Raw genomic sequence first — 70107 nt, forward strand, 5'->3', positions numbered from 1 at the left:
GGAGGTTGACCAGAATGTCCCATGGCTTTGTGGGGCCACGGATAGGGAGTCCATAGATAAGAAGGTAAGGGGAAAAGTGCAGCCAGAAAAGTAACAAAATATTTGCGAGGAGCCGGAATAGGGGCTGTAGTCTGGCATACTCCAAGTAAACGTGCGTCAGGGTCTCCCTCACACCGCAGAAGGGGCAGGTGTCCAGGACAGGGGTAAACCGTACCAAGTACACGCCCATGCTCACAGCCCCATGAAGGAGCTGCCAACTGATATCCTCGGCAGGCTTAGGGACCAGGGTGGAGTATAGGCTGGCCCACTGGGGCTCCTCACCCTCTAGAGGTGGCAGGAGGTCCCGCCACTTTGTGTCGGGGTGGGACGAGAGGGTGAGGAAGTGAAGAGTGTGGAGCACGAGCGTGTATAGATGTTTCCTTGGTACAGTCTGGAAACGAACCGGCTGCAAGTCGTGCAGCCAGCTCATGGTGAAGGAGCAGGGGGGCCGGTTGGGTTCACGGGACAGGGGCCCGATGAAAAGATCTGGAGGGCCTGGGGTGGAGGGTGGGCAGGGCATGCCAGCTCGCAGGACCTGGTCGAGGTAGGCCAGAGCAGTGGGCGGTAAAGCGGCCCTCACCTCCTGACGTACACGCTGGAGAGTATGAGGTCTGGAGAGCCCCATGCGCCGAGCAAGTGTCAGGGGATCCAGCCAGTCTCCCCAGTCGTAGTCCAGGAGGTCTCCAACGCTGGTGACTTCTGCCAGGACCAATCTCTGGCGCACCGAGGGGGACTCCGCCGCCTGCACACGGAGCTGGGGGTTGTGTAGCAGGGGCTCCGCAAGGAGATCTGCCCCCTCAGTGGCCGCCACGAACCTGGTTGCTGAGAACAGTTTCCAGGTCCAGAGGAGGTCCTTGTAGAAGACCGGCAGCCCGGAGAGGTCTCACGGAAGACCTCTCGGATGGAGATAAAGGAGCTGCCGGTCATATCGGAGCCCTCAGAAATGGCGCAGGCAGGAGTGCGCCGGTAAGCTCCATGCAGGACTACCTGCCCTATAAAAGCGCCTCTGCAGGGCCTGGAGGCGGAAGACATGGACCTGAGTGTGTAGGCATTTCAGGCCCTGCCCTCCCTCCTCCAGGGCAGGTGGAGGTCCCCTGCAGAGACCCAGTGCAGTCCTGGCCAAAAGAACTCCAGAATCCCTGTCCGGAGGTTGGCCAGGAAGCCCGGAGCCGGGACCAGGGTGTTAAGCCAGTACCAGACCATGGACAGGACTAGCTGATTGAGCACCAGCGCTCTCCCTCGAAGGGAGAGGCACCGGAGTAGTCCTGTCCGTCTCCGGAGCCGCTCTATCACTCTGCCCTCTAAATCGTGCCAGTTCTCCGGCGGAGTGGGATGCGTGGCAGAAAGGTAGATGCCGAGATAGAGCAGCGGACTGGCGCTCCACCGGATGGCCTGAAGCGCGGGTGGGAAGGAGCTCGCCTGCCACTGGTCCCCTACCTCCAGGCCAGAGCTCTTGACCCAGTTGACCCGGGCAGAGGAGGCTGCTGAGTAAATGGCCTGGCAATCCTCCAACTGCGCCAAGTTACCTGGGTCCTGGACCACGAGGATCACGTCGTTGGCGTACACCAACAGGACCAGCCGCAGCTCCAGCTTCCGCAGCACCAACCCCGTCAACCTCCTGCAAAGGAGACAGAGGAAGAGCTCAACTGCCAGAGTGTACAGCTGGCCGGAGAGTGGGCACCCCTGCTGTACTCCCCATCCAAAGCTGACCGGTTCAGTCAGGGTCCAGTTGAGCCTGACCAAACACTCCGCGGAGGCGTACAGCACCTGGAGAAAACCCACAAACTGGGGTCAGAAGCCAAACGCTCGCAGAGTGCCCAGAAGATACCCATGATCTACCCTGTCGAACGCCTTCTCCTGATCCCAGCACAGCAGGGCGAACGACAGACCATCCCTACATGCAAGCTCCAGAAGATCCCAGACCAGATAGAGGTTATCAAAGATGGTACAGCCCAGGACAGTGTAGGTCTGGTCTGGGTGGACCACGTCCGCCAGCACGGACCCCAGCCGCAGTGAGATGTCCTTGGCTACGACTTTGTAGTCTGTGCTGAGGAGCGAGATGGGACGCCAATTCGGTAAGTCACGGAGGTCCCCCTTCTTCAGCAATAAGGCAAGCATGGCTCGCCTGCACGAAAGAGGGAGGACCCCACTCTGCAAGGACTCGGCCCAGACTATGACCAGGTCCGGGCCGAGGACGTACCAGAACACATGGTAGAACTCCATGGTCAGCCCATCCATGCCTGGAGATTTATTGGTGGGCATGCGGCAGAGGGCTTCCGAGAACTCAGCCAGAGTGAGAGGCAGCTCTAGCCGGTCTCGGTCGCCCATGCTGACCGTCAGGAGTCCGTCCCAGAGCACTTTGCAAGCATCAGAATCGGTCCGATCCAGAGAGAAAAGATTTGTGTAGAAGGCCCTGGCCCTCCCGCACATCTCCACTGGATCTGTGATGGAGGTGCCGTCCTCTGCTAGGAGGCAGGTGACATGCTTCTTGGCCCCGCTCTTTCTCTCCAGGGCGTAGAAGAAGCAGGAGCCGCGATCCATCTCCCGAAGGAGGCAGATGCGGGATCAAACAAAGGCACCCCGGACCTGATGGTTCTCGAGGGCCTGGAGCTCCTCCCGCTTCTCCCGACACGCTCCACAGAGGGATGGAGCCTCGGGGCTGGCAGCCAGACACCTCTCCAGCTCTAAGACCTTCTGTTCCAACTGCTCTATCGTCGCATCCCTCCGTCAACTGGCGCCCCTGGTGTAGTCACGGTAGAAGAGCCGGGCACGCACCTTCCCCACATCCCACCACCGCTGCACCAAGGGAAAGGCATGCGGCTGCCCCAGCCGGGCCAGCCAGAACTCCCGGAAGGACGCCATGAAGCCCACATCCTCCAGCAAGCTGTTGTTAAAATGTCAATAGGCCGGCCCCAACCTCTATACACAGAGAGAGGCCGTCATGGTGGCTAGATAGTGATCCGAAACGGGGCCGGCTGGATTCTGGAAGAGTGGGTCCATGAAAGGCGGAAGCATGACAAGTAGATGCGGTCCAACCTGGAGCGGCGCGACCGATGGGCCTCCACCCGGACAAAAGTGAACGTTGAGACATCGTCTGGGTGCTGGTCACGCCAGATGTCCACCAGGGAGTGATGTTCATCTATCTCCCAAAGGACGTTCGTGGCGGCCGGGCACTGTTCAGTCCCCGAGTGGTCCCGCTCCTCGAGGGTGGTGTTAAAGTCCCCACCCAGGACCAGGCACTCGTGAGGATCCAAGGAGCCGAGGAAGGCGGATGCCTGCTGATAGAAATGCAGCTGCTCCGGGCCTGATGTCGGGGCATAAATCTTAATGAGGTTGACCACGAGCCCCTCTATACGGACCCAGAGGTGCAGCAGGCAGCCTGGCACAGCCTCGGCAACCCCCAGCACCTCGGGCCGTAGGTTGGAACAGGATCGCCACTCCAGCCGTACGAACTATGAGATGGCTAAAGTAGACCCTGTCTCCCCACTCCAGCCAACAGCTATCTTCGGCGGCCAGATCCGTATGGGTCTCCTGCAGGAAAACTACAGAGTACCCCCCTTCCCGAAGGAAGGAGAGCACATGGCACCTGCGAAGACCCATCCTACAGCCCCGAGTGTTTAACATTGCAAAGATGATGGGTGTCATGAGGAGGGCTGGGGGGGATCCTCACCGGCAGGGATGCTCACAATTCCTATTGGGCCACGCAGCAAATCATGACCTACCCCGTAGGTTAGCAAAGAGTCACGGAAGAGGCAGACCCGCTGGTAGGCCGCAGCAGCCTGCTTCCCGGTCCTTTTACCCTCCCCCATAAGGGCCCTCGCGGCCTGGAGGATTTGATGAAAATCCCCCCAACGCTGGAGAGCGAGCTGTACCTTGTTGCGGGAGCCACGGACATCTTCAAGAAACTCCCACAGCTCTTCTCGCAGCCTATGGGGGGGCGGGGGCACTGGTCCCTGGCCGTCCTCTGGCGGGGCCCCTAGCACAGCCCCGTAGCCCACAGAGACAGGCAGCCAAGGAGCGGACCCCAACATGGTGCCCGATGTGCTGGCACCACATGGCCTGCCTCAGACCCCGGCTCAATGGTGGGGGGCAGTGGAGGAAAGATAGCGGCCCCTAGTGTGTCAGGACAGGGAAACACGAAGGCTGCTCCCTGGGGATCATCCTCTGGAAAAGGGAAGGAGACAGCCCCGGGGCGGCAATAACATTGCAAGAGGTGGAGGGGATAGGGATGGGGTCAGCATCAGGGGCAGGGACGGGGTCAGGAACAGGGTCGGAGAGAGGGGCAGAGACGGGATCCTGGGCCCCAGTAGCCAGGCCGCCGGGAGGTGGCCCCTCTCGGTCTGGCTCAGGGGTCTGGGGGGTGGGAAGGGGGCCCTCAGTGATGCCGGGCTCAGGCTCCATAGCGGGTGTGGGAGCCAAGACATCAGGAGGTGGACGACCTTCGCTGGGGCCCCCGCCCAGGAAGGAGGTCGGTTGCCCTGCACCAAAGAGGGATACCCGGCCGCGTGGCACTGGCCGTCGCCTCACTGGGCTCGGCGGCTGTCAGCAGGGTGCCATCTGCGGCTGGGCAGATGGAAGAGTCCAGGAGACCCTCGGAGGCGGGAGCGGAAGCAGCGGTTAGGGGGAGGGAGCATGGAGAAGGGGGGACCGGGGTGAGGTCGCCCAGATTGAGGCCTGCCGGCAGAGAGTTGTCCTCCCGCTGGGTGACCAGGGTCAGACCCAGGGCCTCGATCTCCTCGTAGATGGAAGGGAGATCGCCTTCCACCACCCCGGGGTTCTTCTGCCAGTGCCCAAAGCAACGCTCGCCTCGGGGCTCGCAGGGGCTTCAGATGTTAAGGGGGCAGGATGGACTCCATCGGGGGCCTCCGTGGGAAGGGACTCCAGTGAAGGGGTGGCACTTCTCTCCGGTGCTGCCACGTCTTCCCCAGACGGCACCGGTAGACGGAATACACCCGTGGGCAAGGCAGAAGACTTGGCATCGGTGCCCCCCTTCCTGGTCTTCCGGGGGGCCTCCGAATTGGATGGAAGGAGCAGAGTACTTTGAAATGAGGGAATACAAGCGAACAAATCGAGACTAAATAAATACTGAATGACAATGTACTCATTACTATAAAAATAAATTCATCCATGTTCTCTGTACAGCACATTCATGGACACGAAGCCAAATGTTACTCTTCCTACCAGCTAGAGAAGGACTGTGTATCTGCATGTTCGTAGTCTAGTAGTCCAGAGTGAGATCATGGCAGGCGTACTCAATTCATGATTTCATACACTGATAGTCGGCAAGAGCACCAACATGGAAGCGAAAAAAAGTGTAATCTTCTACATTGTTTCAATCTCAGAATGATTTCAGACACAATACAGGTGCTGGCATTATCCAGTTAACAGCATGCATTGTTTAGCATATTAAAGATGTCATCATGCAGTTCTACATGGATTGCAAACAGGATATACAGAGAATAGTGATGTTCACTAGAGTACTGCTGTGAGAGTGGGATCCCGCGGGTCCCACACGACCATGTGCCATACAGTGGGAGCAGGTAAAATGTACTTTGTTGCAGGCAGGATTGGGTGGGCAAAAAAACCAGACTGCGGTAATTTGCAGGAAAACACAATGCAAGTTTAGCTGCACCGGCTGTTTAAGTTGTCCTTATGATTGATCCCTTAGTTTGAGCCTCTTTTGAAAATGTACTCCTATCAAACACCTAGTCCTGTGAGCAGTTTTGCTGTTAAATATTTTTCAAAAAGAAGTAATAATCCTGACATATAAATAACTTGAATTATGTTTCCAAGTTCTAAAAACGGTGATGAAATGGTTTAAAAAAATTCCAATTTTTAAAACTTACTTTTTATAATCATCACAAAAAATCTGCACCTTTTAAGGCAAAATTGTGGTGCAATTTGTTTTGACATTCTGTGTGATAAACACACAACAGCAGTTTGTCATAAATAGAATTTCAGCAACAAAAGGCAATTTTTCTTAAAAAAAAATTATTACTTAAATTTAATGAGGAATTGAAAGAGATTTGATGTCTTACAACAGATAAAGTATTTTACATGGTTTGAGCAAGATGTATTCTTAGTGTAAAAATTATATTTGAATTCCGATATATATATTAACTGATTTTTACTTTTTAGTAGCATGGGGGAATATGAATGTCTTGCAGGATTTACGGGATCTAAGGTTTTTGTGAGTGGGAGAGGGATAAAAATGCAAGAGACGGTACACTATTACAAACAGTGGCAGTATTACAGAGCAATGTATCTATGGCAATAGCTTCTATACAAGCACAAAGACGAATAATGTGGTAAAAGACGTAAGGGATGGAATGAATGGGATCCTCCCTCTAGAAATAAGAAGTGTAATGTGAAAGCATGCCACTATTTTTGAGCAAAAGTTGTATTCTTGGTGGGAAAATGATAAATTTTACACATAATTTACAATTAAATCAAATTACCACCTATATAGTAGTAGTGTCTGATGCTCAGATAGAATGGCTATCCCCTATTGTAGCACTGGTTTTCATGAGGATTGTGTGTTATATTAAACAAATGACTAACTTCAAACAATTTACACCAACTTCTAATACATACACATTTGTTCCCTATATACACAACTACAGATCCATTAAATGGAAAAGGATCTAGTTGGTAGTGACACTCTTTTCTGAATTTAAACATATCATATGGTTGTACAGCATCATGACTGCAAACATATCCAATACTACGTTCTTCCATACAAGCTGCAAGTTCCAGTTTTTCATACACAGGTTTGTTTTATGGCCATAATCTGTGTTCCACTGGTTGCATCACACTTACTAGCATTTAATCCACTTTTGAAGGCACTCCGTTTGTTTTGAAATGAAGTGACATTGCCGTGGAGATCCACTACACTGCAATTTCACCCCTGTAGCTTTACATTGAAACCATTTAAGTGGCCTGTCAAATCAATATGGAAAGCCAGGATGCTCATGCATGCAGCATCGCTCATAAACATGTAGCTCTTCTGCCTTTTTCCCTGAAAGTTTATGTAGATATTCTTCCAAGTGAACTCAAATTTCCCACAGCCTTCTTAGTACTTGCTCTCTGCTCAGACAACAGATGTCATTATGAACCCACAGGTCATCATAATCGGCAGATACGTCTGAAAGAAAACTTTTGAACTTTGTGTTGCAGTGCTCACTTGGACCAAAGAAGTTGACAAGTTTAATCACCGTTGACATTATATTAGTCTCTTCAAAAGTGATTTGCAGAGCTTGTCAAGGAGCAAGCACTTAATTTGAACTATCATCAGTTTCCACCAATAAAAAATTGAGAGTATGTTCCTTTTTTTAAAAAATTACATTTTCCACTGTATGCTCATAGGCTCATTTACACAGTCCTGATACAGTCAAGGAATTATGATGTGATTGGAATAACAGAGACTTGGTGGGATAACTCACATGACTGAAGTAGTGTCATGGATGGTTATAAACTGTTCAGGAAGGACAGGCAGGGCAGAAAAGGTGGGGGAGTTGCAGTGTATGTAAGAGAGCAGTATGACTGCTCAGAGCTCCGGTATGAAACTGCACAAAAACCTGAGTGTCTCTGGATTAAGTTTGGAAGCGTGAGCAACAAGGGTGATGTCATGGTGGGAGTCTGCTACAGACCACCAGACCAGGGGGATGAGGTGGAAGAGGCTTTCTTCCAGCAACTAGCGGAAGTTACTAGATCGCAGGCCCTGGTTCTCATGGAAGACTTCAATCACCCTGATATCTGCTGGGAGAGCAATACAGTGATGTACAGACAATCCAAGAAGTTTTTGGAAGGTGTAGGGGACAATTTCCTGGTGCAAGTGCTAGAGGAACCAACTAGGGACAGAGCTCTTCTTGACCTGCTGCTCACAAACCGGGAAAAATTAGTAGGGGAAGCAAAAGTGGATGGGAACCTGGGAGACAGTGACCATGAGATGGTCGAGTTCAGGATCCTGACACAAGGAAGAAAGGAGAGCAGCAGAATACGGACCCTGTACTTCAGAAAAGCAGACTTTGACTCCCTCAGGGAACTGATGGGCAGGACCCCCTCGGAGAATAACATGAGGGGGAAAGGAGTCCAGGAGAGCTGGCTATATTTCAAAGAATCCTTATTCAGGTTACAGGGACAAACATTCTGATATGTAGAAAGAATAGTAAATATGGCAGGCAACCAGCTTGGCTTAACAGTGAAATCCTTGCTGATATTAAACACAAAAAAGAAGTATACAAGAAGTGGAAGTTTGGACAAATGACCAGGGAGGAGTATAAAAATATTGCTCAGGCATGCAGGAGTGAAATCAGGAAGGCCAAACCACACTTGGAGTAGCAGCTAGCAAGAGATGTTAAGAGTAACAAGAAGGGTTTCTTCAGGTACGTTAGCAACAAGAAGAAAGTCAAGGAAAGTGTGGGCCCCTTACGGAATGAGGGAGGCAACCTAGTGACAGAGGATGTGGAAAAAGCTAATGTACTCAATGCTTTTTTTTGCCTCTGTCTTCACAAACAAGGTCAGCTCCCAGACTACTGCACTGGGCAGCACAGCATGGGGAGGAGGTGACCAGCCCTCTGTGGAGAAAGAAGTGGTTTGGGACTATTTAGAAAAGCTGGACGAGCACAAGTCCATGGGGCCAGATGTGCTGCATCCGAGAGTGTTAAAGGAGTTGGCAGATGTGACTGTAGAGCCATTGGCCATTGTCTTTGAAAACTCATGGCAATCGGGGGATGTCATAAATATAAAGGGAAGGGTAAACACCTTTAAATCCCTCCTGGCCAGAGGAAAAACCCTTTCACCTGTAAAGAGTTAAGAAGCTAGGATAAGCTCACTGGCACCTGACCAAAATGACCAATGAGGAGACAAGATACTTTCAAAGCTGGAGCAGGGGGAGGGAAACAAAGAGTTCTCTCTGTGTGTTGCTTTTGCCGGGACCAGAGCAGGAATGCAGGTCAGAACTCCTGTAAAGGTCTAATAAGCAATCTAGTTAAACATGCGTTAGATTCTGTTTTGTTTAAATGGCTGATAAAATAAGCTGTGCTGAATGGAATGTATATTCCTGTTTTTGTGTCTTTTTGTAACTTAAGATTTTGCCTAGAGGGATTCTCTATGTTTTGAATCTGATTACCCTGTAAGGTATTTACCATCCTGATTTTACAGAGGTGATTCTTTTACTTTTTCTTCAATTAAAATTCTTCTTTTAAGAACCTGATTGCTTTCTCATTGTTCTTAAGATCCAAAGATTTGGGTCTGTGTTCACCTATGCAAATTGGTGAGGATTTTTATCAAGCCTTCCCCAGGAAAGGGGGTGTAGGGTTTTGGAGGATTTTGGGGGGAAAGATGTTTCCAAGCGGGCTCTTTCCCTGTTATATGTTTGTTAGACGCTTGGTGGTGGCAGCAATAAAGTTCAGGGGCAAAAGGTAAAATAGTTTGTACCTTGGGGAAGTTTTAACCTAAGCTGGTAAAAATAAGCTTAGGGGGTTTTTTATGCAGGTCCCCACATCTGTACCCTAGAGTTCAGAGTGGGGAAGGAACCTTGACATGGTGTCAGAGCGGTGGGATTAACCTGAAATCATTTTGAGATCAATTTGAGATTTTTTGAACCAGAAGCACAGATTTTAAAAAAGAACATTGTTTTTTTCCTTTGGGCTGCTGGAAAGCAGGTTTTCAGCTGAAAGCAGTTAGAAGTTTTTTTGTCTCTGCTTGGGGGGCCAGAGCAGAGAAAAAAGGGAATTGTCTTTTGTGAGCTGGAGTTTTCTCTACCTAAAGGCAGGGTAGTTAACCTCCTGAAGGGAAATTCACAAGTCTTCATAGACCTGAAGTTGTTTTTTAGCTAAGAGCAACTAGAGGGGTTTTCTGTCTATTTGCCTGGAGACAAAGGTGTTAGGGTTTTTTTGTTTTTTTGGGTTTTTTTTAGGGATTTTTCTGTAGGCTGAAATTCACTATCAGAGAACATAGGTATCCGGTTACAGCACAACCTATATATATATATATATTTTTTGACAGGCCAAGTTTTTTGTTTGATTTTTAACTCTTGGGTGTAAAATCAGTTAAAAACAGAGAGGCTAACGTGACAGAAACCAAGGCACAACACAAACTGGAGTTAACCAGACTGGAAGCAGCGAAAGAGGCAGAAAAAGCCCTAGAGGCTGCCTACAGGAGAGCTATGATGGCAAAGGACAAAGAAATGTAGGCAAAGGAAAAAGATATGAAGGCAGCAAAAGAGGCAGAAAAAGCCCTAGAGGCTGCCCACAGGAGAGCTATGGAGGCAAGGGAAAAAGAACTGGAGGAGAAGAAAAAAGAGAGGAAGCATGCACTGGAGATGGAGAAGGTAAGGGCTGAGCGAAATCTACCAGATCACCCTAACAATCCTTCCCCAACAATCCACAAATGGGAGCGATTATGTCTACAGTATGCTGAATCCAGTGATATTGCTGAATATTTTCTCACCTTTGAGAGACTGTGCACTCTCCATAAAATTCCTGAAGCTCACAAGATGACCACATTGGTCGCAAAATTAACTGAAAGAGCTCTGGACATATTCAATAAGATGACTATTGATGAGGCTTCTGACTATAATAAGTTCAAGGATTTGATTTTAAAGCAATTTCAAATTACATCTGAAACGTACAGAGTAAAATTTCGAACCCTTAAGAGAGCGCCTGGACTAAGTAATGTGGCTTATCTAAACCAGATGAAGGATCTGTTAGATAAATGGGTCCAAGAAAGCGGTGTCACTAGCTTTGACGGAATGTGTGATTTGATAGCTCAGGAGCAATTCCTGAATATGTCCAAGGAGGAAATAAAACAGTGTTTATGGGATAAGGAAATGGACTCAGCAGAAAGTCTTGCTTCTTATGCTGATCAATACGAGCAGTCCCAGACTGCCAGAGAGGCAGGGCAAGCCAGAACAAAACAGGTGGAGGGAGGAGAGAGGAACAACCCTGGTCGCAGTTGGAGCGGATACCAAAAGGGACACCCTCAGACCACACCCTACTACCGGGGGCAGCCCAAGGCCCCAACTACACACCAAGGAATACTCCAGACACCTTATCGTCCTGCCACACCGTTCTTCAGCAACCCACCTCACACCAGTGACCCGTCAGCTGGACGATGTTTTAAATGTAACGAGCCGGGGCATGTGAAGGCCAACTGCCCCAAGAACCCCAACAGATTACAGTTCATTGCACAGGAATCACACCAGTGATCCTCAGGCCCAGACACCTCCCAGATACCCTTGGAACGGAGGGAAACTGTGAGTGTGGGCGGGAAGAAGGTCACCGCGTGGAGGGACACCGGAGCACAAGTGTCGGCTATCCATGCTTCCTTAGTGGACCCCAATTTAATCGACCCAGAGATCCAAGTGATAATTCAACCCTTCAATTCCAACTCTTTCAATTTGCCTACAGCCAAGTTGCCTGTCCAGTACAAGAGCTGGTCAGGAACGTGGACTTTTGCAGTATATGATGATTATCCCATCCCCATGCTGTTGGGGGAAGACTTGGCCAATCATGTGAAGCTCGCCAAGAGGGTGGGAATGGTCACCCGCAGCCAGGCTAAGCAAGCCATCACGCCTAGCTCTGTTCCGGAAACTTCTACCAGAACCCAGTCAGAGGTGATGGAACCGCAGTAGTGAATCCAGTCCCAGAGACCCAGACAGAGCCAGTCCCAGAACCGGAACCAGCGGAACAACCAGCACCAGACCGATTGCCAACACTGAATCCAGTACTTGCAACCCCAACACCAGAGGGCCCCACCGAACCTGAACCGGCAGCAGCCGATAACCCTACACAAGAGGCTCAGCCGGAGCCTGAACCCCAACATAGAGCACCAGCGGAGAGCAGTTCACAGTCAACAGAAACAGCCACATCCCCTACATTGCTTACAGAGGGACAGAGCATAGGTCCACAATCCAATGAGGAACTGATGTTTCCAGCACCAAGGGAACAGTTCCAGACCGAACAGGAAGCAAATGTACGCCTCCAGAGAGCTTGGACGGCAGCACGGAGCAACCCACTGCCTCTCAGCTCTTCTAATCGATCCAGGTTTGTTGTAGAAAGAGGACTTTTATACAAGGAAACTCTTTCTGGTGGACACCAGGAAGACTAGCATCCTCAGAGACAGTTGGTAGTTCCAAATAAGTACCAGGTAAAGCTCTTGAGCTTAGCCCACGATCATCCTAGTGGCCATGCTGGGGTGAACAGGACCAAAGACCGTTGGGGAGGTTATTCCACTGGGAGGGAAGGGGCAAAGATGTTTCTACCTATGTCCGGTCTTATGAGGTATGCCAAAGAGTGGGAAAACCCCAAGACCAGGTCAAAGCCCCTCTCCAGACACTCCCCATCATTGAGGTTCCATTTCAGCGAGTAGCTGTGGATATTCTGGGTCCTTTTCCAAAAAAGACATCCAGAGGAAAGCAGTACATATTGACTTTCGTGGATTTTGCCACCCGATGGCCAGAAGCAGTAGCTCTAAGCAACACCAGGGCTAAAAGTGTGTGCCAGGCACTAGCAGACATTTTTGCCAGGGTAGGTTGGCCCTCCGACATCCTCACAGAAGCAAGAACTAATTTCCTGGCAGGAACTATGGAAAGCCTTTGGGAAGCTCATGGGGTGAATCACTTGGTTGCCACCCCTTACCATCATCAAACAAATGGCCTGGTGGAGAAATTTAATGGGACTTTGGGGGCCATGATACGTAAATTCGTACATGAGCACTCCAATGATTGGGACCTAGTGTTGCAGCAGTTGCTTTTTGCCTACAGAGCTGTATCACACCCCCGTTTAGGGTTTTCACCATTTGAACTTATATATAGCTGCGAGGTTAAGGGACCATTACAGTTGGTGAAGCAGCAATGGGAGGGGTTTACACCTTCTCCAGGAACTAACATTCTGGACTTTGTAACCAACCTACAAAACACCCTCCGAACCTCTTTAGCCATTGCTAAAGAAAACCTAAAGGATGCTCAAAAAAAGCAAAAAGCCTGGTATGATAAACGTGTCAGAGAGCGTTCCTTCAAAGTAGGGGACCATGTCATGGTCTTAAAGGCGCTCCAGCCCATAAAATGGAAGTGTCGTGGGAAGGGCCATTCACGGTCCAGGAGCGCCTGGGAGCTGTTAATTATCTCATAGCCTTCCCCACCTCCAACCAAAAGCCTAAGGTGTACCATATTAATTCTCTAAAACCCTTTTATTCCAGAGAATTAAAGGTTTGTCAGTTTACAGCCCAGGGAGGAGATGACACTGAGTGGCCTGAAGGTGTCTACTACGAAGGGTAAAGTGCTGGTGGTGTGGAAGAGGTCAACCTCTCCCTGACCCTTGGGCGTATGCAGCAACAGCAGATCAAGGAGCTGTGCACTAGCTACGCCCCAACGTTCTCAGCCAACCCAGGACTGACTGAACGAGCATACCACTCCATTGACACAGGTAATGCTCACCCAATTAAAGTCCAACCTTACCGGGTATCTCCACAAGCTAAAATTGCTATAGAACAGGAGATCCAGGATATGCTACAAATAAAAGTAATCCGCCCCTCTGGCAGTGCATGGGCATCTCCAGTGGTTCTAGTTCCCAAACAGATGGGGAGATACGTTTTTGCGTGGACTACCATAAACTAAAAGCTGTAACTCGCCCAGACAACTATCCAGTGCCACGCACAGATGAACTATTAGAGAAACTGGGACGGGCCCAGTTCACCTCTACCTTGGACTTAACCAAGGGATACTGGCAGGTACCACTAGATGAATCCGCCAAGGAAAGGTCAGCCTTCATCACACGTCGGGCTGTATGAATTTAATGTACTCCCTTTCGGGCTGCGGAATGCACCTGCTACCTTCCAAAGACTTGTAGATGGTCTCCTAGCGGGATTAGGAGAACATGCAGTCGCCTACCTTGACAATGTGGCCATATTTTCGGATTCCTGAGCAGAACACCTGGAACATCTAACATCTTCGAGCGCATAAGGGAGGCAGGACTAACTGTTAAGGCTAAGAAGTGTCAAATAGGCCTAAACAGAGTGACTTACCTTGGACACCAGGTGGGTCAAGGAACTATCAACCCCCTTCAGGCCAAAGTGGATGCTATCCAAAAGTGGCCTGTCCCAAGGTCAAAGAAACAGGTCCAATCCTTCTTAGGCTTCGCCCGTTATTACAGGCGATTTGTACCACATACAGCCAAATCGCCGCCCCACTGACAGACCTAACCAAAAAGAAACAGCCAAACGCCGTTCAGTGGACCGAAGAGTGTCAGAAGGCCTTTAACCAGCTTAAAGAGACACTCATGTCTGACCCTGTACTAAGGGCCCCAGACTTAGACAAACCGTTCCTAGTAACCACAGATGCGTCCAAGCGTGGTGTGGGAGCAGTTTTAATGCAGGAAGGACCAGATCAAGAACTCCACCCTATAGTGTTTCTCAGCAAGAAGCTGTCTGAGAGGGAAAGCAACTGGTCAGTCAGTGAAAAAGAACGTTACGCCATTGTCTACGCTCTGGAAAAGCTATGTCCATATGTTTGGGAATGGCGTTTCCACCTGCAAACCAACCATGCTGCGCTATTTGGCTTCATATCGCCGCGGGAAATAACAAAAAACTTATTCGGTGGAGTTTAGCTTTCCAAGATTTTGATTTCGACATCCAACACATCTCAGGAGCTTCTAACAAAGTGGCTGATGCACTCAACCGTGAAAGTTTCCCAGAATCAACTGGTTAAAATCGTCCTTGAGATGTGGAAAATATTATTACTCTTTATATACTTGGTAGTATATTTAGAGATGTGTCTTATTAACTCTGTTTTCTCCTAGAGCTCCAGGAAGAAATCACAGCCAGCATTTCACCCTATCTGTGATTTGGGGGGCGTGTCATAAATATAAAGGAAAGGGTAAACACCTTTAAATCCCTCCTGGCCAGAGGAAAAACCCTTTCACCTGTAAAGGGTTAAGAAGCTAGGATAAGCTCACTGGCACCTGACCAAAATGACCAATGAGGAGACAAGATACTTTCAAAGCTGGAGGGGGGGGGGAGGCAAACAAAGAGTTCTCTCTGTGTGTTGCTTTTGCCGGGACCAGAGCAGGAATGCAGGTCAGAACTCCTGTAAAGGTCTAATAAGCAATCTAGTTAGACATGCGTTAGATTCTGTTTTGTTTAAATGGCTGATAAAATAAACTGTGCTGAATGGAATGTATATTCCTGTTTTTGTGTCTTTTTGTAACTTAAGGTTTTGCCTAGAGGGATTCTCTATGTTTTGAATCTGATTACCCTGTAAGGTATTTACCATCCTGATTTTACAGAGGTGATTCTTTTACTTTTTCTTCAATTAAAATTCTTCTTTTAAGAACCTGATTGCTTTCTCATTGTTCTTAAGATCCAAGGGTTTGGGTCTGTGTTCACCTATGCAAATTGGTGAGGATTTTTATCAAGCCTTCCCCAGGAAAGGTGGTGTAGAGTTTGGGAGGATTTTGGGGGGAAAGACGTTTCCAAGCGGGCTCGTTCCCTGTTATATATCCGTTAGACGCTTGGTGGTGGCAGCAATAAAGTCCAAGGGCAAAAGGTAAAATAGTTTGTACCTTGGGGAAGTTTTAACCTAAGCTGGTAAAAATAAGCTTAGGGGGTTTTTCATGCAGGTCCCCACATCTGTACCCTAGAGTTCAGAGTGGGGAAGGAACCTTGACAGGTCCCAGACGACTGGAAAAAGGCTAATGTAGTGCCAATCTTTAAAAAAGGGAAGGAGGAGGATCCGGGGAACTACAGGCCAATCAGCCTCACCTCAGTCCCTGGAAAAATCATGGAGCAGGTCCTCAAGGAATCAATTCTGAAGCACATAGAGGAGAGGAAAGTGATCAGGAACAGTCAGCATGGATTCACCAAGGGCAAGTCATGCCTGACTAATCTAATTGCCTTCTATGACGACATTACTGGCTCTGTGGATGAGGGGAAAGAGTGGATGTGTTATTCCTTGACTTTAGCAAAGCTTTTAACACGGTCTCCCACAGTATTCTTGCCAGAAAGTTAAAGAAGTATGGCCTGGATGAATGGACTATAAGGTGGATAGAAAGCTGGCTAGATCGTCGGATTCAACAGATAGTGATCAATGGCTCCATGTCTAGTTGGCAGCCAGTATCAAGCGGAGTCCCCCAAGGGTCGGTCCTGGGGCTGGTTTTGTTCAATATCTTCATTAATGATCTGGAGGATGGCGTGGACTGCACTCTCAGCAAGTTTGCAGATGACACTAAACTGGGAGGAGTGGTAGATACACTGGAGGGTAGGGATAGGATACAGAGGGACCTAGACAACTTAGAAGATTGAGCCAAAAGAAATTTGATGAAGTTCAACAAGGACAAGTGCAAAGTCCTGCACTGAGGACGGAAGAATCCCATGCACTGCTGCAGACTAGGGACCGAATGGCTCTGCAGCAGTTCTGCAGAAAAGGACCTAGGGTTACAGTGGACGAGAAGCTGGATATGAGTCAACAGTGTGCCCTTGTTGCGAAGACGGCTAACAGCACTTTGGGCTGTATAAGTAGGGGCACTGCCAGCAGACCAAGGGACATGATCATTCCCCTCTATTCGACATTGGTGAGGCCTCATCTGGAGGGACTGGATACAGAGGGACCTAGACAAATTAGGAGATTGGGCCAAAAGAAATCTGTGTACTGTGTCCAGTTTTGGGCCCCACACTACAAGGAGGATGTGGAAAAATTGGAAAGCATCCAGCGGAGGGCAACAGAAATTATTAGGGGACTGGAACACATGACTTATGAGGAGAAGCTGAGGGAACTGGGTTTGTTTAGTCTGCAGAAGAGAAGAATGAGGGGGGATTTGATAGCTGCTTTCAACTATCTGAAAGGGGGTTCCAAAGAGGATGGATCTAGACTGTTCTCAGTGGTAGCAGATGACAGAACAAGGAGTAATGGTCTCAAGTTGCAGTGATGGAGGTTTAGGTTGGATATTAGGAAAAACTTTTTCACTAGGAGGGTGGTGAAGCACTGGAATGCGTTACCTAGGGAGGTGGTGGAATCTCCTTCCTTTGAGGTTTTTAAGGTCAGGCTTGACAAAGCCCTGCCTGGGATGATTTAGTTGGGGATTGGTCCTGCTTTGAGAAGGGGATTGGACTAGATGATCTCCTGAGGTCCCTTCCAACCCTGGTATTCTATGATTCTATGATACACTGTTGAAAGCTACAGTCCATCCATTTCCCGATGCGACTAAGCTGCCGGGACACTGCAGACGTGAATCAGATGGCATCATCTCTGAACAGGCTTCTTCAAAACTTCCAGCAGAGGTTCCAAAAATGTAAAAGTGTTAAAGACATCTTCCTGTTTGTAAGAAACCCATTCATGGTACAAGCAAATGGCACTTGGTGCGATCAAGCAAAAGCATCCTTTCCCGATGCTGAAAAAGCAAAACTACAGCTGGAGCTTACTGATTTACAAGTGGATGAAGTGCTTAAGATGCGGCACACTGAAGCCACATCTGAAACTTTCTTGACAACCCTTGTGCTGGACTCGAAGTATTCACACTTGAGGAAGGTGGCATTTAACATCTTGACTATGTTTGGCTCGACAAACGTGTGAGTCAGCATTCTCATAAATGAGCATTACATTGCATAATCACTCAGTTTTGACTGATAATCATCTATGCAATTGCCTCTGTCTTGCCTTGACTGAACTCTCCAAACTGCAAGGCCCTTGTTGATACAAGAGGTGTTTAGCTGCTCTATGCTCTGTAAGAAAAGCAGCACCAAGAATAGCACCCAGCCATGCAGCTGAAAGCACACAGAGAGGGACAGAAAACATAAAATTCACCTACCCCAGTTAGCATAACAAAAGTGGTGATAGTATCATAATGTCTAAACATGCAGTTTTAAGGCTTTTGATAAGTAATAAATAGTGATAGTTTAGAGCTGGTTTTCCAAAATGGTGGCCACAATTTTATATCAGAAAAATTAAAATGGAGGACTCAGGCTGAACTGATCAATAGCAGAAAGGTACCTGGAGTGAAATAAAGTTCAGCAAGGTGAGGCTAAGTTCACTCGCAAATACCTGAAGAGAGGGGTCAATCACGTGAGGAGGAGGTTCTCAGTCAGGTCCGGCTCAAATGACAGGTAAAGCTGCTTGGCTGAATAGGTACCACACAGGGAGGAACTAGCATTGAGAAAGCAACTGATCATAGGGTTACCATACGTCCGTATTTTCACCTCAGGCTTTTTCGTTCTTAAATCGCCGTCTGGGAGGAATTTTTAAATATCTAAAACCCATTATTGCCATTATTATTTTTCCCCAAAGAAGAGTTGATCATTCGAGAAAGAGAGTGAATGTTGATCACTCGAGAGAGTGCCCGCTTTTTCCCCCTAGCTCCCAGCGCTTGCGCCGCGAAGCAGCTGGGAGGGAGAGGGGAGGAGGGGAAACGCGGCACGCTCAGGGGAGGAGGCAGGGCCGGGATTTGGGGAAGGGGTCCAATGGGGCAGTGAGGAGGCGGAGTTGGAGCGCGGCCAGAGGCGGGGGGGCGCGAGCAGCCACCGGCGCCGGGGAAATTTGGCGCCTAGCCCTATGGTTCCAGACAGGTCTGATCATTTTTCCATAGTGGTAATAGTGCAACGTCAACAATTTCAGTGTCTTTTCTGAGTTCATACCGTGCGTGGTAGTGCTTCCTTAAGAGCTCTTTACTCGATATTTTATTTTACTACCCCCAAGCCCAATGCGAAAACGGTAGTGTAAATTCACTGCAGAACTAAAGACGAAATTCCCGTGTTTTCAAAGTGGTGGAGAAGAATGGGAAGCTGAGTTCTTGGTATGTAGACCTGGTACTTACGTCTCTGTGAAAAATAAAGGCACTAATGACTTACAAACTCAGGTGGACTCAGACAAGCACAAAAAAGCAGTTCGAGGAGAGAGCTCGTCAACAAAATTGACAGATTAGTTTGTAAAACCAGGCAGCGAACCAGAGGATGCTGTTACTGCAGCAGAGGGTGCTTTTGTATTTCACACCATTTAGCGTCATGATCGCTTTAAGTCAATGGATTGCACATCTGTCTTGTTGAAGAAGACATTTCCTGATTCTGAAGTAGCACGAACATTTTCAAATGCCAGAACCAAGACAGAAGCTCTGTGCTTGCATCGCATTCTGTTGATGGTGTTCTGAAAACGTTTGACGAAAATGACATAGCTTACTGTGGAGTTGCTACAGATGGAAGCAATCATGGTTCAGTGAAAATATTTCCAGTAATTATTCAGTATTTCGACGGAAAGAATGGCGGTTTGCAGTCAAAATTGATTGAGGTCCAGAACACATCTAATGAGACTGCCGACACAATTGCTCATTACGTAAAAGAAATGCTTGAAAAAAATTGTTTGTTTGAGAACTGTATTGCTTTTACAGGTGACAACTGCAATACAGTGTTTGGAGGACTCCGGCGTGATGAAGATGGAAAGAATGTGTTTGCAAACTTAAAGAAGTTGTTGCAGAAGAGAACATTAATTGGTGTTGGTTGCCCAGCACACATTTTGAACAACTGTGTTCACCATGCAGCAAAAAGAATGAACGTTGACATTGAGAACATTATTTTTAAAATGTACCAGTACTTTCATAGCTACACCGTCCGAACTGAGCGGCTGAAGGAGTACTGTGAGTTTGTTGATGCTGAATACAGAAAGCTGCTTTCTCATAGCAAGACACGATGGGTGTCATTATTTCCAGGCATTACAAGGCTAATACAGACGTTTCCGGCCTTGAAATAATTCTTTCTGTCACAGAACAAACCACCCACAGTGCTTAAGACATTTTCTGAGCATGAATTAAGTGAGATTTACCTCTGGCACATGCATTCACTCATGAGTGTATTCCAAACTTACATCCAAGAAATCAAAAGGGAAAGCAATTCTGTCATGGAAGTGCTGAAAAGTTTGAACTCGGTTCACAGTATCCTTCTTGAATGCAAGACTCACAACTTTATGTCCCTGAAAGTTAAAGGACTACTGGCACAAAAGTGCATGGAAGAAATTGATGAAGAGTGTGACAAATCTGTGCTGAAGTAGATAAGATATACAGCAGATGCTTAGAATATTTGGAGAAGTGGCTTAGACCCCTGGAAGACTTATCTTGTTTCAGGTGGATTACCCTGAGACACCGAATTGGAGTGATGTGGAACCTTGTATCAAGTACCTGATCGATAAGAGGGTGCAAATTGATGACGTGAAGTGTTTGGATCAGGTCAGCAACCTGAAGAAGTTTACGGAAAGTTGCAACAGTGATGAAGAGTTCAGTAATGTGCTAGCACACCAGAAGTGGACCAAATATTTTGAGAAATCCAAAAACATTGAGTGTCATTCAGAACTGTTAAAGATTGCACAGTTCTTCTTTGCTATTCCTTCTCACAATGCATGTAGAGTGAATTTTTTCACTGATGCAAAGCCAATCGACAAAGGAAAGGAACAACTTGGATGTTGAGTCGCTGAAAGGAATTCTACTTGTACAGTACAACTTCAGACAACTTCTTGTAAAGACTTTCATGCCTTCTTAAAGAGCAATCAACCACTGCTGAGAAAAATGCGATCTACAGAGAAGTATGTGTTGGCACACGAGGAGAAAGAAAACTGAAGAACTGGTGAAAGGAAAGGACTCACTACATATAAAGAAGTACAGTAAACTCTAAATAATTAAACTTCACTTTGTAGGCCATATCACTTTTTCTTATATATACTCAATATAGACGACATGTAGCGCACAGCATATATAGCAGTATAATAACACATTCATACAACGCAAGTTGGTAGATAATCACGCAAATACCCCCCCCCATCCCCGGACTGTCCTCTTTTTTGAATGTTCAAATATGGTAACCTTAACTGATCAGAAAGGATCAAAAATCTTATATAAGGCAGAGAACTAACAGGCTTGGGTGTGGGTGTGTGAGCGAAGCAGGAGAACAGCAAAGGACCAGCAGGAGCGTGGATGGGGAACGGACAGAGGAGCATTTGACAGAACAAAAGGACCCATAAGACAAATCAGAGAGATTTTAAGGAGAGTAAATATAACCATTTTAAAATCCAGAGGATGTCTGTGTAGGATTGTAAATAAAGTTGGATGTCTGCATCTGAATGGATTTTTACCCGACCCATTCTATGATTGCCTGATCACCACTCATAGAATGTTTAGTCATGTATTTTAATATGCAATATTTTAATGCTGTCTTATACATACATATATAAGGGTTCTGTATGTTATATTGTAACAGGTTTGGTACTATATTGTAACATTGTGTTAAGGCTTTATATATGTTTTTATTTCATTTGACCAAATCCAACTTGTTGTGCTTTGACTTATAATCACTTAAAATCTATCTTTTGTAGTTAATACATTTGTTTGTTTATTCTACCTGAAGCAGTGCATTTGGCTTGAAGCATGTCAGACTCTCCCCTTGGGATAACAACCCTGGTACATATCAATTTCTTTGTTAAATTGACAAACTCATATAAGCTTGCAGCGTCCAGCGGGCATAACTGGACACTGCAAGACGGAGGTTCCAAGGGTTGTGTTTGGGACCAGACATATTGGCTAGTGTCATTCAGTTGCACAATCCAAGCAGCGGCTGGCCAAAAGTGCTCACTCACGGAGTTGGGAGCAGCTTACATGCTAGAGGCTGTGCGTGAACAGCCCGGTACCTGGGGGTTCTCACAGCAGAGCAGGGTAAGGCTGGCTCCCAGAGTCGAGGACTGGAGTGACCTAGCAGATCACTGGTCCAGATAACACCAGAAGAACATCACACCCTTCTAAAGAGATTTTGCTTTACTTTCTTGTACAGATAGCGACCACCAACTTCTCTCCCTAATGAATGATAATCTCCCTTTTTGAGAGAGAATTTTATTTCTGATGGAACAACATGGTTGTAAGACTAAAATGGACCCCAGACATTCGTGACACATTATCTAGGAGATTGGAAGACTCTTAGATTTTTCAGAGATGTAATAATTATGTCCGAGAATTCCTCTCAAATTTGTGAATGATATAAGTTGCTGGTAAAGTCCTTACAATTGCTTGTCTCTAAACAAATTGATTTTGGTTTTAATTATCCCAAAAATGCTTTCAAAGATAAGCGTACTTGGTTTGATGAGGACTGTGTGAAGGAAAAGTTTACTCTAGCACATAAAGCTAATAGGGTAAGATGCAGTCCCTCTCCTAACTTACTTCCTAATTTAGTAGCCACCAGAAGAGGATATAAAAAATTATATCAAAAGATCAAGAATATTTCAGATCCTAGTGGAAGGATTTTGAAGCAGCAGCTAAAGTAAAACATTTTTCCACATTTTGGAAGATGGTGGCCTCGAGCTCTGGTAGATCCAGCTGAGGATCCCCATACTAATGACTGAGCACATTTTGGCCAGGTCTTTAATGATTCTCCCTGCCCAATTCTTTAAATCTAATTCTACTATACTTGATGTAATGATGAATCCTCTCTTTGATTTACCACTCTGTCTTCCAGTAATGTACAAAAAAATCAGTCAGTTATTTTAGCCCAACAACAGAAAAAAGCTCCAAGGGAGGATTTCTTCTTTCTGAAGTTTTTTGGAAGAATCTTGATTGGTGGTCCACATTCCTGGCTAAATTATTGACTGTCATGAATCACGCTGGATGGATTCTATCTGGCTGGAAGTCTAGTATCATAGTTCCTATTTTTAAAAGGAGGCACAGAAAGAATCCTGCTTCATAGAAACCTACGAGTCTGGTAGATGTGGCACAGAAAATTTATTCCAGATTTTTACTATCTAAACTTTAAATATGAATTTTGGACACTAATTTACCACATTAGAGCAGTCTGGCTTTAGGGCTGGTAGAGCCACAATTGACAAGAGTTTTATCTTACATGATTTATAAATATCATCTAGTGCTCTTAACCACAGTATACAGTGTATGCTGTTCTCATAGATCTAAAGATGGCATTTGATGCTATTAACCAAGAAACTTTGGGCAGAACTAAGAATGATGCGTATTGATCTAAGACTTTTGTATATTCTAGAGGCTCTACATCAGAGCAATATGACAAATGTAAGAACTAAAGTCAATGGAGACTGTAGTAACATTTTCCCCTACTTTTCTAGCATGTCTTTTTAATTTATGTATTAATGATTTGGTGGATATTTTAAAGATAGATAATTTCCTGATGGTCTGACATGAAAGTCCTTTACCACTGCATAGGTTGCCTCTCCACTGAACTGATCCAGACCTATCAAACTAAAACTAGTGAGGGAGATTTCAGTGAAGAATGAGATTAAGTTTCCCATAGAATCAATACCAAAAAAAAATCTTTTGTAATAGAGAATTACCTTAAAAGTCACATTCTAATTAATGTAAAGTGAGGGAATTGGCCTCCCACTAAGAATTTGCAGATCTAAGGATCATCAGGCCAAGTACAAAAATGGGGTGGCGGCACATGAGAAACTGCTTCACTTTTAAGTGCTACTACAAATTAATTATGTAAGTATCAATAAAAACAAATGTTACATGCTTTCCTAGAGGAAAGAATAATCGGACACAGTTCCAGAATGAGAGATGGGATGGGAACACATTCAGTTGAGGTGCACAGTGGGTAGTCAATGGAATTTGCTTAAAGCACAATTTTGCTAGTTGGTTGATTAAATGGGAGGTGTCTGTGCAGAACAGTAGTTATTCTGTTTATTAAGCCCAGTTGGCAGGATTTTCTAGCACCAGGAAAAGGTATAAAATTAACACCCCTAAATGGAAAACAAACAAGAACTTTAAAAACAAAATGGAAAAAGCAAGTGGTACTAATTGGTTTGCTTGAATGTTGTACCCTCTGACCACCCTTCATCTATTTTGAATCTTTAGATTGTAAACTCTTCTGAGTAAGAAAAATGTTATCCTAATTGTTTGTCAGCACAAAGAGGCCCCAATGTGGATTTGCACCATTGGTTGCTACTGCTACATAAATAATCAAATGTGCAAATGGTAGCAGACCAGCAGCATGCAAGCAGTGTGTAAAATACTTGTAACATAGCAGCTGGTACTTATATGCACTACTGCTGTCTATGGGTTGGAATCAGCCACACTCAACATTTATCAGACATGTTCCTTGACAGAAGCCTGAAAACAGGATATTAAATTCTATTACTCCTAACAGCTAGTAATGAACACAGGATAATAGAAGTTATAGATGAAAGGCTCTTACTGTTGCCCACTCTCATGATTTTGTCATGAGTCTCAAAAATTATTTTCCTTTAAGCCCCAGCTCCTACAGTCAAGTAGGATGTGATAATTTCAACCTTCCTTCTTAAATAAAATATATATATATATATATCTCTAACCCTCATGGCTGTTGAGAAAAACTTCAAAATATGATCCCAGTACATCCTAGAGGCTCAAAAAGCAGAAAGCAAATTAAAAGCACACCAAATCTATTTTTCAAATATAATCTCATGCCTTAAAAGCCAGTCTTATGACTGGTTTCAGAGAGGTAGCCATGTTAGTCTGTAGCAGCAAAAAGAATGAGGAGGAGGTCTCTAAGGTGCCACAAGTACTCCTTGCATTAATCTTATGATCGTGAGCCTGACATGATGACTGAACATTTGGGGTTGGCAACCCTGGGAACCGTTCCTTTCCGCACACGAGACAGCGCCCACTTAAGAAAAATGGGCCTCCACCTAGACAGTAAAATCACTAGCTTCCGATGAAGTGAGCTGTAGCTCACGAACGCTCATGCTCAAATAAATTGGTTAGTCTCTAAGGTGCCACAAGTCCTCCTTTTCTTTTAGCTTCCCCTAGTGTTCCACCCCAAATCCCCCCTATTTCAGCAGAAGGTGGAGGGGCCTATCCCCAGGCCTGGAACACCTATAACCGGAGCGGCCGTTCAGACACGACAGGGACAGGCGTGGGGCAGGCGGCCAGGCCTTCGATAACAGCCTTCACTGAAGCGCCTCCCCTCGACCAGGGGGGTTGCACGGGCCCTGCATCGGGCCTGCGTCGTGCCAGAGCTTTGGGGCAGGCCGAATTGGACACTCGCCCCCCTCCCTGCCCAAGAGAGGGGCGGGAGCGACCCCGCCCCCCCGGCCTGGGGCCACGTAGGCCCCCAGCAGCCCGGCCACGCGGAAGCGGCCCTGGCAACCCCCTCGGCAAAAGATGCCGGGCGCCGCTCCCGATGCCCGCGAGGGGGGCTGTCCCCCGCCTTCCCCAAGGCGCCCACAGCGCCATCTGAGGGGGCGGCTGCTGCTACTAGCCCGGCCGAGCCCCTCCCTGCCTCCACCCCGCCCAAAATGGCGCCGGCGCAGAGCGGCCCGCCCCCGAATCCCTCCGCGCCCAACTCCCGCCCGCGCCTAGGCGGCGCCCGGAAATACCCTCGCCCGCCGCCGCCCTCAGTGAAGATGGCGCCCGTGGCGTGTCTCTCCCCCCAGCGGCAGCCAATGGGCGCGGCGGAGGAGCGTCGCGGGGGTAGTGACGCGGCCGGCCCGCGCCCCTCACGCGCGCTCTGTCCCTCTCCCCGGGCGCGGGCGGGCGAGGTCAGCTCGGCGGGGCCGGCGGTTGCTGAGGCGGGGCGGTGAGTGGCTGGCGGCCAGGCCCCGGAGGCCTCCCTGGCTCTGGGGGAGGGGCGGCGGACCGGACCGGACCGGGCCGGGCCAGTCACGGCGCCGGGAAGAGGGGTGGTCCCCCGCCCCCTCCCCTCCCCCGCGTGCCGGCCCGGATCCGTGTCCCGCCGCGCCTGGGGCTGTTCCGGCTCCCGGCCGCGGGGGGGGGTGTATCCGGGCCGCGGGGGGGGCTGGCCTAGAAATCGGGGGGCCCCGGGCTGTGGCCGAGCCCGTTCCCCTCTCCGCCCGGCGGGGGCGGGCGGCCGTTCAACGCCCCGCGCCCGCCCTGCGTGCCGGGCCCTGGGCCTCGCCCTGGTGACATTGACCTACCCCCGGCTCCCTCCCTGTCTCGGCCTGAGCGGCGCCTCGCGGGCTGGGCCTCCCCGGCTGCCTCCCCGTCGCGCCGCTGGGCCGCTCGGGGGTGCGGTCTGCGCCCCCACACCGCTGCGCCGGGAGAAGCCCCGAGGGCGGGCACCTTCCCCCCTGGAGCTGGGGCTGATTTGTGGGTAAATAACGTCTAGGGCTCCCTACGCTGGCAAAGTGCCCCTCGTGCAGAGGTGGCCTCGGCGGGACGCTTGTCGGTAGGAGCCGGGAAGCGGGCGATCCAGTGCAGACAAGGGGCGTGGCGGGGGGGGGGTCCATCAGAGCTGGGCCTCGTGTCCCTCCATGTGCTGCTGCTGCCCCAGAGGAGCTGGCCTGTGGGTCAGGGGAGAAGAGGCCCGTTCTCGGTGATTTCCCAACTGGCTTCGGCAGGACTAGGAGAGGCTACCCAGAAGTACCATCCGCGTTTTGTGCCTGCAGGGTGCATGTGACGGAGCAGGGTACTTACATGAGCGGGCTCAGAGCCAAACCGTACAGCAGTGCTGTGGCAGTGTTCAGGTATTGCCGGGATTGGTAGGAAGTAGATACAATCCTATGATGGATGTCAGTGGTCGCAAATGGGAGTTAATACCAACCTTCAATTTTCACTGTAACTTCTAAGCGGGAGTTTTAAATTTTCATGGGTTCCGCCTCCCCACAATTGCTCTCGATTTCAACTAAGTTACTGATAATGTGCCTAAGACTTAGGCTGATTGTTGTGAATAAATGAGTGAAAGTGGAAGGAAGTGTTTCTTGCGGGCCCAGACCTTAGTGATGCTATATAAATATCATGAATGAATGTAAAACAAACAGGGCTGAAATTCATTGACAGTTCCCAACATGAGACTACACTTAATCTTCTAGAGAAGTTGAGTGTCCGTAAGGCCTTGTCTACGCTTGTGGCAGCACGTGGGGTAGACGTAGCTATGGGCCAGAGTGAAAAACGGGCTGCTTCCCCACTGTGGTGTGTAGCTACACGTGGCTGTGAAAGGCTTTGGCCAAGGGGAGGCAGCAGGGAAATGCTCTGGCAGCAAGGATGCTACACTGCTAAAAAGAGCCGAGTAGAGGTGGGAGGCACTGCTTGGGTGTGTAGAGAGCCATGTAGGTACAGACGCCAAGGTTCTGGCTTGTCTGTGCTCTACTTACCTAAGCAGTGCCTCGCTGTCTACATTGCTGTTTATACCCATGCTAGCTGGGTGTGTAGTGTGTCTACACTACACACCACTACAAATGTAGGCATAGCCTATGTGACACATGATTTTCAGTCACTACCAGCCTGGGCTAGATTCAAACCAGGCTATTGATGGAAAACTCTGTGCCCTAGAGTCATCCAGTTCCCTCTTCTTTTTTAACTTTCAAATATGCTTTTGTTAAAGTGTTTTGTTTTTTTTCCTTTTGTAGGGCCTCTGAAATGTGGAGTTGACCCCAGTTCAGTTTTGTCCCCCTCCTCTTCCCTCCCAATAGCTCTAGCTGTGTCATGGCAGCCAGACTGGTGCAACGCTGTTGTCGTCGGCTCTTTTGTGGCTCCATCTTCGCACCCCTGGCAACCCCAACTTCTCTGTTAGCACCAGCATCCAAGACAGTGGTAGCAAGAGCTCTACCTCAGGCAGCTCTTGCTTCATTACACACTTCAAGCCTCTCCAGGCAAACAGACAAACTCTCAGTCAAGGAGCAAGTGTACAGCCGACATCCAGAGCATAGAGAGATTGATGAACTCATTGAATCAGCTTCTAGCCCTGAAGATCTCTTGAATGTGGGTGAACATCACTCTCTAAATGGGAACCAGGCCTCCGCAGTAGTCATCCAACTCTCCCGACTCGTGGTGGACAAGAAACTAGAAACAGAGAGCATCTTGCAGGACAGTCGCTTCCAGCAAGTGCTCAACATTCTAAATAGCCAGGTATGTTCCCATGATGCCACGGATGGGCGCTCTTGGAGGGAGGAGTGTGACGGGAGAACAAGCAGATAAAGTCCCCTTTCCCAGCTGCTTTTAGCTGGTGGCCTGTGCAGAGTTGGCTGGTCACATGATGTTGGTTCTCCTAACTTCCAGCTGAGAGAGACAGAGCCCATGGAAGGGAGAGATAGAGTGACCGACTGCTTTCACAAAAGGCAGAATACTTGCTGCACTGGAAACAACTAAAAACGCAACATTACTTGGCTATTCCATTTCTGTGTGTTGAATGGCTGTAGTGGCTGTGGGTGCTATGCGTCCCAGTGGATGGGCACGGGCAGGGATTGAGGTGATAGCCTAGCACACACAACATAGCCTTCCCAATTTGCAGTCTCTTTTTTGAGATTATGCTGCTGCGCCTCCCCTATCGGTGACACGAGGCAATGGTGCTTCAGAGAGCCCTGCTAAGTTCTGTTGTCTTCACAGGGGCTGCGGTGAACAGCAGCACAAGGACTAATAAAGTTTGAATTGGACTGAGCGTTGGTGAATTCTGCCAGCAGCAGTGTTGTACCCATGTTAAGAACTTTAGTTTCCCCCTTTGGGCATATCAGTGAATCCACACCCAGCTCTCAACAGCCACATGGAACCCTGGATTAGCCCAATGAAATCTCAGTAAAATGATAAGAATGAGAGTGGGTTTCACATGTTACATTATGTTCTCCACTATCTATTCTTAAACTACAGCAGCCATGTCAAATTCAGTACTGTCCTTGTCTGTGGTTGGTACTGGCCCAGCTGGCTGCCACAGCAATATCTGTAGTTCATGGGCCCCATGTCTCTATTACTGGACCCTGGGGATAAAAGAATGCTACAGACACCTTGTATAGATCAGTAGAAATACTGAAGCATCTCACCCTAAGAGCATGCATACACGGGGATGTTAAATTGGATTCGTTTGTTTGCTCTGAGTGCACCAATTTGGTGCACTTAGATCTGGAAAAAGGGGTAAACAGTGAGATGGCAAAATTTGCAGACAATACAAAACTACTCAAGATAGTTAAGTCCCAGGCAGACTGCGAAGAACTACAAAAGGGTCTCTCAAAACTGGGTGGCTGGGCAACAAAATGGCAGAAGAAATTCAGTGTTGATAAATGCAAAGTAATGCACATTGGAAAAGATAATCCCAACTATATGTATAAAGTGGTGGGGTCTAAATTAGTTGTTACCACTCAAGAAAGAGATCATGGAGTCATTCTGGTTAGTTCTCTGAAAACATCCATTCAATGTGCAGCAACAATCAAAAAAGTTAACAGAATGTTGGGAATCATTAAGAAAGGGATAGATAATAAGACAGAAAATATCATATTGCCTCTGAATAAATCCATGATGCACCCATATTCTGAATACTGCGTGCAGATGTGGTCGTCCCATCTCAAAAAAGATATACTGGAATTGGGAAAGGTTGAGAAACGGGCAACAGAAATGATTAGGGGTATGGAACGGCTGCCATATGAGGAGAGATTAATAAGACTGGTACTTTTCAGCTTGGAAAAGAGACGACTAAGGAGGGATAGGATAGAGATCTATAAAATCATGACTGGTGTGGAGGAAGTAAATATGGAAGTGTTATTTACTCCTTCGCATAACACAAGAACTAGGGGTCACCAAATGACATTAATAGGCAGCAGGTTTAAAACAAAAGGAAGTATTTTTTCACACAACGCACAGTCAATCTGTGGAATTCCTTGCCAGAGATGTTGTGAAGGGCAAAACTATAACAGGGTTCAAAAAAGAACTAGATAAATTCATGGAGGATACGTCCATCAATGGCTATTAGCCAGGATGGGCAGGGATGGTGTCCCTAGCCTCTGTTTGCCAGAAGCTGGGAATGGGTGACGGGATGGATCACTTGATGATTACCTCTTCTGTTCGTTTCCTCTGGAGCACGTGGCATTGGCCACTGTTGGAAGACAGGATACTGGGCTAAATGGACCTTTGGTCTGACCCAGTATGGCTATTCTTATGTAAATTAACTGAGTGGCATTCACACTACTTTGTTATGCCACGCTGCTCTGTGCTACTCAATACTGCTATCAGAAAGTGCCACACCCAGCTGTGTGCTAGCATTTAAATGGGGATCTGGTTGAGATGACCATGGAGCAGTGAAGGTGCACAGACAGATCCATAGACAGGATGATCCAGGTGTGAAGCAGTGCACTGTGGGATGGCAGTGGGAGGATTGCCAGAAGCAGAATAGTTAAGGATTTGTCCACATGAACCTTAAAGCAAATAAACTCACTGCAATGAGGAGTTACTTCTCTTCCAAAGAGGATTAATTGCTGCCATCTAAGTTACTAAATAACTTGATTTTAAAAAGAAGTTGAGTGTGGGCACAAGACACTCTAATTCAAACAAACTAAAGTTAAGCTGATATAAGACCCCGTGTAGACAAGCCCTGAGATATCAAAAGACAGGTAGGGGTGGACCAGGCCAGCAATTGGACAGAAGTCTCTCAATGGAATTTGGTATCAAAGTGCTGCAGGAAATGGTGTTGGTGATTTGTATTGAAAGACTGAATGGGGCACAAGACTGAGAGTGGGAATACTGAGGTTCTGTTCCTGGCTTGCCAGTGACCTGTGTGATCTTTGGTAGGTCATGATATGTTTCTTCAGCTGCCTAATGGGTGATACTTGTTTACAGACCCTTTGCAATCCACTCTGAGATCTCTAAGAATTACTGTTCTACAGTGGTGATCATCAGCCTGAGTCAGTGTCCAAGCCTGGCTCTGAGAGGCGGCTGTGCTCCTTGAAGCGCCAAGTTTCTGACAAGTCTTAAGACCAAAGTCTTGGTTATTATGGTGCCTGTGGTACCATTTGCCAGAGCACTAGTAGAGCACCCTGGCCACATTCTATCTGAGCCGTTACAGTCTACTTCCCTTGATACCTTCTGCAGCTTCAAGCTGAGAAATGATTCTTCCGTTTCCTTAAACTGTTTTGTCATGTTGTTAGATAGCTGTCATGTTCCACCCCAGAGGTGGCTGCAATTTGGTGATATTTTCTTTGTTTTCTGCACAACCCGTGGGGATTCTTCAGCATGAAAGGTGCTTTAGAAGCTAGACTATCATCTGTGCAACTTTGGGCTTCTGTTTTTTTTTTTTTTTCCAGCTGCATATTAGCTTTTCTTACTGGAACTGCCAAGTTGACCCCATTGCCCAGCAGTGATAGCCCTACGCTGCCCTGTGGGTGACCTGGGTCATTGGATCTTGCACATATAGTCAAGATCTGGAAGCATAAGAATGATGGCCTTTCAGCTTCATCATCAGTTTCTCCTTGGAGAAGAGCCGCAAGTGCCCTGTGCCTTCATGAGGCAGTTGTGGAATGTACACGGGGGCGGGAGGGGAGTTTGGTCTGAACATAGAGGAAAAAGAGAGAGAAATGTTGACTGACACTAAAGGCAATGAAAGCTCAGCCCTGGGAAAACTAGAGCACCACTGCTCTGTCTCCAGACCAGGGCTGGACATAGCAGCTGCTCATGCTGCTGGGAAAGCTGCAGGCTGTGAGTGAAGTTAAAGGGGCAGTGAATGTGGAGTGTAGACACGGGAGCACTAAAACCACTCTTTCGGGGGTGCCTTCTGGAGCGTCTGGCATTTGCCAGTGCTGGATGACTGATCCCATCTGATAAATCCTCTAGTCTCTAACTCCACTTCTTGCTCTGTTACAGCCTCCTTTGTGCCTAACAACATTCCCATATTTCCTCTTTGCTGCCTAGCTTTCCCAGGTCTGGAATAGCTCTTTGTTGCCCCTCTTGAAGAGCCTCTACTGTCTGGGGCTGGAGAGGAATAAAAGGGAGCTGAGATCGGTGAAGCAGGAGGTACGCTGGCGGTTAAGACGCTTGAACTTCAGGCAGATTGCTTCCCTGGCAGAGTACATAGCAGCCAGCAAGCACACGGAGGATCAGAGTGAGCTGCTGAGCGACGTGGTGAAGCACCTGGAGCTGCGCTGGACGGAGATTGGGGACACCAGAGCTGTGGTGGCACTGATGATGAAGGTCGGGCACCTCTCGCAGACCCTGATGGACCGGCTGGAGGACAAGGTATAGGCAGCAGCTAGGACAAGCGTGAGTCTCCTGCAGGGTGGATTGATTTAAATAAATCCTTTTAAATCTCCCATTTGAATCATGATATAAATCAGCAAGCAGGTAGCCTTGATTTAAATCAGTAATTTTAATTGTGCTTTCCATTTGTACTTTCTAGTTATTTTCTTTGGCTAGTAATTATTGAAACATGTTGATTTGCAACTAAATACGGCCTCTACGTCAAATTTGGTGCTTCTTTTTGCTAACCAGGAGGATAAACTGTATCTATACACAGATATTGAACCAGTGATATAGCTTAACTTACATTTATTTAGATTCTTAATTTTTACATTTATTACAAGAGAATGATGAATGATGCATTTCTCACTTCCTAGATGATCAATTTTTTACTTGCAGTTTGTGTCAAGCTGTATTTGGATGGAAATTCACATTTAATTGCAAATGCACAAAAACAGAACTTTACATGTTTTATTTAAATAAAGTACCTTAAATGTGCTGGATGCATAAGGGAAAAAAGTTCAGCAAAATTAGGGCTGTCAAGTGATTAAAAAAATCTATTCACAAATAAGGGCTCGTAGGCATTTATACAGCACGTCAGGCATGCATGGCAGCATGTTCCCTCAAGGGCCTCCTGGGTCTTTTCTGATCTGGAATGTTTTCCCACCACCACCCCAAGAATGTTGTTGTTTTTTTTAAAGCAGTGATCCTGAATCTGACAAGCCAAACAACCCACATCTGGTCTGAGGTTAAGGAGAGAACTGTTGTGGTTTACTTTACACTTTACTGAAATGGCTCCATAGTGAGACTCTGTAAAGAGCCTGCCTCACCCCCAGGGCCAAGCTCCACTGAGATCTGAGCACAGAGTTGCAGAATCTGCTCATTGTGGGGGCACGCTGCCTTGAGACTCCCCATTTAAGTCATCACAGATGGGGAGAAAAGGAATGTTACCTTAGTTCTCTTTCCATTCCTTTCTCCTTCCAGTTCAGCCTGGTTCTGAATCAGATGGCTTGTGAATCACAGCTCTGCAGGCCTGTGCCCGTGGATTAGCTCATTGCTTACTAGATGTCCTTCAGGCATGTGATCTGAGCTGAGGAAACGCTCCCCAGATTGAAACCACCAGTGAGGTCTCTAAGTGGTTGTTTGACTGCAGCTATGTCAAATTCAGTACTCACCTTTTCCATGGTGAGTACTAGCCCAAAAAGCTGCCATAGAAACATCTGTAGTTCATGGGCCCCACGTCTCTCTCTTTCTGGATCCTGGGGATAAATATTTGCTGCAGACATTGGTACATGCTAATAAAAATACCACAGTTTAGACTGATTGGCTTGGGATTTTGCCAGGTAGCAAATTAAACACAGTGGGGTAAGGTTAGTAATAGGTGAGATGCCAAGGGAAACACCAGGAAATGGTGTTAATGATTCAGTAGGGGTTACTCTTTCCCCTCTGTCAGTACTCACCTTGCTGGTGCATTGGTTTAGAAGCTCAGATCCCATGGGGCTGAGCCCGACATAAACCCTTAATGTTAGAGCGCTGTAATCTTTTGGATGAAATGTAAACTGAGATGCTCAGAGTTTAAGGCCAAAAGGAACCGTTCGATCACCTAGTCTCCTCTCCTGCATAGGACAGGTCCTTTATTTTTTTAAAAAAGGCTCCAGAGGCAGTCCGAGTAACTACAGGCCCATAAGCCTAACCTCAGTACCAGGCAAATTGGTTGAAACTGTTCTAAAGAACAGAATTATCAGACACATAGATGAACACGATTTGTTGGAGAGGAGTCAAAATGGCTTTTGTAAAGGGCGAGGCATGATTTCCCATCTATTAGAATTGTTTGAGGGGGATCAACAAACATGGACAAGGGGATCCAATGGATATAGTTTACTTAGACTTTCAGAAAGCCTTTGACAAGGTCCCTCACAAAAGGCTCTTAAGCAAACTAAGTAGTCCTGGGGTAAGAGGGAAGGTCTTCTCATGGGTCACTAACTGGTTAAAAGACAGAAAACAAAGAGTAGGAATAAATGGTCAGTGTCTCCGAGGAATTAGCCAAGATGGTCAGGGATGCAACCCCATGCCGTGGGTGTCCCTAAGCCTGTGACTGCTAGATGCTGGGGCTGGGCAACGGGACAGATCATTAGATAATTGACTTGTTCTGTTCATTCCGTCTGAGGCATCTGGCATTGGCCACTGTCGGAAGAGAGGATACCAGGCTGAAGGGGCCATTCGTCTGATCCAGAATGGCCATTCTTATGTTCTTAAATTTCACCCAGTTACTCCTGTATTGAGCCCATACTGGCCACTTGTGGTTGTAATAGATCCCACAGTATTTTTTGCAATAGTATTCAATGTAGCACTGATATCCTGACCAAATTCAGTCAGAAGTAATTACGTCCTGCCTCCATTAATTCTCCCCTCTGGATACAATGGTTTTGACATCATTTCTTATACTGTTTATTACTGTGATCTGCTATGTTCTGCTCCAGCATTTCAGCGCTGGATGATCTTTGAGAGGGTATGTTTTGTAAGATACTTTGAAATGTGAGATATGTAAGCAGTTAATCGTGTAAATTGCTTTATCCCACCTTTACTCTCTGTGCTTAATGTCTGTTGGCAGGCTTTGGAATTAGCCGAGCAATTCACTGCTGAGGACATTCGGAAAGTGGCGTTGGTTTTAGCTCTCCAGAACCGGCGCTCTGTCCCCCTGCTCCGGGCCATTTCCTACCATCTGGTTCAGAAGCACTTTACCCTCAGCACTAGCGTTCTTGTGGACTTGGCCTTTGCATATGGTAAGTGAGTCCAGCCGTCCCCTGAACTACTCAGTCAAGTATCACACCAGCAGAGTCCAGTGCAGCACAGTCTTTGCATTGAACTAGGACTTCAGAGCATCAGTACCATGATGATGCAGTCCTGGCTGAGGAAGAGGAGGACCACCTTGAGTCCTAAGCTCATACATTCAAGTACAAATAACTTTACCCAGCGGGTTGAAATCTCTCTTGACCCTGCTTTGGAGAGTTAACTGTCGAGTTATTTGGTACCTCTAATACACACCCACAATGGAATTGATTTTCTCAGTTACAATGCAGACCTTACAGTGCCCTCAGCTTTTGCATTCTGTTCTATTTAGTTTCTTACCATGCTCATCAGCCTCATATCAAAGCACCTTCCAATAGTGCATTAAGTGTCACCATCCACATCTACCACGGACTTCTAGCAGCAAAGGCTTTCAAAGAAAACTACTTAAACCTGCACAGTTTGAAAGAGACCTTCTTTGAGCACACAGCAGAGTGGCAGAAATTCCCAAATTCTAATCCCAGCTCTGCAGCGGATTCCCTCTGTCACCAAAGGCAAGTCATTTAACCTATGTGCCTCAGTTTCCCCACCTGCAAAAGGTAGGTGTTACTACCTGCCTGTTTCAGCAAGCCAGAAGTGCTGTGGTTGTGGGATTGGCAATGAACTGGATTGCCCAGATGGAATTAGGCGTAAAGGGGTGATGTTACAAAATTATTTGATCTCTCTCCATCAGAGTATTAGTTGAGGAATATTTGTAAAGTGATACTATTTTATCTAGTGACTAATATACTACATAGTACAGTAGGTCTCTGCCTGTGCTCTTGGGTGTGGCGGGCCAATGTATTTCAGTCTTAACTCGGAGATATCTCTGTTTGCAAGCTACAGCATAGATCAGAGTTTTCTGATCCATCACAATAATGAACCTAGTCATAGCATGCTTAGGTATAAACAACATTAATTTGAGCAGAAAGTAACACACCCATTGGTATAATAATGGGTTTCTTAGTTCTCTGACCCCTCCTTGCTGGTTTCTGCAGACATTTTGCCTCTCATCCTCTGCAGGACATCACAAACACTGCTTTCTTGTTAGCAACAGTCCAGACAAATGGGCAGTGTATCCTCCTACCAGGTAGAACAGTGACATGAGCCCCTCTGTTAAACTGGCTGATTCCAGCTGAGCAGTCCACTTCACGTCTTGCACGTGACCAACTGGCTGAACTACGACTACCTAGATGGGGTGGTTATGCTCTAAAAAGCTACAGTAGAAATGGCATTCAGAGCATTCCCTGCTTCTCTCAGTGAGTCTAGACTAGATCATCTCTCCTGTAATTTGGGTGACGAACCACTGGAACAAACTACCAAGGGAAGTGGTGGAGCCGCTATCTCTTGATGTCTTCAGAGCTACATTGGATGCATTTCTGGAAGATGCTTTAGTCCAATACAAGTTACTGGGCTCAGTACAGGGGGAATGGGTTGAAATTCTCTGGCCTGTGTTATACTGGAGGTCAGACTGAGTGATTGATTAGCCCCTTCTGACCTTAACATCTATGAGGAATTGAACAATCTGTTGACTGCCAGCCCCAGGACTCCTATAGTCTTAGAGTCTTACTGAGCTCTTGCTGGTTCGTGCATCGCCACAGAAATTCTGCCATTAGAATGTATTGAGATAAAGGTTCTGTTGGCGTGAGCCAGAAGAGAGTCCTGCTCGCCCTCCCAGAGCTGCGGTGGTTCTGCAGCGATAACAAATGTAGCTTACGTACGACTCGAACTCCTGGAGCAGATCTGTTCAGTCATTAGGTACCAGTTGGCCACAGGTTTGTTACCCTGACCATAACTGAACTTAAGTTCTTTTCCAAACTTCTAAACTCGGCAGAATTCGGTAGTTCAGTATTACTCCCATGGACTTTCACAGGTTTTTCTTCTCCCCTCCCTGTCTTCTGGAGAGCTCTCCTGGCCCATCTGACACTGTTTCACTTCCCTTGGTATTGTCTGTTTCTGGGGATTTTTGCCCACAACACTCCTCACCTATGATGATGGTTCTTTAGTTCCCTGTTTTCTGTAGCATCCATCACCCTAAATCCTAATTTTGTTTTCGGATACAGCTTAGTATTAACTTCAAGCTTGTAGCGAATTTATTCCTCAGCCAAGACAAGCTCCTTTGTGTGTTGAAGAAAGTTATTCGGATTTAATGAAGATTTTAAAATAAGTACCATCCCTAGGTGTAGAGCTGCGGGGACATGCACCCAGTGGAATGGGAATATCTGGAGCTCTGCATTCTGAAATGGTGCACGTGGGTTTGTTTATACGATTAGGAAGGCAAATGAACATGCTAGCGCTTTGCTCTCAAATTATTTTCATTTTGCAGACACTTTAAGTACATTGACAACAGCCCTGGGGAAATAGAATATTATCTCCATTACGCAGTTGGTGCAACTGAGGCCCCAAAAGGTTAAGTGACATGCCAGAGAGGGAGTCAGAGAAAGCTGAGCTAGCAACTGCAAAGTTCCTGCCTCCTGGCCCTTGTCACTACACCTCTTCCCACTAGTACTTTGATTTGATTACGTCAACATCAGTGTAACGGTGCTGCTTGATCATTTCAAACACAAGGGCCCCATGCGCCTGTCTGGGGCTGTGTGTTTGACTTTCCCCTTGGAAGTTTCACCTGGTGGCTGGCTCAGCGTTAATGTGGATACCATGAGTACTCCTATGGGATTTAGGCTGCCCCTTGGTATTAGTTAATGAGCCTACAGTCAGGCTAGCATCAGGTGTGAAGCACTCTGCAGCCTTGTCAAATGCAGTGCTCTCTTCCTCAGTGATGGGTACTGACCCAAATAGCTGCCACAGAAGCACCTGTAGTTCATGCCATGTCTGTCTAGAGAGGGGATAAAAATCTTCCACAGGCACCCAGCACAGGCCAGCATCATTAGTCTGAATCCCTTCTCAGCACCGCCTGGTGATCGAGAGAGGCTGATGGGCTTGGGGCAGAGGCCTGGCCTGGTTCTCTGTAGTTGCAAGAGTATCGTTGTGGCTAAGATCTGATTTCGAGGTGGAGAGGGAACAGCATTCACCCAGAGCCTCTTCCTCTCCAGGAATACAGCTTGATGCTTTTGCTTGTCTCCCCCTGTGCCTTACCCCCCCCAGACGTCCCGCTCCCCCCTTGCACTGCTCCCACTGGTGCTTCGGAGCTCCCGGCTGACTCCTCTTAAGCAGGTGCTGATTTCTTCTGCCTCTTTAAGGAAAGCTGAATTTCCACCAGACCCAGGTCTTCCAGAAGATGGCATCAGACCTGCACGCCCGCGTGCCCGAGATGGCTCATGGTGACGTGGGGCGCTGCATCAAGTCCTTTGCTTACCTCAAGTGGCTCAACCTGCCCCTCTTTGAGGCCTTCGCTCAGGTGAGGAGACTTGAGTGGGGAAGGAAAGGGGGAAACAGCCATTGTTGGGCCCCTCTGCTTCAGTTTCCCAAGCTGTAAGATGGGGTAATGATGCTGAGATGTATTTGTAAAGTCTAAAAAGTCTAAACACTATGATACCAAGCTGATACCTTGCTCAGTGGTAGCACATACAGCTCTTTGACTTGGCTAAGTGCAAGACAGCATGTGTCAGTAAAAATGGCTTCAATGTCTCTTCTATGCTGGGGGTTACAGTATGGGGCACATCATAGCTGGCTTGCTGCAGATGGCTGCCTGGTGTGGTAGCAGCTTACGCTGAGAGGGGATCATTGAGGGGAGCCCCGGACTGCTTGGCAACTAATCCCAGCTCATCCCCGACTATCCTGTCTGTGCTTCCGTTTCTCATCGGGCAGCTGGGGTATTCTGCCTATCTCAGTTTATACTTACACACCCATATCTTTGTGCTCCTTGAATATAGTGCTGGATACTAATACAAAATCCTTAACAGGTCCATAGGGGCCATTTGGCTTATTTCCGCCCTGTGTCATCGGGGCAGCGCTGTCCGTGGGTTGGATTTTGTAAGCGTCAGTGTTTGCTTTGGAGCAGTTCGGGTCTACACTTATGCTTTCCCTCTCTGGTTTCCAGTACACCTTGGACAATGCTGACAGATTCACCATGCTGCAGCTGTGGAACGTCATCCTGTCTTTCGCCCGCCTGAACTTCCAGCCCAGCAGAAGCGAGAACTACTTTAACATGGTAACGTTCCTTGCCCATCCCGTCCCCCGTCATGCCCTCGGGCTACATCAGAACCAAAGCGAGGTCTGCCAAGGCTGCAGATCTCCTGAAGACATCTGAGCTTGCAGACTTAGGGGTGTCCAGAATATCTCCAGCTCTGACTTCTGTAGGAAAAGGACAGCCATGCCATAGCCCCGCAGTTACACACCCATCTCCCAGAACACATGCATGATCTACAGTCTGTTCAAACCTGGGGGGCACCGCAGCTCATCTCGAGTAAGTGCTCATGTTTGCTCAGTGAAGTCCTTGGATTTGAGCTCTTGAGAACAGGAAGCAGGGCATCCCAGCAGGGCCCCGGCACTCGCTCCATCCTGCTGCATGTGGCAAAGTGCCAGGCTCAGTGTTTTCAGTCAAGCATTGACTTGGAGGCCCTACACTATGGATGATGTGATAGGGTAAAACAATTATCAGGAAAGGGTTATGGGCAAACCTGCCTGTCAGGACTGGGCCGGGGATTTAAAGGAAGGGTGTGTCTGGGGACTGAGAGAGGCAAGGAAAAGCCCCCCCCAGAAAGACTCCCCCTTCCCTTAAATTGCCTGCTGAGACATGACAGGCAGGTAGGCCGTAACCCTCTCCTGGCTATGTCATCCTGACACAGGTGGCTGGGAAGGAGAATGGCTCTCCTTGCTGCCTGTACTGGTGACCAGTGTATGTAATGCACCCAGAGACAATAGGCATATAATCACTTAATGCAATGGGGCTATGACAGCCCTCCAGAGGGGCACATCTGGGTTGGGGGGACTGGAGCTTTTAGACCAGGCCTCAGTGCCTGTGCACTCACCTGCCGGTCTCTGGCATGCCGTGCTTTGCCTGTTATGCCTGCTTGTGCCCTTCAGAGCTGGGGCAGCCGCGCACCTCAAGCCAGGCAGCGAGGGCAGCACGGTGCTCGCAATTCATTTGCTAGGTAGGCATGGATGATCATAGTAGCATTCTGAGCAAGAGCTAATCTAGCCCAGCTCTCTGGCTAATCTAGCCCAGAGCTAATCTAACCCAGCTCTCTGGCTAATCTAGCCCATCTCCCAGGTGCACCATGAGAGCTGGTTAGATGCAGGCAGAAGTATAGATTTTAGGCAACGTGTTCTCTACCTGTTCACACAGAGCAGGCAGGAGCTCAGCTACCTCATAGTCCCATCACCTCTGCAGCAACCGGCCTGATGTGTAGTTCCTCATCCCAGAGGGTGCAGAGCTGAGTTGGCTCTGCTGGGGCTTGAGCCAGAGGCTTCAGTGCATCTTGGCCTTTCTGACCTGATGCTTAGTTCATTAAGCCACCCTGTAGCAAAGCTGCTGCCTCAACACAGCCCCTCCTGGCTGGATGTGGCATTGCAGCACCGTCACCTCAGTTTCCCCCACTGTCCTTTGGCCTGCTCTGTACCATCTGCTGAGCTGTCAGATACCAAAGTTTCAGAGTAGCAGCCGTGTTAGTCTGTATTCGCAAAAAGAAAAGGAGTACTTGTGGCACCTTAGAGACTAACCAATTTATTTGAGCATGAGCTTTCGTGAGCTACAGCTCACTTCATCGGATGCATACCAAAGTGACCAGCTCCCTGGAGCCAAAGTGCAGGGATGGTCTGAGGTCCGTAGTTCCAGGAGTCCTCCTCTGGTCTGTTCAACTCCCCACTTCCATATTCACTTACCAGCCTCTGGGGCCTCTGTCTGGTCTCCATGGGGCCACTCATCCTTATGGGGTCTCTCTCCAGGGCAAGGGGGAGGCACAGTGGCTGGGCAGTGCCTGGGGCACCTTGCCTTGCCGCCCCATGCCTGTTGTATGCATTCATCGAGGGCCCTGGTCTGCAGGGTTGTCACAGACACCAGAATTAGAAGCTCTCTCTAAAGGGGGGGTTTGTTAAGCCATAAACTACCAACTTTGGCTTATTAAAAATATGTTAAGGTCTGTTATAAAGAGGATGCTGACCACCAAAGGCAGGAAAAGAGGTAAATGGGCTTAATCTGCAGCAAGGCAGATACTTTCTAGCTCTAAAGGTACTTCAGCTCTGGACCAGGTTTCCAAGAGAGGTTGTGGAATCCCTGTCACTAGAGGTTTTGAGAACAGGCTGGACAAACGCTTGTCAAGGGTGGTCTAGGTTTATTTGGTCCTGCCTCAGTGCAGAGGGCTGGACTAGACAACCTCTCGAGGCCCCTTCCAGCCCCACATTTCTGTGAGTCCATGAAAGCCTCTGCCTACAAATCCTCTGTATAATGGTAAGAGGCCCTGCAGCGGTGAAGCTGCCCAGCTGCTTGCTGCGGACCCAGAGGGACATCCTGCCAGCACACACTGATCCAGGTGTTCTCAGGATGATAATGACGCTTGGCATCCCACTGCGGTCAGGGAGGGCATGCAAGGCTTCTCATCCCGTTCATTCCTGGGCAAAGGCCGTGTTCTTTACACGTGTGGCTTTGAAGCAATCCCACAGCCCTCGCTGCTCTCTGGCCCACGAAAAACGCAGTGATCCGGTTGTTAGTGAGTTCTTGGCCCTTCAGAGAGCAGCAAGCGTACAGTGAGCACGGTGTGTGCTGCCGCTGTAGTAGCAACCCTGCAATAACAAACCCTAGAGAGAACGTACCGTTCAGAGAGAGTCTTGCTGGGCAACCCACTTTCACATTTCCGAAGAACCAAAATGAGAAAAATCCCTTGACTGCAAATACCCCCTCTGCTGGGAGAAGCGTTTCTCTAGCTAAGATGTCTCACACTAGGTGTGCTCAGGCCAAGCCACCCAGGTATCGGTCCAGTGGCCTCTGAATTCCTAGCAGAGCTAGGAAGACCCAGCCCAGGAAACCCATCTGACAGCTTGTGACTTTCCTTCCCCAGGTCCATGAGAAGCTTGGTGACCAGCTGGACAGTCTGGACCCGCACCTGCTGACAGATCTGGTGTGGTCACTGTGCGTGCTGCAACAGGCAAAGACTCCCTACCTGCAAAGGGTGCTGGCCCCACAGTTGTATAGCCAGCTTCTGGGTAAATGTAGATGTAGCAAGGACTTGGGATGTGCCTGTATCTGCCAGTGGAGATGGAGAGAGCGGGAGCCTTTTAAGACCATGGGGAACCTGACAGCTCAAGGGATTGGGAATGGGAGTATTGCGCCTTTGTCCTCCAGGTTGTCAGTTCCTGTCTGGCCCAGGTGACGGTCGGTCGTTGCCTATCCCATGATGGGTGAGATGAATGTAGTCTCAGTTCCATTGCCGACAGATGTCATGTCACAAATCCACCACCAGGTGGCCCTGTTGTAACAGTTGCAGCAGAGAGGTGAAGGATTGAATGAGTGATGGTATCAGTCTGTCCAGGCCCCGGGTGAGGCACGCAGGCTGGGCCACGTATGGGGAGCTGGCCTCGCTGCTGTCTGTTATAACCCCCAGGACAGTCCTGAAGTGGCTGGAAGTGGGAAGCACAGCAATAATTCAGCAGCCAGGCCGTGGGGCATGGGGGCTGTGGCTAACCCAGCAGCACTAGCTCCCAGTCTCTGCTGGGCATTCGCGTTTGGGTTTGTGGGTGTGATGGAGAGGGCCCCGGATGGAAGTGAGTGTAATGCTCATGAAAATGAAGTGCCAATAGCATTGACTTGAGTGTGTCCTCCCCCACAGTGTTCTTCCAGAGGGCATCCCTGCTCATCTACCGCCCTGAGCTACTCCAGTCCTGGCCCCACATAGCCCTTCTGATGCACTTTAACTGCCCCCCTTTGCTCTCCCAGCCCTGGGCACGCTGGCGCTGTGTATTTCTTTATGTGGGTAACTCTTCACCAAGGAGTGGTTTGATGCCACCAGCCTTGGATTTTTGATTTGTCCTGGAAGCTGGAGTCTGAGCACAGCTCTGTAATGTGAAAAGGCTAGTTTGCTGCTCTGTTCCTCACTCACCCACCCATTCCTGCTGAATTCTAAAGTCTGGGAAGTGCGTATGTGAACAGCAGCTGTCAGGTCCACCCAAGAACTCTGCAGCTTCCCCTTCCCCCTCCCCCTGCAGCCATGTCAAATTCAGTACTTGTCTTCTCCCTGGTGGGTACTGGCCCATCCAGCTGCCACAGCAACACCTGTAGTTCATGGGCCCCACGTCCCACTCATGGACCCTGGGGATAAAACCGTGCTACAGACACCCAGCCTCTGTGAGGTTTGCAAAGCTGCTCTAGTGGGCAGGGAATGAGATTTGTTCTGCCAGCTCAGCAATCTGAAAGGCCGTGAGCCCTTCTCAGCATGAGTATACCACAGAGGGGGTTGGCAACGGCCTCTGGTTAGAACAGCCACTTCCGGAGTCTGCCACAGGGGGCATCTGTCTAGCCGAGTGACATCCTTTGGGTGGTGCTGCCCGTGGGGGTTCCCGTGTGGTGCTGGCTCTGCTGTTAGTGATGACGTGAAACACTGGGCACGCTGCTTCCTGGAGTGACTATGGCCGGGTACGCTTGGGTCTGTGTGCTCACGTCTCTGTAGCACAGAGCTTCTCCTGACGTGGAGACCCACGGGGTAGTGATAACGCTTGTTCCATGCCAGTGCCACTGAATCGTAGCTGGGCACAGGGATCTTACCCCACACACCTCAAGGACCCTGTGCTGGGCAGAGCGCATGTCCCTTCCCCGTGCACCTGGGCGTTCTCCCTCAAAGCCCGCCTCACAGGCTTGGTGCTGCCAAAGCTGCAACTGCCCAGTCCCTGGAGATCAGGCGCTAGATGCAGCAGGGGGTAGGTGCCCCCCTCAAGGTACTGAGCATGCATTGCAATCAGTGGGAGGTTGTTCAGCACCTAGGTCTAATGGGACATAGCGTTGGATGGGACCTGCTGGGTCACTGAGTGCAGTCCCTGCTGTCATGGGCAAGCCCCAGCGTATAATCCCACTCGTCACTGTGGACCCTGCAGGACCAGGTCCTGAGTGGCAGATGTGGGGCTAGAGCCCACAAGCCCCGAGTCCTGCTATGAAGTGGACTGAGTTGAACTTTTAGGAGATCTGAGTGGCTGAGCCCTCGGTCCAGGCCCCTCCCTTGGGCCAGGTCTTCATTGCTGCCCTTCTTACCCAACAGCCGACCAGACGCCCAGAGGACAGAACTACAGGCTCAAACTGATGCATATCAATGCTGCTGCCAGGCTGGAGTGCCCGGGCTACCAAGGGCCCTTCCTTCCACCAGAGGCCCTGAGTGCCACGGAGCCAACCAGGGACACGAAGGCCTCTCCGCTACAGAGCAGCCTGCAGGAGGTGCTGAACAGGGTGGCCAAAGACGAGGTTAACAGGCGGTTCAGCGTGCACACCATTTATGGCTGGCAGCTTGGTGAGTGTGTTCTTGGGGACCTGAGCCCAGGGCTGCAGTGACTTCAATGTGAATGAACTGGGGAGCTCCTGCGTTGTCCAGAGAGCACATGGCGTGTAAACTCCTCCCTCCTGACATTCACCCACTTGCGTGGCAGTCCTGATGCAGCCCTCCTGTTCACCCACTGATCCATCACCTGGCTCCCACCACAGCTGTGCCAGGGCACCTCCCTCCTGACGTGTGCATCAGTCTGAGGTGCCTCCTCGCCCTGCCAGTGCACCTCCCTCCTGACCCCTCTGCTATTCCAGTCCTGAGCAGAGACAGCTCATGGAGCCAGATGGTTTTGGCTTTGTGAACCCCGTGCACCTGACCTTTCTACCCCCTGGCTCCAGGGGTGACAGGCTCTGTCCTGCCGTGCTCCCCAGCTCCAGGGCTCTGGATCACTGGTGGTTAGTTAGCACAGGGTGGAACACACTGTTTCTCAGACATATGCCTGACTGTCTCAGGGAAGCGACAAGGCAGATGGAAAATTGTCTCCCCTCTGGGTTGGCTAGACCAGTCCCTATGTCCCAGCCTGCAGAGCTGCCAGGCAGACCTCGGGGAGGAAACGCCCTGTCCTCCCGTACCATTGTGTGAACAGCAGCTGTCAGGTCCACCCAAGAACTCTGCAGCTCCCCCTCCCCCTGCAGCCATGTCAAATTCAGTACTTGTCTTCTCCGTGGTGGGTACTGGCCCAGCTGGCTGCCACAGCAAGACCTGTAGTTCATGGGCCCCACGCCCCTCTAATTGGACCCTGGGGATAAAAACATGCTACAGACACCCGCCATGAGCTAGGAGAGGTGGCTGCTGTGTGTGACTGCAGCGCCCCACCATCCACACAGAGCATAAGACACAGGGGAATGGCCCTGCTGGACCCACTGCCATTGGCTAGCAAATCAGAGCCAAAATGCAGCTCTGTCCAGGGGGTAGGTTGGTAGCAGGGCAGGTGCTCGATGGCGGGCACTACCCCGACTGGCCAGTTAGTGTCACCCTCTCACGGGTGAGCCGGTGGGCCTAGGCAAGTCTTTGTGCATCATCAGATCTCCCTGGGGATGTGGCCCAGTAGAACAACTGATGTTAATCAGGAGCCAGCCAGGCCTCAGGAGTCCCTGTGGTTTTTCCCCTCTCTCCTGTGTAGATGCCGAGATGATGCTGAACAGCGACAACCAGCCTCTCCCCATAAAGGACTTTGCTGCCCCCTACCTGCTCCAGTCAGAAGGGACAAAACCCCCACCCCGCGGCACCAGGAGGTGAGTGCCTAGCCACACCAGAGATCAGGCCCTCCTGCGCTATGTAGGCCAGAATGAAGGGTCTAAGTCTGCCCCAGCCCTGTGGGAGTGAGGGGAGGAAGGCTGCCATGTGTGTAAGTGCTCAGGATGAGGTGAGATGTTTCTGCACTTGCAGTAGTGAAAGCAGAACAGGTGCATTAACTCCCTGGCAGCCAGGCCTGGCAGCTCATGGCACAGACCCGCTGCCAGCAATGCCACGGCTGCATCATGACCGCTGAAACTCGGGCAAAGGAAGATGGGCGCTGTGAGCAGACTCTGGGGAATGGTAACCTCAAGCTACCTAGCTCCTGAGAGTCCCCTCCCTACCTCTCCCACCTCCCTAGAAGTCCCCACAGACACACAGGATACAAGCTGATCGGGATAACCAGCATCTTCATCTAAAAGTTCCCTTAGCCAGCCACTGGGAAAGAAGTTCAGCTGGGGATCATGGGGGGACCCATACCCCTTTCCCCTGCTCAGGCTGGAATGAGTGAGCCCCCAGCTCATGTCCACACTCAGCCCAAGCAGCTGTGAGTAGAACCACTAGTTAGGGAAGGGGGAGGGGGTGTATGGGAAGATGCTGATGCTAATTGGGCAGTGCAGGCTCCCTAGCCAGCAAGGCCCCTTTCTTTCTCCTTATTAACCTGCTTGGGCCTTCAAGGTTTAGCGCCCCATTGCTCGGCAACGGCATGGATGCTGAGACTGAAACCTACGAAGCACTACTCCAGTCAGTAGTGTCTGGCTCGATCTCGGTCTAGTGCCGGGTGGAGCAGTGTCCACATCAATCTGCCACTGTAACTGGCCCCTCATCAGAGGCCGTGGGGACTAAACTGCCCTCTCACATTGTTGCTGGACTTATTCTGTGGTTAAATTGTTCTAGCATCTTTCCCCAGCATTCATATTCACACACACACACCAAACAAATCGCAGGGCTGAGTAATCTCCTGGGCATAGTACTTGTGCCTATAAATGCTCAGACAGGGGCCCTCTGATCTCTTGCCTCAGGACCTGAACTAATCTCCCGGCCCCTGGCCCCTGGCATTGCTGCTCCTGACCCCAAACGTGCAGCCCTGCACACCTGAACAGGCTGCGACGCTCCTGTTACTGTCCTCTGAAGCATTAGATATTGGTGACTGCTGCATGCAGGATAATGGACGCCAGTCAGTGGGCCTGGGGTCTGATCCAGCATGCCAGCGCTCGTGCCCTGTCCGATCCAGAGCAGGCAGCAGTCGCAGCTGGGTAGAGTGGCTCCTCGTAGCATTGCAAAGTGCTCAGAGCCAGCACTCTGCAGAGTGGCAGCTGCTCAGAGCCAGCAAAGCGTCCTGCCTGCAGAGCCCAGGGTACACAGCGCTCTCGATTGTGATAGGTTTGAGTGTGCGCCTTCTCCTGAGTCATTCTGCCCCTTCCCTCTGTGTGCGTCTCCCTCACAGGATCGCTTTCCTGAGGTGGGAGTTCCCAAACTTCAGCAGCAGAAGCAAGGACCTGCTGGGCCGCTTCGCCATGGCCCGACGACACTTGCAAGCCGCTGGGTTCTTGATCGTGGATGTGAGTAGCCAGTGAGGGCCACGGCCTTCTCCCCCTGCTCCCAATACTAGAATGAATTGGGGCTCGACCTCCGTTACCCGACAGCTGACGAACAGCACAGCATGCACCTTAGTGGTGTAAGGTAGCCCAATAAACATGGCCAGGAGCCCTTCCAGTCTCCCTCTCCCCTTGGGAGGAATGTGGCCTCGCTCAGTGATCCAAATTCATTGCATGAGTTACCTGAAAGGCAGCAGCCAAAACCATCACTGGGACTGAGGGACTGATCTGAAAGGGGACTATGAGCTGGATACAGAAGAGACCTGGCCTCAGAGCTGACTACGGGGACAAAGGTTTGCAGAATGAGCATGGCGGGGGCGGGATTATTTAGGTTGGTGCAGGAGAGGGGGTCGGTCTAATGCGATGAGATGAGATGAAGGAGAGAACTTCCTGCCAGGGAGAGCTGGGGACTACTTTTCCCAGACAAACAGGGAGGAGCCGCAAACTGGAGTTGCCAGAGCCCAGTGACTGGGCTGTAGGGAGTCGTCCCGCACATGGTGACTAAGGAAGGGGCCTAGTGGGTCTCTTCCTGTAACTGATATTAAAGTGGTCCCAGATCAGCAGTAGGGGCTGACATCCAAAGGAGAGCAGCCCTGTTGGTTGTCTCTTCTGCATCTCTAGGGATATGTGACCGTCCCTAGCTCAGTCTGACGCTTTGCCAAGGTGATTGGCCAGGTTTTTTTCAAATGTCCAATTTAAGGGGCCTTTTCCCAGGAAGTGCTGAGCACTCGCCCTTGAAGAATGAAGTCCCTGCAGGGAGTCTCCAGTTGGGCACCCAAAAATCACCGTCGCTTGAAAGTTACCCCCCACCCCCACTTCCAATGGTCGTGGATCTTGGGGACCCCCTGTTCTGAGCAGGTTCAAGGAGGTGCTTTGGCTCAGCTTGGGGGCCAGTTGTTAAAGGGTCTTGCATTGTGACGAGAAGACTCTGCTGTGCAGGTCCAGCGTGCGTCTTAGCTGCTGTGTGTTCTGCAGCTGCTGTTGGTTTGAAGACACTTTAATAGCCATAATCAAGGGCTGCCTCTGGCCCCAGCAGCTGGGACTCCCGTACATTTCAGTGTGGCGAGAGAGTACGGAGGAGGGGCAGAGCTCTGAGCATACAGCCTAAGCATAGCCTGTCAAGGCAACCAGAGGGATGGGTGGGGCACCCAGTGTTGTCTCCGTCCCTGCGTGTCCAGAGAGATGGTCTGTAGGTCACCTGGGCTCAAACCCCCTGGGATCAGCAAACAATCCTCTCCTGACCACCCACTGATCTAGACCCCAAAGATGGGGGAGTTGGGGGGATGACAGTGAAGTGAAATGTCAGCCCTGCCTCTTCCTGCCCATTGATCCATCCGGCAGGAGGCCTGCCTGCGGACCAGTCATTCATTATTTCACGTCCTGTGGGTAATAGCTCAGGCTTGTACTGAAGGAAGGTGGTTGGTAGCACCCCTCTCTGGAGAGGCAGGTGTAAATGTCCCAGCAAAGAGGTTGGAAGCAGAGGGGCGACACTGTATGCCATGTTCGAATGAGGCTGAATGCTGGGGCGTTGCCTTTTTAACTCTGGCCAGCAGAGGTTGCTGGGCATCACCTATGGGCCTGTGCGTGAGGAAGCTATTAGGGGATTTGTTTATTGATTGGGCACAGCAGAGGTGCCAGGTGCCGTAGAAATGGGGTCCTGGTCCTTGTCTAGAAAATCTAGTCTATAAACCGCACTTAATGAGAGCCCATCAAAGTATCTGGCCATTGATCAGCCTTGTCTGGGAGCCAGAAACGCCAAGGATCTAACCCTGGATCTGACCTTCTCTCCCTCGGTGCTGCTGGGCGAGTCGCTGGCTCTCTGCTTTGGACCTTGTTTCCACGGGCGTTTTCAGCCTCCCGTGCAACTGCACTACTAATGCAAAGCCCTAGTGCAGACACACCATGCGGCTGTCAGCCATGGCCTGATCCAGGACGCTGCATCTGCTCAAGGGGCCTGTGCCTCTTACCCACAATGGTGGCTGATAACCCCCGGGAATCAGTGGGACTGGTCCTGGCTCCCTGGGCTGTTGTGTGACTTAGCTAGCGCGGGGTTGACCATCCTCCAGTGCTATCTCAATACAAGGTGTTACTGTTTCTGTGGACCAGACATTAGCCTGTTCCCTCTTTCTCTGCAGATTCATTCCTGCCCAACACCTCCTCTCCTTTCCCCCTTCCTCGCATTTGTCAAAGCTCCCCAGTTTCTAGGCACTGCATCAGCACCTGCATTCGGTGCAACGCTTACGCTAAGTATCTGAGGAGCAAGACGACGCTCACAACGGAACTCCCCCTCTAGCTATTTCTCCACAGCCTGTCCTGTTCTCTTCGCCCTGCCCACTTGCTGTCACTGTGGGTCCTTGGAGGGCTTTCCAGCTCCTTGCAGCTTCTGGCTCCCCTGAGCTATATATAGAGGGGGAATCCTACCAAGCTGTAATGATTTCTCCTGGTGTAAATGACTAGATCTCTTTCCCAGGGACGGCTCTAGTCCCACACTTCCAGTGCAGCTGGAGGGAAAGCTGCTGATCCAAAGGCAGAGACGATAGGATTCTGTTTTTTCAGTACCTTTCTATCTAGGTGCCTGTCTGGCCCCTGTGTGCCGGTTCTCCTCAGTCATTCTTTATTCTCTCATCCCCCGGGGGGCAGCAAAGCATCATCCCGCATCTTAGAGAGACTGTGATTTAAGGCCAGAAGGAACCATACTGATCGGAGTCTGAGCTGCTGCAGGACCCAGGCCAGGGAGTCTCGCCCCAGTGGGCATCTGAGGCACATGGACTAAGGGACTTGCCCAGGGCTCTCAAAAAGTCTGTGGCAGAACCAGGAACTGGAGTCCCAGCCCAGTGCCTTTTCCCACCACTGCTCCATGGACCGCAATCCGCAGCCCACACTTGAGAAAGCAGTAGGCTCTGCGGAAGCCTGCGCTCTGAGGCTTGTTGGTAACTGCAGCGACGTTGGCTCAGGAAAGCAAGGCGCGGAGCTCCCCTCGTCCACCCTCCCTGGGCCCGCCAGCCACCTTCACCTGTTACTAAAGCCAGCTGAGTAGACCGTATCCCAGAGTAAGCAAGTGCACAGTCGGCTTCCTTCCAGTTTGTGGCCGATATCGACAGCCTGAGGCAGGACCTGATCTGAAACTAGTGCCAGAATTCCCACTGCCTCTTGCGGTGCTGCCTTGGGGCCCTGGCTTCCTTGTGGGATCTATAGACCAGTGACTTACATTCTGCCTAGTGTGGGTCTTCCCCGCCTGGCCCAGCTGCCTTCTCCATGGGCTACACATTGCACCCTCTCCACACGGCTGCAAGCTTAAGTATCCCTTGTTGCCAAGCATCTCCTTATTCCTCATTTCTAAATCAGTGCTTTGTCTGCCTTCCACGCCCTGGTAGTGGGAAGTGATAATAAAGTGGGTGGGTGAAGAGAAGGAACTAGACCATTAGCATTTGAAATGCTGTGTGTCCAATAAAAAATAATCAGAAGCTAAACCTGTGCTCATTAAAGCTCCTCTGATTCTTCCTGGAGAGTCAGCATCTTAGCTCCTCTGCTTTAGATAGTTGCCTCTCTGATGTTAATTTGGGTGGGGTGTTGTATTCATCGCTACTAGCTTTGTACTGTTGCTGTGCTCCATTGAATAGCGGCTGTGCTCCACCCCAGAAGTGGCTGCAGTGAGTTTGCCTATCCATTTAATAATAATAGTTGGTATTTGGTTGTAGCACTTCGTGCCTCTAAAGCACTGAAGATTTATAAAGGCCTCCTGCAAGTTACCGTTCATACAAACTACTTCAGAGCCTTGAATAGACACAACCTTCAAACATCCGTGTAAGACGCTGCCCCCACCTGGCTTGGAGAGGTATATGAAAGGCTCCAGTGTGTCTGATTTGGCGGAGGCTGGCAGCTTTTTAATGTGCATCAGAGCCACTGGCAACCCCAGAGGCCCTGCTACCCAAGTACTCCGTTAATAATAGCGGGCGGCCAGCTGCCAGCAACACTGGTGGAGCTGCCAGTGAACTGCCTGCTTGTTCTGCACGCTTCCCAAGCTGCTCTTCCACCTTTGTGGCGTGGACACTCCCCCCCTCCCCCCCCCAGCAGTAGGCGATGCGCCCATGCTACAATGAACAGTAGCATAGTACCTACACAGGGCTAGCCAGGAAATGTCACTTTCCTGCAGCCCTGTCAAATTCAGTACTCGCCTCTGTCCTGGTGGGTACCGACCCAGTCAGCTGCCACAGCAACATCTGTAGTTCTTGGGCCCCACATCTCTATCACTGTGTGCTGGGAATAAAAACACACTACAGCCACCCAGTGCGGGCTAGGAGACCGTACTGATCTTGCTTTGAAATAAGGAAATGTTCCTTCAGCTGCCAGAATGGCGGAGGACTGCGTCACATGGCAGCTGTGACGGCTGCGTGGTGGCCTGCATGAAAGGAGATTGGGTGTCTAAGCCCCTTTCCGAGCAAACCCACGGCTGCGTTGTAGAAACTCCCCGCGACAGCAGCTCCCTCGGTGGCGGTCTTGGCAGAAGGGCCAAGGACTGCCTGCAGGCTGCTCCCTGATGGCTGGCGCAGAGCGGAGCGGCTCCCGGCTCCCAGCGCAGTGCATTCTCCGCATATGCACCAGGGTTCCAGCGTCTCCGTCCACAACTACCCTTATTTATTTCTAAGCATTTTTAAAAGCATGTGCTGAGCTAACTGTGTTGCAGTCACGGGGCATGACTTTAGCTGGTGCGGCTGCCACCCATTGGAGGGGTGAGATGTGGGGTCACTAGTCCTCCGTGCACCGTCTAGTTGCATGACTGCTTTTGAGATAGGAGATCTTGCAGAGCTGCGGGGTGCTGAGCGCTCTAGATACTGTCCGCCGTTAGCCCAGGCCAGCCACACACAAGCTGGGTCCCATCGGGCATTTTGCAGTGAGGTGGCCAGAGAGCTCTCCCTCCCTGGAGTGGGCTGGAGACGCCGGCTGATTGTAACTGCCTCTCCAGGCAGGTTAGGTTCTGCTGGAGTCTCATGCTGAGACTCTCCAGGGCTGTATCTTTGCTCCACGTGGTTCTTGAGGCAGCTAGGGAGAGGGAATCTGTTTTCAAGCTGAGGCTGCCTCCTGTAGCACGCACGCACACACACTCCCCCTCCCGCCCCGCCCCCGTGGTCTGTGCTAATACCACGCTCCCGGAGGAGAGCCAGGCAGTCTCATGCCAGTGGGATTGGGCATGATGGAAGTGTTGTCCAAAGGGTCGCTCTGCGTCCCCGGCAGGCTTGGGGCTGTGATCCCTTAGACACCTCACCGCAGGGACCACCTCTCTTTTGGGGGCTGGTCAATATCACCTGGCTGATTGCTGATCACTCCTGCCTCTCTCCACCGGGGCCAAGCAAGCTGGCTCCACAGCACTGCCCAGCCCCAAGAGAGATCAGCACAGCCACCCCATTGTCAGTCCTGACCCCACTCCCTGCCCTCTTCTGCTGCAGGTTCCCTACTATGAGTTTCTGGAGCTGAAATCGGAGTGGCAGAAGGAAGCCTACCTCAAGGACAAAATGAACAAAGCCATGGGGGCAGAGATGGCTAAATGAACCCCGAACCTGACGACGGACGGACTCTAGTCTTTGCATCCAGCGTGAGACAGAGAGAGGATTGCCTCAATCGACTGGAGTGCAGCTGCTGTGAATGGGCCTTGTGCTCCCCGGGGGTGGGGAGGAGGAAGGCAGAGGTGTGGGTAGCGTTGTGTATATAAATATGTATTGGAATAAATTCCCTCTTGTACAGGCCAACTTGCATGGGGCACCGCTGCCCCACTGCACATTCACCAGTGAGGGGGGCCCGTGTAACAGCCTGCATGCCCGGCTAGCCCTCGGGTTGCTCCCCGTGCATGCAGTGTGCTCACCAAGGCTGGTGTGGGTGCTCGTCCCTGGCAGGACGAGGTGAACGGGGCTGGTGTCAGCAGAGGCCAGGGGGAGGGGCATGTGGACATTGAAGAGCTCCTCTCTTTACCTTCTGCCTGGAAGCTTGTTTGTTTGTTCCTGTTCGGCTGGCTGGAGGAGGCTGCCCGGAACTATCTGCCCTCTCAGCGCTGTCTGGCGACGGTGCAGAATGGAAGCAGAAGCTGCTTGTGGCCTGAGAGCAGTTCCACTGGTAGCTTCCTTCTACAGCTGGGCTTTCTCCCTTGCTTCTCTCCAGTGTGGGAGGGTTTGGGGGAAGGGGAGGGAACATGAGGTCCTACGCAGGCTCTCAGAAGAAGTGAATTTACCTCCTGGGCTGCTGTTAGTGGCTTATCCCAGACACTGAATATATTACAAGGAGACCTAGAAGCCCCTGGCTGGATTGGAGCCCTACAGCTCTATAGCACTTTTCATGTTACAATCTCACAGCTTTATGTACATTAACTGAGCCTCATCTCTCTGAGGTAAACTGCAGAGCAGTGAAGTGACTTGCCATGGGTCACAGCAAGTCATGGGCAGGAGCTAGGATTAGAACCCAGGATTCCTAGCCCATTAGCTGCTCTAGTTGCTAACCAGTGCTCTCCTCCTCCTGCTCACGAGCAGGGGAAGGCCCTGAAGATCATGAACTGAGCAGGGCAGGCTTCCAGGTGGTATTTTCTCTCCCTGGAATCTCTTTTCAGCCAAGACTGTGGAATCAGGCTGACTTGGGTCATCTTAACACAGCTGGGACAAGGTCTCTACCTACCGCAGCAGCAGCAGCCATGTGTTTGTGAGCATTGCGGCCGGGATAGAGCTATCTACGCTCGGCGTCCGCATGGCCTAACCCAGTCCACCAAAGGGGAGAGAGGTGTTCTTCTCATCAATCTGAGGGTCAGTAGCTTTCACTGAACCAGTGTGCCTCAGAAGAATCAGTGTGCCTTTGATAACGCCTGCAGGAATGTGTATCGTGGGCTGGCAGATCTCATGCACTGAGCAGGGTCTGGGCTCGTTATTAGTGGGAGATCAGACCTCTAAGGAGGATCCTTGCTTGTTTCCAGCAGTAGCCCGACACATGTGGCATTCATCCCTCTGAGCTGAATCCAGAGGCAGGTTCTATCTTGTGGATTAAGTGCAAAACCAAGCTCAGGTGCTCACTCAGATCCCCTGGCCCTTTCCACCAGATGAGAGCTGTGGCCCACAGTGACCTGGTCAAATCCTGTGCTCCCAGGAGCCTTGGGGGATATGTGTAACAATAAATCTGAGCTGGATCTGAAAATGAACCAGGGAGCCAGTGGAGTTGTGTGTGATTGTGAGGGGGGAAAAGGGGTTACACTTTAGTGTAGGAGGTATGGAGCAGCAGCCAGGGTGGTGGTTTCTCCCCAGTGTCACGCATTACAGTTGCTGTGGATTGTGTCCTGAGCTGCCGGCTCTTCTGAATCCTCATGCTCCCAAGAAATACCAAACCAGCTGCTCTCTTTGTAAGGGCTTATATAACCTAGCATGCTTCCTGTGGGCTGCTGAGCATCACTGCCCATTGCTGTCACTTTCCAGCTGACTGCCCAGCAGCACATCTCTATCCCCCTCCGCTGCGTTCAGATCCAGGATCCTTTCCTTGCTGCAGTGTTGGTTTTGGATTGGATCAGCACCGAGTGCAGGGTGCACGTTTGCTCCTGTGTGCCTGGAGCACAATAAACCCCCATGCTTTCACAAAGGGGCCTCGGTGCTGAATGCAGAGCTCCGCACCAATATCCCACTGCCAGCCTGCAGCAGGAACCGCCTCGTATTCCTGGGGAGATGTCGGTACCATGAGAGGAGCCCAGTTTAACAGGCCGCAGTGACAGGGGAGAGTTTGCAGGGACCCTGGGCTCCGTGGAGGCCTGGGTTGGAAACATTTCCAATGTGCTCAGATCAGCTGAGCCGACAGGGAGTTGTCCGTCTGGACTTGGACGAGCTAATAGGTTCAGTCTGAGCATTTCACCCTTTGAATCGCTATAGACATCTGACCCCACTACCGTGAGTTGGGAGCCAGTTAGTGGCATGGATGGCTCTAAACATCCTTCGTGTCCAGTCGCAGCATTGCTGATAGTAACCCCAGCTGCAGACCGTGCTCCATGCCTGCCGCTGTGCCGGGCTGCCCCATGGATGTCTCTCTGGGACCAGTCCAACACATTGTAATTCGCAGTGGACATGGGGCCTCCTGGCTTCCGGCTCTCTGCTGTGTGCATTGCTCTGTCTGTCTGTCAGTCACACACTACGTCCCCTGCTGAGGCACTCTGGGGCACCCAGGTTTTCCCAGCATTCACTGCCACAGATACGGCACAGGGTAGGTGCGGATGCACAAACGTGGTCCAAAAGCTGCTAATGTGGAGGCAGCGGGGCTGAGGAGTGATGCACAAACTGGTGTGGTGGTGGCAGCCTGGGCTTTGGAGGTGGGTGATGTCCCTCCCTCAGGGGTCAGTGCAGGGCTGTCCCCAGCAGTCTACCCCTCCAGGCTTCCTCCAAAATGCCTCAGGCAGCGAGGCTGTTGGGATGTGCCTGCCCTGGGGTTGGAAAGTGGATTCAACGAGGAGAGACCGTTAAAGGCCGGTGCCCCCCAGCGCTGCATTCCAGAAGGAAAGTGCTTAGCCTGCCATAGCACCCTGGTAGCTACTGGGGGAGTAGTGGGGCCTCTTGTTTGGGGGGTAGGGCAGCAAGCAGGGGGTGGGGGGTTGCTCTGAGGCAATAAGCGGAAAGATGGAGAAACCACAGGGAGGAGATGGGCACAGCAGGCCCCAAGGGGCTGGCGTGATTCAGGGACATGGGGAGCTGCAGCGCTGCTCCAGGCTGGCTGGCTCGCTAAGGGGTGACCTCATTTAAGAACGCTGAAGGGAAGAGACGAGAGACACTAGAATGAGGGAGTGTTTGAACACGGGGATCCAGGCACAATTGCAGCTAAGGAAGGGGTGAGCCCAGACAAGGAATCTACCTAGCAATTCAAACCAGACTGGCCACCCATTTCCCTATAGGCTTATATGGGTCTCTGTGGGTCTAGGCTTCAGGCCAGCCTGCTGAGCTCAGGGGGAATTGACACCCGCTGAGATCAATTAAAGGGACGTTGGTCCAGTTAGATTTGGCCCAGAACTTCCCACTTGTAAATGACCCCTCTGCTCAGTAGAAATCTCACCCTGGGTTTCTTTTGAAAGCCCACAGGAAATGGGGCTTTTTGAAATTAAAACAAGCAAACAAGTCACTGACCCTTTTGCCCCCCAAATACCACAGCATGGGAGGTGAACACCAGGCCAAGATACAGCAGAGGGTGCTAGCCTTCTTCCCCAATGCACAATCGCACCTACACAACACCAGCAAATGGGAACCACCGCCGATCTGGTCACCGCGTTCCACTGGAGTGCTAAAGATCATCATCCATGGCGCTCCCCACCATCCAATTCCACTCTGTGCCCACCACCCAGGCCTCGGCCCCATCCCTCTTCAGGGACCCTTCTCACAAGAGCCCGTTACAAACAGAAATACCCTCATTGCTCAGCTAGGAGTCACAGAGGCGGGTCCAACAGCCTGTGCTACTAAGTGGCACCAACCGCTGGCCTAGATGCTGCAGGTCTGGCATGGAAGCGACAACACCCTGGGGCTATTTGGCACCAATCCTGCGTTGCAGGGGCCCTGTTAAGAGGGGTGCTGTGAAAGGGCCTAAGAACGATGGCTGGAGCTTTGGGTCCCGCCAGCCTCACTCCAGGGAAGCAGGCGAGTGCTGGACAACAGAGCTCCGTTTCCTGCAGTTCCAGCATCGGTACAATTCACAGCACTTCAAAAATGACCGAGGCCGCTAGCCCCAGTGGGAGTCAGGAGCCTCGATCCTTCACTGGATACAACGGTGTAAAATAGACTCGCCATCTGTGCTCCATGCCAACGCTTACACAGAGGAGGCAGCCAGCCAAGTGCAGTGGGGCCACGTGCCTGGTAAAGTTGCCCCCTTTCCTTGCAACTGAGTCTCCCGCTTGCGTTCGTAGCAGCTGGCCCTGCTCTTTCTCAAATGAAAGCCCTGCTAGAAGGAGCAGGGAGCTGGTGGCTGCTCATTCCCAGCACAAATTGTCTTTGAAAGAGGGCAGGAGGCAGAAATTCAGTTAAAAACCAACCCTTTCGTGCCACCTGTCTGTATCCTAAAGACACTATCAAGGGCCCAGACCTGCGTCTCTTCCTCTCCAGCTCACCTTTCGCGAGAGAGTGGACAAGGGGAAACACGTAGCTCCTGTTTATTAAGGCTTTCGATGCAGCCCTTCCCCAGAGGCGGTTCACATGCTGTTCTTCTCTGACAACCCCTCCAAAAAGCCAGGCACTTCCAAAGGAAAAACTGGGCCAGTCCTGGAGGCTCGAGCTGGGCTCAGCCTGTCTTGTGACTGGCAGTAAAAATTCTGCAGCATCAATTCCACCCCCTGTCACACCTTTCAGCCCCATTGTCTTGGGATTCTGCCCCTTGCTTTCAGTATAAGGGGATGACTGAGGAAGCTACTCAGCCGTGCAGCTGGCCCTCCCTCCCACTGCCAGAAGCTGGGCTGGGACAACAGGGAATGGACCACTCAATAATTGCCCTGTTCAGTTCGTTCCCTCTGAAGCAGATGGCATTGGCCACTGTCGGAAGACAGGATGCTGGGCTAGGTGGACCGTAGGTCTGACCCACTCCGGCTGTCCTTATGTTCGCTCGAATGCCCTGTGGATGATGCCTGAGCCAGAACAGAGTCTGGCCCCCTGTCACCTAGCTGGGCGGCTCTGCAGGGGGAGGCGAATCTGCTGAGCAGGGAGGGGGCAGCAGGGTGACTATGGCTGCTCAGGGGGACGAGCCGTAGCCAGCAGGGAGCCACAAGGGCTGGGTGGCCGGGTTACCATGGGAGGAGATGCACAGCACTGAAACCAGTTGGGGAGTACATGCTGCCACTCACCAGCGCTAGTCCCGAGGGCCAGCTGTGTATGCCTCAGCCATGGTGCACCTGCAATGATCCCGAGGGCTACAGCAGATGAGGGGGCCAGAGACCCCGCACAGGAGACCCACCATATATCTCTGCCCAACACTCAGTAGATGGGACTGAGTGCGCCCACGGGGCCGCTCTGCGCATGGAAGACATTTTTCGGTGGCCACTTTCAGAATATCCCTGTAGTAATGATGGGGCAAAGATGCCCAGCCGTGGATTAAACCTGGCTATAGGATCTGGGACAGCGATGAATAAACAGCCACTCTCTGTATGCAAAGAGGCCAGCCATGCGGTGCCTGGGGGATCTGGACCAGGCCTAGCCTTCAGTGTAGTCAGATTGCAGATGGGGAAACCGAGGCACGGGATGGCATAATGAGAAAGGTTGGGGGGGGGGCCATGAGGCTCTTGGGGATGGGGACACAGACAATTCTACAAACCTAGTCAACTGGAAAATAAATGAGGGCGAGATGGGGCCCCAGCTCTGAGACAGCTGGGTTGCAATCCTGAGCTGGGGGCTTCTGTGGGATCTTAGACTCCTCACTTGCCTCAGTAACAGCTTGCTGCAGTGAGTTCCACAGAAGAACACAGAGAGACAAAGCCCTTTCCATGCCACGAGATGAATTTAGTCACATGCCCTCTTGGTCTTGTGCAACGGGATAATCCACAGGCCTTTGCTGCATCTTAATTTCTAATGCACCCGGCCAGATGCTCAGCGGGCGTAAATGAGCATAGCTCCAAACTCTGGCTCGAGCCACTCTCCTCCCCTCTATGTCCACACTGGACTGACTGAGCTGAGGTGAGTCAGGTTCCTCAGGGTCCTCATGTGTAGATAGGATGGCTGAGCTCTGTGGCATCCAACTTTTTCCGTGCAAATAGAGGCCAAGCTGTGGGGCTGCCTGGAGTTGGGGGGGGGCCAGGGGCCCAGCAGGGGGGGGGTGGCTGGAGTTGGGGTGTCAGGGGCCCGGCTGGGAGCAGGCTGGTTGGAGTTGGGGGGCCAGGGGCCCAACTTGGGAGGGGCTGGCTGGAGTTGGGGGGGCCAGGGACCCAGCTGGGGGGGGGGGGGCTGGCTGGAGCTGGGGGGTCAGGGGCCCTGCTGGGGAGGGAGCTGTCTGGAGTTGGGGGGCAAGTGGCCCATCTGAGAGGGTCTAGCTGGAGTGAGGAGGGCAAGGGGCCAGCTTGGTGGGGAATTGGCTGGGGGAGTGAGGGGCCCTGTTGGGATGTGGATGGCTCCCCAAAGAGTGCACCCTCTAACTTACCTAGTGCTTGCTATCTTCAGAGGGCTTGTCTGGGGGAAGGCTTACCTCCCCCCCCGTGAGCCCCAGCTGGGTCAGGATGCCCAGCACGCAGACAGGGAAACCGAGTCGCAGAGCAGTGAGGTGACTTGCCATAGCCACATGGGGCTCGCTCTCAGAGCTGGCATTCGACACCAGGACCTCCTGGCTCCCAGTCCCGTGCTCAGTCTGCCAGTCACCACGAGCCAGGTCATAGCCAGGGACCCCAAAAGCACAGTCCTCGGCAGGGAGCCACGCTGGGGAGGGACCGGAGCCCACGCGGCTGGAGCAGTCGTGACCTCACACGGCCCAGGGAAATTTCCCAGGCTGGACAGCGCCGGTGGCCTTTCCTTTCCAGGCTGCAGAGGAGAAATCCAGCCCATTTGCCTCCTCTCTGCTGAGCTTTGGGCCGGGCGAGGGACGGGACCCGAGACAGAGCGTAACTGTGCACAGGGGCTACCCCCAGCCTCGCCCTGGCCCTTTGCAGAGCGGGAGCGGTTGACAGGTGCTGGGACAGGCACCCCTGAGACAGACCAGCTGGTTTCCAAGTGGTGGGGAAACCCCCAGCTGGTGCAACAGCCTCCTGTGGGCTCCAGAGGACATGCCTGACCTATACGTGTGCGTGTCCCCTGGTGCCAGCCACGTGGTTCGGACCTCCGCCCCCCGCCCCCCCCCCAGAGCCCCTTTTGATGGGAGGAAGGGCGGGGGGGGGGAATCATAAAGATTTCCCATCTTCCCCTCGTTGCTATGTAATCGGCCTGTTGGAAGCCTGATTTCACTTGCTGTCGCCATGGAGACCAGGAAAGGAAGGTTTCTATGGTTACAGGCTGGGTTGACACTGGGAAGGGCCTGTTGTTTCTTTTCCCTGCTCGCGTTACACGCCCACTCCCGGCTGCGATGGACGCCTCGGACTGGGGTCAGCCTGTCAAAATTCACCACCCCACAGGCAAGGCCCCTAAGCAGTCCAGGGCCAGCGAGGGCTTCGTGGCAGCACCAGGGCTTGAACTCCTGTCCCTGTGCTCCCAAAGCTCCCAAAGCTCGGGGCCCAGCCCCTTGAGCTAAAGGGGGAGCTCCACTAGCCCGGCAGGGCCTCTCTGTGGAGGCGGCCAGCAAGGAAGGCGACTGGGGGCCGGGGGGAAGGGTTGTGATGTAGCCACCTGTCCAACAGGCACTGGACTGAGACCCACCAGACGCATGGTCCACAAGGGCCACCAAGCTGCTGTCAGACAGCAGCTCCCGCCATGCGCTGGGGGGGCCGGGGCTCGGAGGCTAAGGGGCCGGGCCTGGTACCAATAGCTAGAGCAGCGGTTCTCAACCTCGCCAGAGCCCCTCCCTACTGGGCAATATGGGACGGGCAGAGTGGCTGCCCCTGACACCCGTTTGCCATCCCCAGGACCGAGGGGGATGCAGGTAGGTTTGACCCAGCGGCCTAGCGCTGAAAGGCTGCGCGCTCCCTGCGTCCTCGGGGCCGGGTGCAGGGCTGGTGGGGGAGCTGGCAGCCAGTGCTCTGCGTTGCCCAGCACAACCCCGGGGTCCATCCCTGTCTACCAATCACTGGAGCACGTCCCCGTTCGTAGCCAGCAGGTGCTTTGGGAAGCACTCCAGGCGCTCAGCCCTGACGCCTCTACTGATCCCAGCCGCTCCCCCCGCTCGGAGCCGCTCCCACGACAGCAGGGGCTGATGGCACTTGGGCGAACTGATAAGGGCCTCCCCGGGAGGTGGAAAATGCCAAGCATCCAGCAGGCCCCAGGGGATCGGAGACTTGCCACGGCGGGGAGGTGGCAGTCTCCAGCCCTGGGCGAGGTGGTGAGTGCCCCAGCCGCCCAAGCACTCAAGCATGCTCAAGCGCGCAGCTGGAGGCTGATCTATAAATAAATGAGAAGGGCTTGTGCTGCCATATAGGGCAGAAAATGCCACGCTGGGCTTCTCTCGCCCCGATAACACAGCCCCCGGTGCCCCCAGCCCCGCCCGCCGAGGAAGGAATCCACTTCTAATCACACGTGGAGCCCACCTCAGCTTGTGGGTGCCAAACCGATCCTTACAAATCCTGCACGCCGGGCATGTAGCACAACCCACGAGACTCCAGGTTGGGCGGGAGGGGGGTGTTACGCCCTACATTGATTATCTGGGCATGGGCACTATCCAGACCCCAGTGATCAAAGGGTTTAGGAGTGGGGAGGGCGAGGGGAAGGTGCCTTTGGAAAGGATCATAGGGCCCGGGTGAACCCCAGGCTGGGTAGTTTCTCTTTCCTTTCCTGCGTACTTTAACTGATTTGCTTCCTTGTTATGAACATCATCCCCCACTGGCTGCAGCTGCTGACTCATCACCCTGGCCTCCATTGTTATGAACCAGCATTATTACCGTGAGGCTGCCCTGGAGATGGGTACACACAGCACCCCAGGGAACAACCCAAGCAAAGGGCAGGCTAGACCCAGGGTCTGATGCTGCACCCACCCACTGTCCATGGGATTTGGCCAATCACTTCAACAGAAGCCAGATTCGGATGGGAGAAAGAAATGGAAACGCCTCGTGGAACATAAACCAGAGAACAAGGAGTAATAGGCTCAAGTTGCAGTGGGGGAGGTCTAGGTTGGATATTAGGAAAAACTTTTTCACTGGGAGGATGGTGAAGCACTGGAATGGGTTCCCTAGGGAGGTGGTGGAATCTCCTTCCTTAGAGGTTTTTAAGGCCTGGCTTGACAAAGCCCTGGCTGGGATGATTTAATTGGGGTTGGTCCTGCTTTGAGCAGGGGGTTGGACTAGATGACCCCCTGAGGTCCCTTCCAGCCCTGATAGTCTATGATTCTAAGTGGCCCATGCGCAGGAACCGGGCTGTGTTAAGAGAATCGTTACATTTCCCACTCCTGTTCAGATCCTGGCCTGCTGCTGCTTAAACTGAGAACCAACCGCAGAGATCTCCCGGACGAGACCGAGCAGTACAGGAGCATCTCTGCCAGGGCCCAATGAAATCAGTGAGAGCTGAGCAAGGATACGCGTTGCTTCTCAGGGCACAGGCCACACCTTCCAGGAGGGGCCACAAAGGCAGGGCTGACATCAGGATCTGGCTCAGGGGGGTGATGCAGGCTTCTGGATCTGTGATGAGGGACAGGTTCAGTTTCAGCAGCTGATCTAGCAGGTTTTGGGCCGGGTGATTCAGTCTGCAAAATCAGCTGAGCTGGCAAGAAACTGAGCCCCCTCACCGGACCCAGAGCCAAAGCCAGTTTCAGATCTAGGATTCACTCCAAAAAGGGCCTCAGATCTGAGGCTTCTGCCTGAGTCCATCTGTCCAACAAACTGCACGTGTGTGTATGTATATATGTCACACCAGTGAAATGCGACTGTCTGCACAGCATAGCTCAAGAGCAGACCGGTCAGTGTCAGACACTTTAGTCAGCTACACCAGGGCCAATGGCTGGTCTTTCATCGGCTGTGATGGAGACTTTCATGGCTGTACAGAATACACAGAACCCAGAGGTTTCAGGTTTAATTTGAAGAATGCTTACACTCCCTAGGCCACGTGGATTTCAGGGCTTGAAGGACGCTCACCTCGCTCAGCCTCCCCAGGAGGAAGGGCTAAGAGGAGGAGCTGAACCTACGGCTCTGGAGGCAAACCTGATGCAGTGTGGGGAGGAGACACCCAACAGGCTAACGAGCTGTTGAAAGATGTTATGAAGGGGGATGGGACCAGGTATCCCCATGAGAGGAGGCGAAATGAGAAGTAACAGGCTTGGCTTGGGCCACAGGGTAGAGATTATGGGAAACCGTGTGGGCCGGAACGTCAAACAATGGGGCCATGTTTATGCACACAAAATACGGTTCATTAACTGTGCAACTGCACTGGTCTTGTTTTCCCAGCTGTAAAATGGAGCTGATGATATTGCCCTCCTTGGAGAACTCCTGTTGGCAAGTGCTAAAGAAGAGGCAGGTGATTATTGTGGGGATGGAAGAGCCGGGCTCTCTGGAGAACTAGGTTCAAATCTCAACTCTGGTGGGCCTCGGGCAAGTCCCTTAGAAGCCTGAATACCTGTGGGGATCTGGGCCTAAGGTCTGGTCCCTGTGGTACCTTAGTTCACATCAGAGGGACATGAATTCTAGGGTGCACTAGTGTGTTGCACTAACTGGGGCCCATGTGAATCCCACTGATGTGCATTAAAAGTTCCCTAGTGCATGTTAATGTGGAACTAGGGACTTTTAGTGCCCGCCAGCAGGGTCCACATGGGCCGGTTGGTGCGCACTAGAATTTACGCTGCCTCGATGCAGACTATGGCACTGTGTAGACAAGCCCTTACTCTCTCTGGGCCTCTGCTGCCCATCTGTAAATAGGGATGCTACTTCCTTTGTCTGGCTCATCTGTTCGGACTGTAAGCTCGTTGCAGCAGGAACGGTCTCTTACTACGAGAATGTGCAGTGCCTAGCACCATGGGGCCCCTCTCTCATTGGAGGGCTGTGGGTGCTACTCTAACACCACTGCACCCTAGTCAAGGCCCCATGGACTCCCACTACAGCAAGCTGCTCTTAACTGATGGGAGCCGGATACTTCAAATATGTTCTAATCTGATTTGCAGGCTCAGATGCACGTTTCACATTGGGTGCATACCATTAGATGGCAACCGTCCATCTTGATAGACCATGGGGTAAGCGCCAAAGTGGGTCAGTTACTGTGGGTCACGCGGCAGCACCACGAGTGGCTAAAACGTCCAATTCTTGAGCAGCCGTCCTTGCTTCCAATGATGCGGGAGGACGGCGCAGGGCCAGAAGATGAAACCAGCACAGCACCGGTGCTTGAGGGCCGCTGCGCTTTCCCCTTCACTTCCCTTTCTCAACCACCTCTCTTCAGCCTCTTGGATTCCCTCCATTGTGGCCCATTGCCAGATGCCTCTTCCCAGCTTGCTGTGCTGATGTTGACAGTTTTCAGATACCTCTTGCAAATAGCCTTGAACCTCACCCAGTGGCCTTGGAGCACCCATAAGGTCTCCATACAGGAGATGCTTTGGAATGTAGCCACCCTCCGTCCAATGCCGACAACTGAGCCAATGGTGACCTCAGTTTTGGAGAATAGTGAATAAGCAATACTGTTGTCTCAAGAACTTTGTCTTCCCACTTGATATTTAGAATAAGGTGAAGACAAGGGGTATAGAAGATATCCTCACAGAGCTGACTGAGGAGATATCTGAGCCATTAGCGATTATCTTTGAAAAGTCATGGAAGATGGAAGAGACTCCAGAGGACTGGAAAAGGGCAAATATAGTGCCCATTTATAACTAGGGAAATAAGGACAACCCAGGGAATTACAGACCAGTCAGCTTAACTTCTGTACCCAGAAAGATAATGGAGCAAATAATTAAGGAATCAATTTGCAAATACCTAGAAGGTAATGAGGTGATAAGTAAAGTCAGTATGGATTTGTCAAGAACAAATCGTGTCAAACCAACTTGATAGCTTTCTTTGAAGCCTTGTGGATGGGGGGAAGCAGTAGATGTGGTATATTTTGCCTTTAGTAAAGCTTTTGATACTCTCTCTCATGACCTTCTCATAAACAAACTAGGGAAATACAACCTAGATGGAGCTACTATAAGGTTGGTGCATAACTGGTTGGAAAACTATTCCCAGAGAGTAGTTATCAGTGGTTCACAGTCATGCTGGAAGGACATAATGAGTGGGGTCCCGCAGGGATCGGTTCTGGGTCCAATTTTGTTTAAAATCTTCATCAATGATTGAGATAATGGCACAGAGAGTACACTTATAAAGTTTGCGGACGATACCAAACTGGGAGGGATTGCAGTGCTTTGGAGAATAGGATTAAAATTCAAAAAGATCTGGACAAGCTGGAGAAATGGTCTGAAGTAAAAAGGATGAAATTCAATAAGGACAAATGCAAAGTACTCCATTTAGGAAGGAACAATCAGTTGCACACATACAAATTGGGAAATGACTGCCTAGGAAGGAGTACTGCCGAAAGAGATCTGGGGGTAATAGTGCATCACAAGCTAAATATGAGTCAACAGTGTAACACTGTTGCAAAAAAACCAAACATCATTCTGGGATGTATTAGCAGGAGTGTTGTAAACAAGACACAAGAAGGAATTCTTCCAGTCTACTCTGCGCTGATTAGGCCTCAACTGGAGTATTGTGTCCAGTTCTGGGAGCCACATTTCAGGAATGTTGTGGACAAATTGGAGAAACTCCAGTGAAGAGCAACTAAAATAATTAGAGGTCTAGAAAACATGACCTATGAGGGAAGATTGAAAAAATTGGATTTGTTTAGTCTGGAGAAGAGATGACTGAGGGGGACATGATAACAGTTTTCAAGTACATAAAAGTTGTTACAAGGAGGAGGGAGAAGAATTGTTCTCCTTAACCTCTGAGGAGAGGACAAGAAGCAATGGGCTTAAATTGCAGTAAGGGCGGTTTAGGTTGGACATCAGGAAAAACTTCCTGTCAGGGTGGTTAAGCACTGGAATAAATTGCCCAGGGAGGTGGTGGAATCTCCCTCATTGGAAATTTTTAAGAGCAGGTTGGACAAACATCTGTCAGGGATGGTCTAGATCAGGGGTGGGCAATAATTTTTGCAGGGGGGTCACTCCACGAATTTTGGTAAGTCGTCACAGGCCGCACATTTCTACTATGTTAATGGAGGGGGTGGGAGGGAGTTTGGGTGCAGGAGGGGGCTCCGGGCTGGTGCCAAGTGTTGGGGTGCAGGAGAGAGTGAGGGGTGTGCGCTCTGGGAGGGAGTTTGTGTGCAAGAGGGGGTTCTGACCTGGGGCAGGGGGTTGGGGTGCAAGGTACAGGCTCTGGCTGGGAGGTGCTTACCACAGGCGGCTCCAGGCTGGCAGTGCAGCAGGGCTCAGGCAGGCTGCCTGCATGCCGTGGCCCCACATCACTCCTGGAAGTGGCTGTGGCCGGCTGCTGCTGGCATGTCTCTGCGTGCCCCCTGGGGGGACAGGGGGCAGTGGGTCTCCGTGAGCTGCCCGTACCCGCAAGCACAGCCCCTGCAGCTCCCATGGGCTGGTTTCTGGCCAATGGGAGCTGTGAGGATGTGCTGGGGGCGGGGGCAGTGCACAGACCCACCTTCCCCCTGCCAGGGCCGGCCACTTCTGGGAGTGGCATGGGGCCACAGCGGGCAGGCAGCCTCCCTGAGCCCTGCTGCACCACGGGACTTTTAGTGACCTGGACTTGGAGATCGCAAGGTGGCAGAGGAGGCTGGACAGAAATGTTAGATGGGCCAGATCTGGCTCACGGGCCTGGTCTAGATAATACTTAGTCCTGCCAGGAGTGCAGGGGACTGGACTAGATGACCCCTTCCAGTCCTATGATTCTATGATTCGCCATCTGTCATGGTGCCATAGATGGATCAGCTGTCGCCACCATAGAGCCGTGAGCTCAAAATGCACGTCTGGTAGACCCGTATCGTGGCATTCATCCTGTTATCCCACTCACGCTTGGTCAGTTGGCCGAATGTGGTAGCTGCCCTTCCAATGCAAGAATTAAGCTCGTCAACCAGCGATAAGTTATCCGATGCAGTTGGGCCTCGATAGCAGAACTTGTGTAACCCTTCTAGTGGGGTGCAGCGTAGCCCTGTAACAACTCCCGGGCCAGTTTGGCCATGGCGCGTACTGCCGGGGGAGGTGGTGGGCTTGCCTTCGGTGGAACTAGAGATCTCAGGCTCCGTATACCAGGCCTTCTGTTGTCCCATTGATGTCACTGGAAGCAGGCTCTGGCCCTCCGTAAGGAATAACTTTCCCCTGCATTTTCTGCTTGCAGCCTCCTGCCAATGGGAGTGAACTGGCAGGAGAAACTGACTAGGAAGGAAAGGGAAGGTAACCCCTCAGAAAAGGGAAGCTGACCAGTCTCTTCACTGGATCCCAAACTTGCTGACACTCAGAGTTAAGCTACAGCAAAAAACAGTGACAATCAGATCAGATCCCTCCAACCCTTTACGCAGGGCTAGCCTGAGGGTGTTAGTGACACAGGCTAGGGAGTTGGGGTTTGTAAAAGACATTCATTTTTCACCTGACAATGTCCCTTTAAGGCTGCGTTTCTATCTATTTCACTTGCCCAAAGACTGTACCTTTCTGTATAAAGGAGAGAGACCAGCCTCAGGGAGCCGCTGGGCACCGAGCCTGCCCCTCCTCCACCCAAGGGAAATGTTTCCTCCACAGTCTTCCTAAAGCTATTTTCCCTCTCGGCTGTGGCAGGGGAGGCGCCCCATTGCCGAGCCAGCCAGGGTAAAAAACACTGCCGTGCAATAGGATGGCATCAGCCAGAGGCAAAGGGAAAAGACAGGCCCTACGCTCTGGGGAACAGAGTGCAGAGAAACCCAAGCTGAGCTAGAGAGCTGACATCAGCTGCAGGCCCTGGATGATGCAAAAGATGAGTGAGCTGGTGAACGCCGGGGGAGAGCAATCCCCCAGTCGCTGAGCTGGGGCGGCAGCGTGGGACCAGAGCGGGGGCAGATGCAGCGAGTCTTGGTGAACTCCACCAGGTTAACAGCCCTGGAGAATAAAGCCCTAGACACAGACACAGCCGCTGTGACGGAGGGACCCCTTTCTAGAGCAAAGCTCCGACCCCAAGCCAGACCCATCCCGAGGCTGCTGCAGTGCTGCGGTGAGCATGGGCTGGAGCTGTGAGTACCTGCTCAGGCCAGGACTGATCCGGTGGGCACCCGCCTTTGGATCAGGCCTTTGGGCCTGGATGGAGACCCACCCACTCGTTTAATAACGGCTCTGGCACAGCCGGTCACATGGGAACAACCTCGCCAGGGCTGGGCTGGACCCAATGCCCTAGAGCAGGGCTCGCACCCCGGGGGGCATGAACTCGGAGGAGGGCCGGGCTAGATGGAAGGGAGCAGCAGGGTGGGGGTCCCAGTAAGGAAAAGGAGGCCACAGTCTGGAAATGGTGAAGACTCACAGTCCTGGAGGTACCACGACCAGTCTCCAGAGCCCTGCACCCCCTTTCAGCCCTGACATTAAGATATGTACCACAGGCTGGGCAGATGGGGGGAGAGAAGGTTCCAGGCCCCATACGGAAACAGCCCCGGTGTGATTGTCTGGTGAGAATCTGCCCCGTCCAACTCTCCCCACCTGGGTTTCCTGACATCAGGGCAGGGCAGGCCCCCGGTGACCCCCATGGTGGCATCAGCCCCTCAACTGCAGCAGACTCCACTGGGGGGAGCGAAGAGGCAGAACCAATCCTCTCCCTGCTGGCAGAGCACTGGGGGTGGACCCCGCCCGCCGGAGTGCATCGTGAGATCTCTAGTGGGACGGCAGCGTCCTTTGTGCAGCTTAACGGTGCCGTCCTCACAGCACAGCCGCAGGGCAACATGCTCTTGCCCCACCTCCTGAGGCCCCCCTCAACCCGGGGACTGGCAGCACGGCCAGAAAAGAGCCCTCCCACGGGCTGAGAAACCACCTGCACAGGGGGCGTTATCGGGGGCCGTTTGAAGGCTCCTTCTGCACAGCCAGAGAACTATAAATGGGCCTTGGTGTAACTGCGAACCAGGCCCCCACCAACTCCCTCGGTCTATCAAGAATCAGCTGCCTCTCCTTGCCCACGGCTGGCGCAAGGTCCTGCTCCTCTGCAGCCCACGGCACCTAGCACGGCCTCCCTCGCTCTCTGCTCCGTCAGCTCCCCAGCTTTCTCCCAGCCCGAACGCTGCCCTTGCCTCTGCATCTCCTCCTCGCGCGGCATGTTTTTTAAAGGGACTCCATCAACATCGAATATCCCCCTCCTCTCTGGTTACTGCCCAGCGTGCCCGGCAGCGCCGGAGAGGCCCAGAGCTGAAAGAGACGGGGGATGGGGGGATGCATTTTTTTCAGTTGTTTCTTTACTCTGTACATGTAGCAGCAGTTGGTGGTTTTGTTTTCCCTGCCCAGTCCTGTGGGTTGGGTGGGTCTTTGACCGTCTTTCGCACAGCAAGAGGGGAGAGGGGAAAGTACTGCCAAAGGCGACTAGAAAGCCACAAAAATTGAGCAGCCAGGGGAGGCGCGGCACCTGGGCTAGAGCGGGGCAGGGGCGTGGCTAATGTTTATTCATTTTTAATGAAGAGGGGGAATGGTAAATGATCCAGGGCTCTGAAGTTGGGCCAGTAAGCACTACCCAGCAGGGCAGCAATGTAGCCTACTGGGAAGCACACTGGATTGGGACCCAGGAAAGCTGCAGTCCGTTCCTAGCTCCGCTTCTAGCCTTCTGAGTGATGGCAAAGCTCTGTGCCTCAGTTTCCCCACCTGAAAAATGGGGATAATGACACTTGGAGAGCTGCTGATGGAAAGCAGGGGGTAAAATCCACGTATGATTATGTAACTACACTCTTGTATTGCTCTTACCCTCAGCCTCCCTCCTCTACGACCCCCTGTTGTTGCCATATGCACTCCTTGCTTCTTGGCCTAGAATGAGATCTGTGAGCCCTTGCCTTGAATTGGCTTCCATCTGGGCTAAGCTCGTTCCAGGCTCAGGGCTGTAGTAGCCCTAAATTCCGTGGGGCAAGGACTGTGATTTCCTGGGTATGGGCAACGCCCCGTGTGCTGCAGGGCTCCATTTGTAAAGGGGCCGCTCAGCACAACAAAAATCACCCTTTGCTCACAGGACTGGGGAACCAGGGCCCAGATCCTCCGCTAGCTTCAAGGGGAGCCTGGGGCCTAACTCCCTTTGAGGAGCTCGGCCTTGCTGCTGTGGTCAATGGCATCCCAACAACTGACCCACAGGCAGTGGGGAGGGTTGGCACGTGGCTCCATCCTCTAATACTGTGGCAACCCAGCTAACCCCACAATGACCACGCTACCGCAGCCCCAGTCCTGATTGCAGGGTGCCCTTGTCAGAGAAACGCTAGCAATAAACTTGTGCTTGAAAGTGACTAGATTTTGAGTTCACAGATCCCAAGGTCTGACCCCCTGTGTCACACAGGCCACCACAATAATTCCTACAGCCGATCTCACAGAAAATCGTCCAGTCTTGATTTAAAA

At 51.1% G+C, this 70107-nt stretch overlaps 1 protein-coding gene and 6 non-coding genes across 11 annotated transcripts; all 7 read left to right on the forward strand.

Annotated features, from left to right (window-relative positions):
- Window positions 1-25452: 25452 nt before the first annotated feature.
- Window positions 25453-54195, forward strand: TBRG4 (transforming growth factor beta regulator 4). Of its 5 annotated transcripts, none has more exons than XM_077808496.1 (11): window positions 25453-25575; window positions 27365-27863; window positions 31623-31946; window positions 34558-34729; window positions 37970-38127; window positions 38770-38880; window positions 41726-41870; window positions 43913-44158; window positions 45315-45426; window positions 46875-46989; window positions 52470-54195. In XM_077808496.1, the coding sequence occupies exons 2-11, from the start codon at window positions 27441-27443 to the stop codon at window positions 52569-52571; spliced, it is 1908 nt and encodes a 635-aa protein (XP_077664622.1). In that variant the 5' UTR covers window positions 25453-25575; window positions 27365-27440; the 3' UTR covers window positions 52572-54195. The 5 variants fall into 5 exon arrangements, with proteins under 5 accessions (XP_077664622.1, XP_077664626.1, XP_077664624.1 ...); XM_077808500.1 differs by having other exon boundaries at window positions 25520-25537; XM_077808498.1 differs by lacking the exon at window positions 25453-25575 and adding an exon at window positions 25843-26109.
- Window positions 28597-28734, forward strand: LOC144261722 (small nucleolar RNA SNORA5). The gene has a single exon (XR_013345416.1). It is a non-coding gene; the product is annotated as a small nucleolar RNA SNORA5 (small nucleolar RNA).
- Window positions 33095-33234, forward strand: LOC144261720 (small nucleolar RNA SNORA5). Its single transcript, XR_013345414.1, has one exon. It is a non-coding gene; the product is annotated as a small nucleolar RNA SNORA5 (small nucleolar RNA).
- On the forward strand, window positions 37512-37639 carry LOC144261726 (small nucleolar RNA SNORA5). Its single transcript, XR_013345420.1, has one exon. It is a non-coding gene; the product is annotated as a small nucleolar RNA SNORA5 (small nucleolar RNA).
- Window positions 42865-43001, forward strand: LOC144261724 (small nucleolar RNA SNORA5). The gene has a single exon (XR_013345418.1). It is a non-coding gene; the product is annotated as a small nucleolar RNA SNORA5 (small nucleolar RNA).
- Window positions 44822-44959, forward strand: LOC144261723 (small nucleolar RNA SNORA5). Its single transcript, XR_013345417.1, has one exon. It is a non-coding gene; the product is annotated as a small nucleolar RNA SNORA5 (small nucleolar RNA).
- On the forward strand, window positions 51174-51311 carry LOC144261725 (small nucleolar RNA SNORA5). Its single transcript, XR_013345419.1, has one exon. It is a non-coding gene; the product is annotated as a small nucleolar RNA SNORA5 (small nucleolar RNA).
- Window positions 54196-70107: the final 15912 nt, after the last annotated feature.

Source organism: Eretmochelys imbricata, chromosome 2, assembly GCF_965152235.1.
Source record: "Eretmochelys imbricata isolate rEreImb1 chromosome 2, rEreImb1.hap1, whole genome shotgun sequence".
In the NCBI taxonomy this organism is placed as follows: Eukaryota; Metazoa; Chordata; order Testudines; family Cheloniidae; genus Eretmochelys; species Eretmochelys imbricata.

Coding starts and splice junctions, on each gene's coding strand:
- TBRG4 (XM_077808496.1), top strand. CDS start 27,441: ATGGCAGCCAGACTGGTGCAACGCTGTTGTCGTCGGCTCTTTTGTGGC. Junction 27,864..31,622: donor TCAACATTCTAAATAGCCAG/GTATGTTCCCAT, acceptor TTTGCTGCCTAG/CTTTCCCAGGTCTGGAATAG. Junction 38,128..38,769: donor TCTTTGAGGCCTTCGCTCAG/GTGAGGAGACTT, acceptor TCTGGTTTCCAG/TACACCTTGGACAATGCTGA.